A 70544-nucleotide genomic window follows, 5' to 3' on the forward strand; every position below is an offset into this window, starting at 1 on the left:
GGAGCCCCAGGCACCTCCACCAGGACCCCCAACAGGGCCAACAGCAGCCACATGTCCTTCCTGCTGATCACAAGGACCCAGGCTGGGCTTACCACCAACTGCCTTCCTGAAAGGGAGGGAGAACTTCTGATAGATCTGCACATTTCGCATTGCCATTCTCCTATTTTGTGGATGAAGAAACTGAGACAGGAAGTGGCCAGGACTTGTCCAAGCCTTGCCCTCCCCGCCATCACGCAGCAGCAAGGCAGAGACTAAAAGCTGTGGCCAGAGCCCAAAGCTTCTTCAGGGGGCAGGGCTGGGCTTCCTGCTCTCCTCCAGTCCTGCTGAGACTCTGGCACAGGTTCACAGAAAGGGCAGTTTGGGGATTCTTTCCTTGGAGGAAAGCAGAGAAAGGAGACATATCTTCTGCTCACTCTCAGCACACGTAATTTATTTTTTGCTGAATAAATGAATTTATTGCTGAAGAACTCCACCCCTCAAAAAAAGGAAAAAAAGAAATATAATACAAGGCCAAACTTTAGCATCTGGATGTTATCTGATCTGACCCACACTTCTTATAGCATTGCTGACATTTTCCTGACCAGCTTTGAATACCTTCAGTGACAGCGCACTCACTACTAACAAAGCAGCACATTCCATGGCAAGAGAAGTTCTTCCTCATTCTGAACCAGAATTGCACGCTTGGGAATGCATCTGTTTTTTGTGTCCTCACAACTCCATTTGAGGTGACTCGGGCTCTATGTCTGACAAAGCCAAGTTCAAATCCGGACTCTTACCAACTTGCAAGTTCCTGTTCCTCTCTGGATGCTATCTTTAAAGGACTGCTTCGAGGATAAAAGAGACCATATGTAGGGGCTGGGAACACAGAATGTTGGAACGTTCTTCCCTTCCCTCTCCATGACTGTCACCCCAGGTCTACCTTTGGCCAATTACCTCCAATTCTGGTGCAGTTCTTGTCAGGTATCACACACCCACCCTATTCTTCTGACACCAAAGATGTCTCCCCATCCCCCAGAAGGAACACTCAAAACAGCCTCAGCTGGGGCAGGGGAAGAGGTGACCAATGTAGTCCCAGGGGACCACTGGCTATTACCTGGAACTCATTAACAGTCAGGAGACACTGGTGTCTCTGAATCTACCTTGCCCAGGAAGCCCACTGCACCCTTTCTCTTCAGTCACTGCCCCATTTCCAGCTCTGGTTCTGAGGCAGGGAGCACTTCACCTGTCCTGACCAAAGCTGTCATCTACCCCTTCAAACTGCTCCTTCCCAGGATGCTGGGTGGCTTAGCGGTTGAGCGTCTGCCTTCAGCTCAGGGTCTGATCCCGGGATCTGGGATCGAGTCCTGCATCGGGCTCTCTGCAAGCATCCTGCTTCGCCCTCTGCCTATGTCTCTCTCTCTCTCTCTCTCTCTCTCTGTCTTTCATGAATAAATAAATAAATCTTAACAAAAAACCAAACAACCCTGCTCCTTCCCTGGGTTGCCCCTGCAGCTGGGGCATCATCTCTTCCCATCCCCCTTCCCCCTTCCCTCCACTTCCAGTCCATCTGCCTCCTCAATCCTTCTCCAGTCCATCCCACCTCCCTTGCTTGGACCCAGGGCAGGCCATAGTCATCTCTGGCTTGGGCCTTTGCAAATGTCTCCCTTGGCACTCCAGGCTCTGCTCTCTTGCAGGGCTTTAGAAATCACAAGAATCTGCCATGTCACCACCCCATATCCCCCAGCTTTTAAGCCCTTAATGGCTACCCATGTCCTGCAGGATCCAATCTCTATAGTTCATCCAGCATTCTAGGCCTCCCTCCCTACTCTTGTGGGTATCTTCGGTTGTACAGTCTGCTCCTTCAGCATCTTCAGCACTGAAGCCATTGGCTTTCAAAACTGGGCATGTCTTCTCTCTTGCGCAGACACACCTCTGTGTCCCCATTTCTCCTCTCCACCTGACTTAGATGCCACTGTTCCTGCACCCACCCCCAGTTTCCATGGCCCTCCTCCATAGAATCACCTCACCTTGCTCTGCTGCAGGGGAAGCAGCCCTCTGGGTCTACACCTCGAGCTGGGAGAGGGTCAGGGAGACCTGGGGATTTTATTCCTATACCCAGGCTGCTCGGACCTTGTAACCCTCAGTCGGATCACACGTGGCCTCTGACAGACCAACCCACCGCCTTACTCAGGGGCTGAAGGATCTACACACAATCAGACAGTCCTGGGTTCTCCTCCGGCTGGAGGGAGGAGCGCAGGGGGGCCCTGGGCAAATGACTGCACCTCTCGGATCCTCAGCTTCCTCATCTCTACTCGGGGCACGCAGACGGCCTGGCAGCCGAGGGACCAGCGCGCTCTTCTTTCTCCACCCCTACCCGGCCACCCTGGGGGGAGGTGCGAGTCGGCAGGTCCGGAGGGGGAGCTGCAGGGACAGCCGCCCCGCCCCCGCCCCCGCCCCGGTGGGCAATGAGTAACCAGCTCCACGGCCAGGGTGCTCTTTGGACGGAGCGGGACAAAAGGCCCTGTGTGCGCTGCGGGTTACTGATTTACCCTCTCCTCCACCCCCCTTCCTAGAGGACGCCCAGGTCCCCAGTGCCAGGAGGGGGCAGCTCCGCGAGCCCCGCTGCCGCTCGCCCTCTGGCGGCGGGGAGCGCAGCCCGAGCCCGCAAGGGGTCCCGCTCACCTCGAGCCTCCGTGGTCCCGCTCCAGACACAGGGTCCCAGCTCACCTGGGCCCTCCTCGGCCCCGCTCCCGGCTCCGGCTAGTCGCGACACCCGCGCCCAGCGGGGACCGCAGACTCAGCCGGGGCGCTCCTCCGCCCGGGGCCAGAGTCAGGAATGCACCCGCGACAGCGGCGTGGCCGCGGGAGGCCCAGGCCCCGCCCACCGGGCCCCGCCCCTCCTGGACCAGCTCCATCCCGACCGCGGCTGGGGGAGGACCACCCGGCGCCCGCCCATCTCCGGCCCCTCCGGACCCGCTCTATCGAGACGACGGGGACGCGGCGTCCGGCCCCCTGGAGACCAGTCCCCAAACCCAACAAAGCCTAATGGCCAACTGGGCCAGCGTGATCCCGGGGTCCTACCTCAGCCTGCTACACACCCCATCAGACTCCGCCTCCTTTGCCACACCTAGACCAGGCTTCCAGGTTCTGGTTCTTTGCGCCAACCTCTGCTCTTCACCCCTTTTAGAGGGTAACACCCAGCAGTCCTGACCCGCTAGCCCCTACAGACTCTGGCCCAACCTGGCTACTCTTGTTTTCTGTGCAATCACCAAACAGTGGCTAGGAGACCCCCGTCTGCTCCCACCCACTCCCATCCATTCTCTGCACAAACTTTAGAGTGATATTTGAAATCTGGAGGTGCCTGGCTGGCTGGTTCAGTCAGTGGAGTGGCTCAGTCAGTGGGGCATGCGACTTTTGATCTGGGGGTTGTGAGTTTGAACCCCACGTTGGGTGTAGAGATTACTTAAAAATAAAATCTTTTGGGGAATCACTGGGTGGCTCAGCGGTTTAGCGCCTGCGTTCTGCCCAGGGCGTGATCCTGGAGACCCGGGATTGAGTCCCACATCGGGCTCCCTGCATGGAGCCTGCTTCTCCCTCTGCCTGGCTCTGCCTCTCTCTGTGTCTCTCATGAACAAATAAATAAACTCTTAAAAAAATCTTTTGGGGCGCCTGGGTGGCTCAATTGGTTAAGCGTCTGCCTTCAGCTCAGGTGTGATCCGAAGGTCCTGGGATAGAGCCCAAAGATGGGCTCCCTGCTTAGCGGGGAGTCTGTTTCTCCCTCTCCCTCTGACCTTTCTCCCTGTGCTGTTTCAAATAAATAAAATCTTTAAAAAATATAAAATAAAATAAAATTAAATAAAAATAAAAATATAAAATAAAAATTTTAAACATTTTATTTATTTGAGGGGGGAAGGGCAAAAGGAGAGGAACAAGTAGACTTCTCACTGAGCAGGGAGCAATACTCGGATGGATCCCAGGCACTGAGATCATGACCTAAGCCAAGTCAGACACTTAACCAACTGAGCCACCCAGGCGCCCCTTAAAAATAAAATCTTTTTTTTTTGTTGTTAAATTTTTATTTATTTATGATAGTCACAGAGAGAGAGAGAGGCAGAGACATAGACAGAGGGAGAAGCAGACTCCATGCACCGGGAGCCTGATATGGGATTCGATCCCAGGTCTCCTGGGCCAAAGGCAGGTGCCAAACCGCTGCGCCACCCAGGGATCCCCCAAAAATAAAATCTTAAAAAAAGAAAAAAAGGAAATACAAATCTGAATGTATCTACTACTCCTTTAAAACTTTCTACTAGCTTCCCATAATGATTCTTGGCATGACCTGGCCCCTGTCCACATCTCCAGACAAGTCCTTCATTCTTCCTTGCTCCCATTCTACCCTCTTGGCCTTTACACACATGGTTCCCTCTTCCTGGAATGATCTTTCCCCTTTAGGACTGGTTGGTTCCATCTGATTCTTGATGGTCAGCTCACTTCTTCAGAGAAGCATTCTGGACCTGCTAGGTTCTTCTTAGATGCCTTTGTCCTATGAGCATGGAGAAAGAAGCAAGAAGTGAAGTGATTCAGAGCACAGATTTCAGGACTCAAATCTCAATGCCATTACATTTGGAGCAACCCTGGCAGGTTAGTCCATCTCTGCATTCATTTTTCTCATCAGTAAAGTATGTATAATGATAGTATTTTCCTCATGAAGCTTTTGCAAAAAGTAGACATGTGTAAGCCTTTAGAACACTGCCCGGTGTATAGCACTTGCTTTGTAATGTTAACTCTGGTTATTTAGGACTCATTATTTCTTCATCTTTATGGAACATTCCAGAACAAACAGTTGTGTAAATAGAAGGCAGGAACTGCCTATAGACTTCAGCATTGTATCTCAAGCGCCTGGCACACAGTAGGTATCCTCAAATAGTTCTGACCCACCTTGCTCTGGTCTGTCTTACTTGCAAGCATCTCTACCCTTGAGCAAACTAGACTGTGGCCAAACTAGGAGGGCAGCTGACCTTTGACCTCTGTTGAACCCTTGTCTGACGTCTAAGCTCTCTGCTCCTTGGAAGCCTTCTTGAGGAGAAACGAAACCCCTTAGGTGGCATCTCAGACTCAACTCCCAGTGTCCCTCTGGCTGGTGGAGACCTTGCCCTGGGGGAAGCAGCTTCCTTTTCCATTGTTATGCGGAGGAGTCTAGCTCTCTCCACCCTTACTCCCAAAGGGATAGAGGCTTTTCCTTTGCATAACCAAAAGCCCAATAAAATTATTTTTTTCCCTTCTCAAACAAAATAATGGTTTCCTCCCAAAGATTAATCAGAAAATAATTGGATATCTCTTAAAACCAGCTGGTTCTGATTCTCCTCATTCCAGATCCTTCCTTGCTTGGAGCACCTGGAAAGGTTGAGGCTCCTGGCACTGGGGGAGCCCAGCAAATGGAAGCCTCCTGCCCAGAGGGGCCTCACCAGACCTCCTGGACTCACGGAGAGATCCAGCTCCCCACCTATGGTCCTCTGCTGGCTCCCTTTAGTAAATGTGGTTGTTAGGGGGTGGTGTGAGCTGCCAGCAGGAGCAGGACCCCACACAGCTTTCTTTCTTTCTTTCTTTCTTTCTTTCTTTCTTTCTTTCTTTCTTTCTTTCTTTCTTTCTTTCTTTCTTTCTTTCTTTCTTTATATTCATGAGAAACACACACACACACACACAGAGGCAGAGACACAGGCAGAGGGAGAAGCAGGATCCATGCAGGGAGCCTGATGTGGGACTGGATCCTGGGTCTCCAGGATCAGGCTCTGGGCTGAAGGTGGCGCTAAACCGTGAGCCACCTGGGCTGCCCACAGCTTTCATTCAACTTCCAGGCACTTCTCAGGTTTATCTGAGCCAAAGAAAAAGGAAAAACTTTCATAGCCTTGGCTGCACAACCTCCCTGCCTCCTGAGATGCTCGTCTGCACATTCCTGATCTGCCTCCCATCCCACACTCACGACCTCTCACACAGATCTCTGTGGTATCTGATGCTCTTTCATGTAATTCATTCTTACACACATTCATTGGCCAGGTGTCAATTAAAGGTTAGTTATATGGTATGCACTGTTCTAAATCACAGGGATAAATTGGTAATCTGACCCAGCCCCTCCCCTTCAAGGAGTTGCTGACACTGTCGTGGGGAGAAATAGATCAGTAAACAGAGCACAAAAGGAGACATGCTGAGGGAATCTGGGAGAGGCATCGGTCTGTCTCCCGATCAGGTCTCACTCTCTTGGTAACAATTTTCCACCTGTTACATTGGCAGTCTCTCTCTCAAAACCTTTCAAACATTACCACACACACACACACACACACACACACAAACACACACACACACACACACACCCCTAGTAGGGCCTGCCATCCTAAGATCCTGCCTTTAGTCTGCCTCTGCCTTGGTTTCTCTCTCCAGAAAATAGGCACACTCCTGCTTCCTTTTCCCCAGGAATGTTGGAGGAAGTGAATGAGTTAGGAGATGGGACTCGGTTTCAACAGAACAGGAAGCAGCGAAGAAGCTCTTGCTTTGGCTGAGCTCTCACTATCTGTCAAGTGACATGCTAAGCTAGGGGTCATATATGCATTATATCCTTTGATCCTCCCCCCAAGCCAAATGGGGGTTAGAAACCTTAGCTCCACTTTGCAGGTAAGGAACTAGAAGCTGGGGTAGATGGAATGACTCGTCTAAAGTCATGTAGTGGGGCAGCTCAGTTGTTAGAACATGTAACTCTCCATCTCAGGGTCATGAGTTCAAGCCCCACATGGGGCATAGAGCTTACTTTTAAAAATAATAAAAAAATAAAGTCACATAGCAAGTGAACAACAGAACTGAGCCTTGAACCCCGATCTTCTGGGAAAAGGAGGGGAAGCTCAGGGTGACTCTGCACAGAGTTGGGATTTTCGATGCTATTGCATCAGCCTGGTTTCTGCCCCCCCATCCTTAACTTCAGTCCAGGAAGGTGCAGACTCACCTGAAGGTGGCTGGGGCTGGGCACTGCTCTGCCTGTCCGTTTGGCTAGTACTGATGGGGCATCTATGAAGTACCAGGCCCTAGGCAGAGGTTTGCAGATTCTGGGCTCCTGAAGTGTAAGGCTGGGCCAGGAGGGACTCCCTGAGGAGGCTAGGCCCTGCCCCCCACCTGCCTCGGAGCAGAGTTGGGGGGGGGGCAGACGTTGCCTGGTGCCAACCATGTTGCTCTTGGATGACAGCTGGGCCCAGGGAACACTGGGGCTCTTGTGCCGAAGGGCTGCCCTGAGCCCCTGCTCAGGCCCGATTCCAGACCAGGCCTGGCTCAAGCCCTGTCCCCTGAGCCAGTCCTGTGCTTTCTTGTCTTCTTTCCTTAATTTCTTTCCTTTAAAATGATTTTTATTTTGAGAAAGTTTTAAATTATATAATAAAAAATACACAGGGCAATATCATACACTTGCTACTCAGAATTGATGATTGTTATTATCATTTTTTTTCTAACCCCTTTTCACCCTGGCTTCTCTCACAGACTCCAGGGAGGTCTGGCTTGGCTTGTCAAAATGGAGGTGACTCTGACAGCAACTAAGTGGTGAAAGGTTGGGTGTTATGGCCAGACAGATGTAGGTTTGAATCCTGAAAACTTGGGACCTTCCACAAATTGCTTAACATTAAGCCTCAGTTTCATTTACGTGGGACCTGATCCTGAGACTCCAGGATCATGCCCTGGGCTGAAGGCAGGTGCTAAACCGCCGAGCCACCCAGGGATTCCCACTAAGAGTTTTTCTATGAGGACCTAGTATAATGATGTATTAAAGCCCAGGCCAGGGATCCCTGGGTGGCGCAGCGGTTTGGCGCCTGCCTTTGGCCCAGGGCGCGATCCTGGAGACCTGGGATCAAATCCCACATTGGGCTCCCGGTGCATGGAGCCTGCTTCTCCCTCTGCCTGTGTCTCTGTGCCCCTCTCTCTCTCTGTGACTATCATAAATAAATAAAAATTAAAAAAAAAAAAAAAAAAAAAAAGCCCAGGCCAATGCCTGGCATGTAGCCCAGGCTTAGTAAAAAGTGGCCAGTAGGGACACCTGGGGGGCTCAGCAATTGAGTGTCTGTCTTCGGCTCAGGGTGTGATCCTATGGTCTCGGGATCGAGTCCCACATCGGGCTCCCTGCATGGAGCCTGCTTCTCCTTCTGCCTGTGTCTCTGCCTCTCTGTGTGTCTCTCATGAATAAATAAATGAAATCTTTAAAAAAAAAAAAGTGGCCAATATTAATAATAGCAGCTTTGGGTCTAGGTAGGATCTACTCAAATGTATGGGTAACACACTTTTGTGACCAAGAAAGAGGGACTGTTAGAGTCAACCTTTTTCCAGACCCTATATTTCCTCATTCCCCACCAGTTAGGCACATTTAAGTCCAATTTCTACTTCAGAACAACAGTCAGGAATTGCAGGCAGCCAGGGCATTGTGGTAGAGTTAGGGAGCCTGGTGCTAATGTTGGCAGCCTAGAGAGCTCTCAGGATGGCCCCTTGGACTAAGCCAGATGGAGGGGAATGGGCTAGAAGGAATCCAAGGCTCTTGCTGGGATAGTCCTGGTGCTTCCCAGAGTCTCAGCAGCACCCTTGGCCCTCTTGTCCACTGGTCTCAGACCCTGTGGGCCCATGTCTTGGGAAGCTTTCAGGGTTTGCCACACTCAGCCCTCTTTAGACTTGGGCCTACAAACCTCACACCTACTGGGGCTTGGCACACATATATTTTTGGAAGAGAGAGGGGGCCAGGACAGCTGTGAAGCGGCAAAGCTGGGCAGGAAGGGTTATGGGGCTGGTAGTCTGAATCAGGAAAGAAACCTCAGTGGAGGCTTCTCTACCTTGCCTGATGGCCACCTGGACCATATAGGATTTTGGGCACAGAAAAACCAGAAAACCCAAATGGCAGGGGCTTTAACAAAACAGGTTAATTCATCACTTATTAGTTCCAAATCTGGAGATAGGTGAAGGTGGGTCTGAAATCAGGGTTGAGATCTTTTTAATTCTCTATACTTTATCCTAATGGTTACAAGATGGTGGCTTCAGCTCCTGCCATTACATTTGTGCTCAGGCAGGAGGAAGGAAGAAGCCACAAAAGAGGGGCAGCCCTGGTGGCGCAGCGGTTTGGCACTGCCTGCAGCCTGGGGTGTGATCCTGGAGACCCGGGATCGAGTCCCACGTCAGGCTCCCTCCATGGAGACTGCTTCTCCCTCTGCCTGTGTATCTGCCTCTCTCTCTGTGTCTATGAATAAATAAATAAAATCTTAAAAAAAAAAAAAAGAAGCCACAAAAGAGTTGAATCTGTATCCAGCAACTTCTAATTTTATCTCTTTGGCAAGACTGTAATATATTGCCACCCCTAACTGCAATGGAGGTCAGGAAGTTCTACTAGAAAGAACAGGTGACTGAGCATTAAGCAGGCCCTGTGTCATCAATCTTCTCTTCAGTGCCAAAACAACTTCTTTATTATTATTATTAAAGATTTTATTTATTTATTCATGAGAATAATAACAGAGAGAGAGGGAGACATAGACAAAGGGAGAAGCAGGCTCCATGCAGGGAGCCCAATGCAGGACTGGATCCTGAACTCTGGGAATCACACCCTGAGCTGAAGGCAGACACTCAACCGCTGAGTCACCCAGGCATCGCTATTATTAATATTATTATTATTATTATTTATTTATTTATTTATTTATTTATTTATTTATTTATTTATTATTTTTTAAACTAAACTCTACCCTCAATGTGGGGCTCAAACTCACAATTCCCAGATCAAGATCTTCATGTTCCACTGACTGAGCCACCCAGGTGTCCCACCAAAATGACTTCTTCTTTTTTTTTTTTTTAATATTTGTTTATTTATTAGAGAGAGAGGGAGAGAGAGCGCAAGTGCAGGGTGAGGGGCAGAGGCAGAGGGAGAAAAATAATTTCTATCGGACTCCCTGCTGAGTACAGAGCCTCATGAGTCTGAGATCATGACCTGAGCTGAAGTCAGGTGTTGGAGGCTTAGCCCATTGAGCCACCCAGGCGCCCCTAAAATGACTTCTTTTTTTTTTTTTTTTAAATTTTACTTATTTATTCATGAGAGACACACACAGAGAGAGGCAGAGACACAGGCAGAGGGAGAAGCAGGCTCCATGCAGGGAGCCCGACATGGGACTCGATCCCAGGTCTCCAGGATCACGCCCTGGGCTGAAGGTGGCGCTAAACCGCTGAGCCACCCGGGCTGCCCTCCATGACTTCTTTAAAACAGATTTAGGGGCACCTGGATGGCTCAGTCAGTTAGGCCTCCAACTCTTTTGGGTTTGGCTCAGTCATGATCTCGAGTTTGTTGGATGAAGCCCCACATAGGGTTCAGATTCTCTCTCCATCTTGCTCTGGCTTGTGCTCTCTCTCTCAAATATATACATAAAATCTTTTTAAAAAGTTATAAAGCACAGATTTAACTAACTCACTCTTCAGCTTTAACTGCTCTCTCCCTCCCCGCCACTGGTATCCCTAGCTCCTCAGCCTAGCACTCATGGCTCTTCCAGACTGACCTCTACTGCTCTCTCCTGTCCCAGGGTCTCCCCTCTCCCCGGAGATACCTGTTCTGTGTTCCAGCTGCACTGAGCTGCAGGCAGGCCCTCCTGAAAGCAGCTGGTTGGCTCACACACCTTGGTGTCTTTGCACTTGCTGTTCTTATTGCTGGGAGTGTCCTTCCTTTGGCCTGCCTTCCCCCATCCCTTCCCTCCTGCCATCGCAGCACCAGATGCCTGCCATTCAGCTTTCTGGACTCCTCTCAAGCGCTCCCTCTTCTCTGAGAACCTTCCTGACCACCTTGAATTGGACATCTAAACACTTTTCCTCTCTCTGAAAACAGCTCTTCCATTTTCCGTGAGATCCTGGCAGTCCCCTACTCCCAGTCTACTGGGATTTGGGTGGAGCCAACTTCTCCCTGGTTCCTATGGAGGGCATGTGCCCCTGGACTTGGCTACTGAGAATATTCCATCCCCCAGCCTAGTTCTTTAATGCTCTTGGTAGTTCTGTGAATTTAAACTGGCTGGGGTTTGTTTCTACTTTTTTTTTTTTTTTTAAGATTTTATTTATTTATTCATGAGAGAGAGAGAGAGAGAGAGAGGCACAGGCAGAGGGAGAAGCAGGCTCCATGCAGGGAGCCCGACGTGGGACTCGATTCTGGGTCAGGCCCTGGGCTGAAGGCGACGCTAAACCACTGAGCCAGAGCCACCCAGGCTGCCCTGTTTCTACTGCTTTTAGCTGAAAATCTTGATACACCCTGAGGGACCTAGCTCCTGCCAGTCTCTTTCTTTATCTGGTGACATAAACTCTTTCTTTCAAAGTGATAAGCATCATCTTGCCTCAGGGCCTTGGCACATGCTTTCCCTCTACCAGGACCATCCTCTCCCCCAGGTATCCCTGCTTATCCATGGGCTAATTCCTATTCAGCCTTCAAGTCTCAGCTTGCATGTCACTTCCTCAGAGAGACCTTTCCCGCCCTGCCCCCAGCCTAGGCTCAGTCCTATGCTCTAGCTACACTGGCATTTTCCTTTACAGCATTTTATCACAATTGGAATGAGTTCTTCTAGGACATGAAATTGTGTCTCATTCCAGGGTTATGGCGTACAGAAAGGGCTGAGGAAAAATACATTTCTGTTTCCACACTCTCTAGAGACCTGTGTCCTGTCCTAACATCCCTCTGCCACACTACTCAACCTCTATCAGATTTTCTGACTCTCAGGACACCTGGGTAGCTGAGCGGTTGAGTGTCTGCCTTTGACTCAGGGTGTGATCCTGGAGTCTGGGGATCGAGTCCCACATCGGGCTCCCTGTATGGAGCCTGCTTCTCTCTGCTGGTGTCTCTGCCTTTCTCTGTCTGTGTCTCCCATGAATAAATAAAGTCTTTAAAAAAAAATTTCCTGACTCTTCAATATTTTCATTAAGATGCAAGTAACAGATATCCCAACTCAAATGGGCTTAAGCAAAATAGTGAATTTATTAGCTTATGTAATTTTAAAGTCCAGGGGTAGATCAGGGTTCAGGAACAGTCCAACCAAGATTCATTCCCTCTTTTGCTTTCTTCCCTCCACTCTCTGGCAGGTGCTCCCCAAGAGGTGACAAAGAAGGCTACCAACAGCTCTAGGCTCAAAGCTTTCCCATTTGGCAACTCTTTCCCAATTGTTCAGCAAAAGCCAGGTGGGTGGAGGTCATCTTGACCCAGACCCCATCAGCTGAGGGTAGGGTTCCTCAAGAAAGTAGAAAGGTGGGCAGCCCTGGTGGCTCAGTGGTTTAGCGCCACCTTTAGTCCAGGGTGTGATCCCGGAGACCCAGGATTGAGTCCCACGTCAGGCTCCATGCAGGGAGCCATTTCCCTCTCTCTTTCTCTCTCTCTCTTTCTGTGTCTGTCATGAATAAATAAATAAAATCTTAAAAAAATAAAGAAAGTAGAAAGGTAAGTAGATACCAGGGGGCCCAAACAAGGTATGATTCTGGAAGCCTTTCTACATAATAAACCATTCCCACACATGGTGATTTAAAACATTTAGCATTCCTCACAATTCTGTGGATTAGGTGGGCTCAGCTTGGCAGTTCTTCTGATGGTCTCTTCAGAGGTTGCTTATGCTTGTGGCTCCCATGTGCTAGATGGTCTAAGATAGCCTCCTACACATGCGTGGAGCTGGCCGATGGCCTCTCTCCACACGGTCTTTCATCTCTACTTGGTCCAGCCCAGACTTCCTTTTACAGTGGTAGGAGTGGAAGCTGCAAGGCCTAAGTTCTAGCCTTGGAAGTTTGCAGTGTTACATCACTGATCAGAGCAAGTGTCGAGGCCAGCTCAGGTTCTCCATCTTGAAGGCCTGAGTGACAAAGCCACATCACAAAAGCATACAGATGCAGGGAGGCAAAGATTCAGGAGAGGACATTACTGAAACAATTTACTGTACTTCACAGATACTCTCTTCTAGGTCCTTGAACTTACTCTCCTCCCAGCTTGGGTCCTTTGACCCTGATAACCACTGGAGTCTCAGCTCCTTGAAAAAGTCTTTCTGTGGGATCCCTGGGTGGCGCGGCGGTTTGGTGCCTGCCTTTGGCCCAGGGCGCGATCCTGGAGACCCGGGATCGAATCCCACTTCGGGCTCCCAGTGCATGGAGCCTGCTTCTCCAGTGCATGGAGCCTGCTTCTCCCTCTGCCTATGTCTCTGCCTCTCTCTCTTTCTCTCTCTGTGACTATCATAAATAAATAAAAATTAAAAAAAAAAGTCTTTCTGTGAAATCCTAGCAATGGTCTCTACTCACTTTTAACTTAGGCATTAATTGACTCAATCACTAAGCAGTTAATAAAGCAATTACAGTCCTCTACTGAGCACCAGAGACTCACTATGATAAGACCCGCTTACTGCCCTCAAAGTGTTTCTAGTCTAAAAGTGGAGACAGGGAGTTGAACAGATCATAACATAGAATATTGTTTGCTTAAGATTTTATTTATTCACGAGAGACACTCAGAGAGGCAGAGACACAGGCAGAGGGAGAAGCAGGCTCCCTGTGGGGAGCCTGATGTGGGACTCGATCCCAGGACCCTGGGATCACCACCTGAGCCAAAGGCAGATGCTCAACCACTGAACCCCCCAAGTACCCCCCCTTTTTTAAGATTTTATTTATTCATGAGAGACAGAGAGAGAGAGAACATAGTATATTAAGGGCAGTGCTAGAGGGGGCAGGGCATCTGAGAGCACAGGACAGCCAACTTAGCCTTGAGGGGTTAATGATCCTCTTGGGGTCACTGGGTTGATAAGAGAAGCTGGAACTTGTATTAGATAGTACTCCTGGTCATGTTAGAAACCCACCTTAAATTGCCTTAAGGAAAGAGAATACTGACTCACAACTAAAAGTCCTGAAAGTATTGATTTCAGGCCTGATTAGACCCAGGTGCTCATTAAAAATCAGTCATGTCTCAACTCTCAGCTGTTTTCCTCTGTGATGATTTAATTTTCATGCAGATTGTTTTTATGTGTCGACAAAGATGGCTACTAACAGCTTCAGACTTATTCTGATTGCCCAGGCTTGGGTCCCTGGGAGTGGGGTCAGTCTCTCAGGACTACAGAACTACAGGTGTAAGAATGGAAGAGCGATGTTACCCAAGGGAAAAGAGTAAAAGAAAGTCTGATGAGTAGGGTGGCCATTAAGTGTCCTCCTAGGCAGGTGAGTAAATTACAGCCTTCAAACAGTATCTTTTGGGAATGAAGGGTGGGAGGTGGAGATAGCAGTAGAGTCTTCCAAAGTATCAAGAATGATAGCAGACATGCTAACAAAGACTTGAAAACATGGGGGTCAAATCCCTCCATGGCTACTTCTTGGCTGTGTAAGCTCTTTGAGATTTTGCCTCAGAGCTTCTACTGTGAAATCAAGCCTTTTTGAGTTGTCTTGAAGGCTAAATGAAAGATCAAATACAGGGGCTCAGGAAAAGTCATCCTACTCTCTTCAGTCTTTAATCAAATAGTAAGGTCTCAGGGCTGATGTACTTTGCAAAAAAGGAGCGTTCTCCACCCAGTAGCCACCAGGGTCATTGCACTGTAGGATTGACGCATTTACAGAACCGCCTCAGGTTTCTTCTGAGTATTGGAGCCTATGGACAGATGAAGCAGTTTTTGCGGAGGACAGTGAGCCTGGGAGTGCCAGAACAGGGACATGCTTGCCTTCTCCGTAATGTGGGCTGGGCACAGGGCAGAGTAGGTGAGGTTGTTAGGTGGACAGATGGCCAGAGGGAGAAATTGTTTTTCTTCTATTTGACACCAATGGCAGCTAAACAGAAGGAAGGTCTGGTTAGGGATGGGAACAGCTCATCTGGTAGGGACCCCTGTGAGCCAAGAGCTTTTTTTGTTATCTGCTTTGGGAAGAACTCTTAACGATACACTATTATCTCTTCAGGACTTGGGCTCAAACTGTGATTTCTTCCAACTTCCACCTGACAGAAGATAGCTTTGGGTCATATGAAGTTGGTGGCAGGGCTTAGACCAATACCCCAGGCACTGAATTCTAGACCAGTGTCCCCCATGACATGCTTCATGGCTGCTCTATAGCATACACAGCTCTGTGTCTGCACTGAGGGGTTATTACATCCCAACTTGCTTTTCATCCAGCTCTGGGTTAAGAGCTTTACACACGATTCCATTGTCTTCTCCTTAGGTGTCATTGGCTGCAGAACCTGAGGTCTCTGAGGTGCCTGGGATAAGCTGAGGTTCCCTAGCAGTGAAAGGTGATTTCTTGTTGGGAGCCCAAGGAAGAACCACCTCTGGCCAGCATGCTTCCCTCCCTGCTGCACCCCAATCAGACTGAATTAGGTTTCCAGCATTTCATAAATCGTTGTGCCAGATGCCATTTGCCTGTGGCCTCACATCCCCAGGGAGACCCAGAACTTACTTAAGGCCAATAACATAAGTAACATTTACATAGTATCTATCATATGTCAGATACTTTAATGTTCATATGTATCTATTCTTTTAATTCCTCAAATAATCCTATAAGGTAGATATTAATGTTCCACCTTTAGGTACAGGTCAGCTCACTGAGATCACACAGCCCTGCAGAGCTAAAATCTGAACCCTGGCTGCCCAATTCCAGAGCCTGAGTTTTTGCTGCTACACTAGACTGCCTCTCCAGGGCTTATGCCTCTCCTTCTGTGAGACCTTCCTTAGCTACCAGGGCTTATGCCTCTCCTTCTGTGAGACCTTCCTTAGCTACATGGGCAGGAGTTCCCTCTGATGTTTATCTGTTGGATTGGGCATTGTGGGTCCTGGGCACTGACATGAGAGACCATTCCAGGATAGAGAAATTCAAACCTGATCTCAGGGATGCTCAGAGTAAGAGGGGCCCTGATATTAAGTTGATATGAACCCTTGGGCTCAAATTCCCATGTGCCACAACAATGTTCAAAATTAGAAAGACTGACAATACCAAGTGCTGGCAAGTTGGTGAGTTGATAGAATCACAGTGGAAAACCATTCAGTAGTATCTAGACAAGCTAAACACACATTTATTCTATAACGCAGCAATGCCACTCCCGGGTCTATGTGTGCATGTGCACACCAAATGACACAAGCAAAAATTTTCAAAAGAATTTTATTTATAATAGTTCAAAACTGAAATAACCCAATTGTCCATCAACAGAATGGTTTAATTGTGGTATATTCATACAATGGAATACTACTACACAGCATGAACAAAAATGAACTTCTGACACACACAAAAACATGGATGAATCTCGCAGGCATAATACTGAGCAAAAGAGGATGTGATTCCATTTTTATAAAACTCAAGAGCAAGCAAAACTAGTCTACGGTGATAGAGGTCAAAACAGTGTTTACTTCTGGGAGATAGTAACTAGGAAGGGGAATGACAGAAACTTCTGAGGAGCTGGCAATGTTCTGTATCTTGATCTGGAGGGTGACTGCCCAGATGTATACACATATGTAAGGATTCATCAAACTGTACTTGAAAAATTGGAGCACATTATGAAATGTAGCTCAGAAAGTTAGGGAAAGAGCGGTATTTCAAATAAAGACAGTTTCTGGATACGGCTTACACAAGCAGTTACTTTTGCCCATCCCCATCCATTCTTCTCCCTTAGTCTCCTGGAAGGAGCCCCACACTTTCTTCTTTTCTCTTCCAGTCAACGTGTTTTAAGTAGAGCTCACTCTTTCCCAGGGCCCCAAACCAGGACACCATTTCCCCTAGTTGCAGTCATTAGTTTAGGAATCAGAATAGGGCCAAACTAGCTAATGAATCAATCCAGAATTTTTTTGGGGAACTAGTAGGTAAAGATGTTCTTTCTGTACTATAGTTGCCTATCTATCCTGGATACAAGCCTGGAGCTGCCAGTGGCCATCTTGCTAACTTCCAGAGAAAGAGGCCACACAGAGGAAAGCTGAGTAAGACTAAATTCTTCCTGAAGGGACACCTGGGTAGCTCAGTGGTTGAGCATCTGCTTTTGGCTCAGGGCTTGATCCTGAGTCCCGGGATCGAGTCCCGCATCGGGCTCCCTGCATGGCACCTACTTCTCCCTCTATGTCTCTGCCTCACTCTCTGTGTCTCTTGTGATTAAATAAAATCTTAAAGAAAAAAATTCTCCCTGAAGATACTGTCAGAACCTGGATCTATCCATCCCTGTATCGAAATTTTTCATTAGGTGAATCAATAAATTTCCCTTTTTACCTAATCACTTTGATTTCAGTTTCTTACAGTTATAACTGGAGTCTAATATACTGGAAATCTTGGATAAAATATTGAGAAGTATGAGGGGGAGTTTGGAAGATAAAATAACCACTGAGCCTTGTCCAGTCTATTTTATGGTTGCTTGCTCTGTGAGACCACAGCCCTGTTAGAAGTTGGGCGGGGGCAGGCCCAGGGGTCCTGTGGGAAGGTATTTTCTTTTTTTTTTTTTTTTTTTTTTTGGGAAGGTATTTTCATCCTTGTTTGGAAAGGGTTCTGGACTAGGAATCTAGAGAACTGGATTCTACTCTCCATTTTGTTGCTTCTTGGTGGCAGGTCCTTGGGCAAAATACTATATACATCTTTGAGTCTTTTCTATAAAATGGAATATCATTACCTTGCTCAAAAGGCAGTTAGGCAGATCAAATGCAGCTTTTTCATCCCCTTAGGTGAGTTAGTGCCTGCATCCTGGGCATTCTTGCTGCACCCTGTATGACCCTCTATTGCCATAATAATCTTTTTTTCTTCTTTTGATAATAATCTTTATAGTATTTCTCCCCAAGGGCAAGAAAGTATTCATTCCTGTACCCTCTTGCCAACAGAGCTGGGCACACAGCTAGTAGAGACTCCTGAATCTAGACTAAGAAGTCTTATGGGCTAGGGGCTCATTATCTGGCAGCCTACCCACCCTTTTCCCCTTCATTTCCTTGCCTGATATATGAGGCTGATTCTGACATCCTGGATAAGGTAGAAGGACTCCAGGGAAATTGCTGAGACAGTCTAAGCTTTGGATGCTGGGAGCTGAGAACCCACCATGGGGGCTATGTGGGGCCTTTCCCAGCTGGTCAAAAGCAGGTGCTCAGGAACAGTTTGCTGAGTGAAGAATGGGGGCTGAGGCTGCCTGGGTACCCTCCTCAGATCTGGCTATCTGAAACAAATGTTGGACAAAGGGCTCCTAAGGCCATCACACTTCCCTAGCTCATTTCTGGGTCATAGAAAAGCTTCCTGTAAGAATCTCTAGGCCAAAAGTTGATGGAACAAACCTAGTTCTGAGTAAGAGCTGTGTAGGAAAAGGCCATCTTTCTTACCTATACCCTCATTCATGCATTTGTGCATTCATTCAACAAATAGTTCAGGACACACCACTCCACATTAGAGAAGTGGAGATGAAAGAGGTTAAGGCTCAGTTCTGAAGGGATTAGCCTGGAGAGAGCCATATTGGACATAGCCTCCATTTTGGCTTTCTTGTTGGTCTCTTGTTCTTCTCCCCTGCATCTCTTTTCCACTTAACAGCCAGCCAGAATGATCCTCTCAAAGAAAGTAGATTCTCGGCTGAAACCCCTTAAAGACTCCCATGAGACCCTCTGTACAGGGGGAGGCAGATAAGTGGATGAGGTTGTACTAAGCCTGGGAAGGCTTCCACAAGGTTGCCAAGCAATTCAGATGTTTATCTCTGTTCCACCTCTTAAGATCACTATTTAAAGCCCCAGGAATCTGAGAGGGGTGAGGGTAAGTGGTCAAGACACACATATTAGATCCAATGGCATTATGGCACCAAATCTCAGGTCTGTCAAGCTGCAGTCTGGCTCATGGATAAATTCTTTATTTAGACCAAGAGACAGAGCATAAACACGCGTGCGTGCGCGTACACACACACACACACACACACACACACACAAATATGTAAAGGCATTTCACAGGCAAAGGGATAGGCAATGGGGGGAAGAAGCCACGAGAGCAGCTAGGGGCCTACAATGGTTATCATTTCTTGGAATTGCTGCTTAAAAGCTACAAGGAAAAACCCACTCCCAGTGAAGTCCCAGGCCATAAAAACACAGCAGAGTTGGAAAAGTCTAAGTTTGGGGCCTGGGGAACATCTTTTTCCTCATTGCAGAAATCTGTACCAGTTCTCCTTTCTTTTCCTGGGGGTCCTATTCTGTTCCTTGGTACCCAGGAATCTCCTGGTGGATGATGGGAGAGGGCTAGCACCACAGCAACCTGGGCAGGTGATTTGCTGCATAAGGAGGAGAGGGCTAGTAGAGCCAAGGAGCAGCAATGAACCTTTGAGCTGGCTGGCATGAGGCAATTTGCCTTTAAGGGCACAGAACCATCAAGGGAACTTCCATGTGGGGACTTCCCCACATGACCCTGGGTCAGAGCACCTCTCTGATAGAGGAGGGGAAAGGCTCCCCCTTGAAGCTTTCTGTGAGCCCACAGGGTACTGAAGCCTCCTCCAGCTCTAGCTTTTCCCCAGTTGCTGCAGATCCTTAGCACCATTCAGGAACTGTGGAGAAGGGGCAAGAAGGACAGCACTGCTCTGCCAGGACTGTGTCATTGCTCCAGGAGGAAACTTCACAGTGGGCAGACAGCTGTATAACTGGCCAGTATCTGGTCCCAGGTTCAGGAAAGCCTGTACTTTTGGGGGCAATATGGAGTGTCATATTAGCTCCAAACTTCCATGGGGTAGCCACTTCCATCTACCCTTTGCCACCTAGGCCAAGGTCTGGTGTGAAAGCTCCAGGTTTTATTGGAGCTGCCTAGAGCCCAGGGAGAGCTCAGTTCTTTAGCTGCAGAGACTGGTTCAAAACTGACCTGCAGATGACAGACAGGCCTGGGGCTCATGACATGTGGCCCAAGGGGACTGGGGAAGGGGAAAGGCCTCCAAACTACTATCTTGTGAGGCCCCGAGTCCTCTCAAGATCCACCCCCTTCCCTTGTCCTGACCTACAGGGTCCATCCAAAAAGGGAAGAGCAGGGGTGTATTTGCCTGGACCAATCAGAGGCTATCTGTGGCCCACTCCTGCCTTAGGTCTATGTGTTCTCCAGGTATAAGAAACGAGGAAGAGGGAGCCAAGAGCTGACCATGGTAACGGGAAGCTGGCTCATGGCTGGTTCAACCTGGGGTGCTGGACAGAAACATCTCTAGTCTTCCAAGGTGGCTGAGTCTTTCTCAATGGGCTGCCTTTGCATTGGAATCTGGCCCAGGGGTGATGCCACTGTTTTTGGTGACCTGTAATTTGAGAAGGAATAAATGCACAGGATCAGTTTATGGTGGTTGTGAAGGTGTTCCAGGTAGTTTATTCTAAGGATAGTACAGCTCTTCCAGGGCCCTAAGAGTAATAAGGAGGGCAGCTCTCGTTTACTGAGGGCCACTGCATGCTAGGCACAATGATGGGTGCTTTGCTTCCAGCATCATATTTCATCTTCAAGGCAACTCTACAAGGAGATAGCACCCCTTTTATATATGAGGAAACTAAAGTTCAGAAAGTATAAGTCATCTGCCTCCAGTAAGCTTTTTTTTTTTTCCCAAAATGTTTCCTCCTAGTAAGCTTTTTATTTATTTACTTAAAAGATTTTATTTGTTCATTCATGAGAGACACAGAGAGAGGCAGAGACATTAGGCAGAGACAGAAGCAGGCTCCCTGCAGGGGGCCTGATGCAAGACTTGATTCTAGGACCCTGGGATCATGCCCTGAATTGAAGGCAGATGCTCAACCACTGAGCCACCCAGGCATCCCCCCAGTATGCTTTTTAAAAGTGTGGTTGATTCCGGACGGCAGCCCATATCTCCACTCTACCAAGCCATTTATTCTGATTACAGGGCCCTATATGACCTGGATAGTACAGACTGACCATTTCCCGCCTCATACTAAGTCAAAAGTAGCTCTTCTGTCACTCTTATCCCACTCTCTGGGCATCTAGCAACACCTGTTATTATCTTATTTGTTTATGAATTTGCTTAGGATCTGCTTCTATCATTAGACGGGGATCCAAAAAATCAGGGAACACTACTGGTCTTGGATCTTACTGTAGTCCTAGTGCCCCAAACAGGGCCTGGCACAAAATAGGTACTCAATAAATATTTGAGTGAATGAAAGCTTATCTTTAATAGTTGCCCTTTTTGGTACTAGCAGAATACATATATTATCTCTAACTTTCATGTTATCTTGTAGGGTGAGGATAATGAGCTCCATTTGGAATGGCAGAGCAAAATGAATGTGCTTTGGAATTAAAAGATTTGAATTCTGGGTTCATCTCCATGTGACTAGCAATCTTGGGAAGTCACTTAACCCATCTGACATTAGGTTTCCTTGGGTTGGAAAAAGGGGGTTTGTATGTCTATAGTTCACAGCTACTATTGCAATTCAACAAATTGTAGCTATAATCTCACAGAAAAAAAAGTGGAGGTTCAGAGAGGTTTACTAACTCACCCAAAGTCACATAGCTGAAAGTGTAGAAAGAAAACAGTAAACACCAGCATTCTCAAGGTGGGGTAGCCCCAGGGAAGGGCTCTGGCTGGTCTACTGGCTGGTCTACTGAAATTGCCACCACTCAAGATGCAAGGAAAGTATGCTGAAATGGGAGTGAGCCCAGGCTAGATTGCACAGGCTTGTGTCAAGTCCATATCTAAAATAAGCCTAATGAGTCCTCCCAATTTAAAAAATATATATAAATAAATAAGAAGATCTGCTGCAATACGGGAGGGGAAACTTCAGGCAAAGAGGACCAAGGACATTTTGACTCTAATATTCTGTTTCCACCATCTTTAATTCATTCAGCTCTGTGAGCAATGCAGAACATATCACCAAAGTCAAAGAAATCATTTCAGACTTGCTTGCTTGAAACTGTTTCCTCATCTGTAAAATGGGGATATTCCCATCTCAGAAAGTTACATAGTAGCACACTGTCCACACTATCCAGTTCCCTTCTGAGAGGAAGGGACAGAACCATGTGAGTCCTCCCCGGTCAGACCATAGAACCTTATGTTATATGGTGCTACAACCTCCTTATAAGCATGATGCCCTGGAGGAGTGTCCTGTGAGCCAGACAAGACTTGAATTAGTTTGAATTATAGGCTCTGCCTCATACTATCACTTGAAATCACTATTCTGTCTGTTATAATAACCCCTTCTTCCTAGGGCTGTTGAAGGATTACTAGACAGAATTTGCTTGGCATGTGCCCTGTAACAGAACAGGGGTGCAAAGAATGTTAGTCATTTTCAAGGTTATCATGAACAGATGACTGATTCTTTTTATCTCTTCCCTTCAAAGCACTTATCATAATTTATAATTATTGGTTGTTTACTTGTTTATTGTTTGTCTCCTTCCATCAGAACGTATGGTCAGTCATGAGAGCAGGGACTGGATCTGTCTTGGTGTTCAATAAATTTTTGATCAATGTGCAAACCTGGTCATATTTGGTAATAACCCATAGAGGGAGCTCTTGCCATAGAATTGATGGCAGTCAAGACTAGGTTCTTTAGGCCAGTGGTGGGGGAAAAAAAAGCTTCCCTAGTGAGACTGCTCAAGGGCAAGAAATCTAAGTATTTTAGGAAACCATCAAGGAAATTGTCTATGCTTCTCTACTAAAACCTTCAGCCCAGTAGGTCCAAAGGCTGCAGGGAAGCTGATGGGAGAAAAACTTAGTGGAGACACTTCTTCATGTTAACTGAGAAAAGGCTGCCAGGATTCCATTTTCACAAAGGAATATCTGTTTTGATTTAGAAGCCCTGAGTTCTTGTTGCAGATCCTTGAATTTCAAAGGACAATTACTCACTGGTTCTTGTGTTTGAAGCCGCTGACATGAGCTTGATACTGTTCTATGGAGTTCAGCATTATCTTACACGTCTTGCAGGGGTAGCCCTTCCCAGCTGAAACACACATAAAAATCAAGATGCTTAGTTATCCAATAAGAAGGGACCTGGGGACTACTGCTTTTGGCAGTAAATGTCCTTCTGAGGATGGATGGTGGGGTAAGGTTAGGTGGTTGGCCCTGAGGAGAATCCCAGAGGCCTCAATGCTCAGGGGGCACAGGGTGCCTATGTGCTTCCTGGGGTTGGGAAGCATCCTGCTGCATGCCCAGCATTGAACCTGGTCCAGAGTAGCTGTCTGCTGAGTAAATAAATGATTGACAGAACAAAGAGGTGACATTTGGTATAACTGTCTTTTCTACCTTGACTGTGCTAAGTGGTCTCATTAAGGATTCCCCTCACTGAGAAATCTCTGGGAAATTTCCACTCTCCTCGCGCTTGCAATAACCGTAATTAATGAGAATGCCTACTATGAAAATTAATCTGACTTTCTACCTTGGGGCTCACAGACACCCTTACTACCAGGGCTGATTCAATGACAAAGTGGTCTTTGTTCATGTGGTCTAGTAGAGAGCATGGGTCAGGAACCAAGATATGGTTGGAGCTGGACTCCTGGCTCTGCTTTCATGTGATCTTGGCTAAATCCCTTCCATTTTCTGATTCTCAGCTTTTCTCAACTATAAGCCAATTACACCATAACTTATAACCATAACACTTATAATAATAAAAAGCATATTATTAACCAAGTACCTGATATAGGCCATGTATGCTATATAATTTTGTCTGGCCCCCATGACAATCTTGTGAGAATCATTACCATTATTTTATAGATGAGGAAAATAAGGCATAGTCACATGCCTAAGAACACAGAGTTAGGAAGTGACAAACTTAGGCTTGACAGGCCATAAAGGGTGTACTTATTCTAGCATGCCAAACATTAGCTATACAAAAAAGGCAGCTGTACACATAACTTTAAGAGCTGTCTAGTTCTGATACTTTTCTAATCATCTGCCATCCTAAAGTTTCACAATTCTGGAGTGAGATCACCTCGGCTCAAATCCCAGCTCTATCATTTCTTACCTGTAGGACCACAGGCCAGTTACTTAACCTCTCTGAGATTTGGTTTCCTCATTTGTAAAAGTGGGGCTTCTCTGAGACTCAGGTTCCTTACCTATAAAATGAGGTTAATATTAGTATCAACCTCATAAGGTTATTGTAATGATTTAAGTAAAAGCATTTGACACATAGGAAGTGCTCAACAAATGAGAGCTTTAATCACTAATATAATTTTACTCTTATGGGTTCAGTGCATAAAGAGGTGAGAGTATCTTTTTTTTTTTTTTTTTTTTTTGAGAGTATCTTTTAAATAGCCTTCCAACACAGCTGTTGCTACTGTGAACACCAATGATCTCTATTCTAATACGCTAGCCAATGCTCCCAGTGACATTTGTTTCCTTTGTATCTTCGGGTATTTCCCAGAAGATATATCCTTAAAAAAACTTAAGGGGAAAATTACTGCAATCAGAATTCAGGTCCTTTTTAGACATTTATGGCCAGGATTTCCAGAAGGCTTAATCTTAGACCCTCAGCTCTTCTCTCTCTAAACTCTCTAAGGGGTCTCATTCATTCCCCTGACTTCAATTACCACCTAAAACATATGAAATTACCAATATTTAACAGTTTCTGACCTACTAAATGGAAGTATGTCTAACCTAGAACTCCCCTGAGGTCTAGACCTATATATCCAACTGTCTACTTGGATATCTCATGGGCATCTTAAACTCAAGCTGACGAAACCTGGTTATCTATCTGGTTGCCTAATTTTGACTAGTCCCTTTCCTTTACTTCCCACATTTTTTTTTTTTTTTTGGTAAAGATTTTATTTATATGTAATCTCTACACCCAACATGGGGCTTGAACTCACAACTCTGAGATCAAGAATTTCACACTCTACTGACAGCCAGCCCTTACCTCCTACATTTGATGGCCAAATCCTGACAATTCTACTTCCAAATAACTCTTGAATCCATCTACTTCTGTCTATCTTCTCCACTGCTATCTTAATCCAAGCTCTTCTCCAGTATGAAATTACTACAATATCCCCATTGCTGGGGTCTTCCCACCCTTCTTCCTCCCTGTTCCAAAACATTCTCCACTTTGTAAGCAGAATAATCTAGTAATGCTTAAACTTAAACTGTCAGTGGCTTCCCAACACTCTTAGGATAAAGGATCAAAACCTTAACATGATCAACACCATGACTGGATAATCTCCCCAGGATAATTTTGCCCAACACTATAATCCTTATGCTCTGGGAAGTCTTCATTGATCCTTGCTCCCCTATCTTAGTTTATTCCATTTATTTCATTTCTTTTTTTTTTTTTCCCAAAAGATTTGTATATTTATTTTAGAGAGAGAGAGCATGCACATACATGTGTGCACAAGCAGAGTGGGGGACAGGCAGAGGGAGAATGAGGGAAAGAATCCCAAGCAGACACCCCACTGAGCATGGAGCCAGATGTGGGGCTCAATTCCAGGACCCTGAGATCATGACCTGAGCAGAAATCAAGAACTGGTTGCTTAACCAACTGAGCCACCCAGGGGCCCCCCACTTTTTATTTATTATTTTTTTTAAAAGATTTTATTTATTTATTCATGAGAGACACTGAGAGAGAGGCAGAGGCATAGGCAGTGGGAGAAGCAGGCTCCCTCTGGGGAGCCTGATGTGGGACTTGATCCCAGGACCCTGGGATCATGACCTGAGCTGAAGGCAGACACTCAACCACTGAGCCACCCAGGTGTCCTGCCACCCCTCACCCTTAAAGAAGATGTATTTATTTATTTGAGAGAGAGCAGGGGAGAGGGGCAGAGAGCATCTTAAGCAGACTCCATGCAGAGCACAGAGCCTGATGGGGGTTTCGATCTCACAACCCTGAGATCATGACTTTAGCTGAAACCAAGAGTCCAATGCTTAACTGACTGCTCCACCCAGTTGCCTCATTTTCTTTCTTTTTCTTAATATCTTATTTTTAAGTAATCTCTACACCCAAAATGGGTTCAAACTTAACAACCCTGAGATCAAGAGTTGCACATTCTATACTGACTGAGCCAACCAGGTACCGCATTTGTTTCCTTTTCTAAAGCTTGTCACATTTGTAGTTATTTGATTAATGCCTATTTTCTCTCCACTAAACTCTAAGCTCCACGAGAACATGGAATATCTGTCTTGTTTACTACCATATATAAAGTGGCATATATTAGGGAAGAACTCAACAAATATTTCTTGACTACATATGAATTTAACAAGACCTGAAAACCTGTTCTATGTAGTGGCTGAAGAAACTGGGGGGATCCATATAGGGCAGAGAAAGCAGACCTGTTCTATATAGGAGGAAAGGCCCTAAGTAGGGAGAGAAAACAGTGGGGTAAAGCAGAGGAGGATTCCAGTAACTTGAGTTGGGGAGGTCGGGGGGATGTTTAATGCTCTGGCTGTTGGAAGGATTTGGTTGCCTGTATGATATGCAGGCTTTAGCTTTGGTATTCTTGGATAAATAAGAGAAATGTGAGCCTAGAGTACAAAGCAAACTCCAAGTCCTTGCTCTGCTTGGTGGATGCTGCATCTTCTTGCGGGGGAGAGATGTGGACACTCTGGGTCATCCAACATTTGACCCATACTTGCCATAAGACACTTTGACAAGAGCCCCATGGAAACTATTCTCTGGACCCAACACAGAACTTGACCTAAGTTTCAATGCCGCCTCTGCTGCCGCCTAGTGTGGGACTCAGTACAAATCACCTCATCTTTCTAATCCAAATGACTTCATTTGTAAAATAGGGATAATCAAACTTGCACAACAGAGCTGCTGTGAGAATTAAATTACATGATTATGGGTGAGAGCATGTAGCTTAAGGCCTGAACTGCAGCAGCCACAGTTAAGTATAGATGACTGACTGAATGAACAAACAAGCTTTGACAGAGGCCAGGAGGGAAAAGTCAAGCTGCTAACAAACCTAAAATCTGGGACACCTGGGTGGCTCAGTGATTGAGCATCTGCCTTCAGCTCAGGGCGTGATCCCACGGTCCTGGGATCCAGTCCCACATTGGGCTCCCTGCTTGGAGCCTGCTTCTCCCTCTGCCTGTGTCTCTGCTTCTCTCATGAATAAATAATAAAATCTAAAAACAAAAAACAAAAAAACCCCAAAACCAAAACCAAACCTAAGACCTTTGCTAAGGTGGAACCCCTGTCATCTAGAATACATATTCTAGATTAGCATCCCACCTCTGTGGGTAAGAAGGGAGTCAGAGTGGATTCAGTGCCTCTGCTGATATTTTGTAGTTGGAAAGCCTCCTGCCACGTATACTCAGAGCCGAAGACAGAAGGAAGGGAGTCAGACCTCAGACCTGCGCTGAGGTCATCATTAACTTTTTCCAACTCCTGATGAAAAAGAAGGAACTTATTCCTTTGGTGCTGTTCATGGCCACAGCGGCAGGCGGAGCTTCGTCTTTCGATGTATATTCCCTTCAAAAATCTGATGTGATCCTAGATCGGAAAAGAAATCCAGAACCTTGGGAAACCATGGACCCTAGTGTACCTAGCAAGCTTATAACAATCAACCAAGAATGGAAGCCCATTGAAGAGTTGCGGAAGGTCCGAAGAGCCACTAAATGACCAGCCTTTGCTTCTTTCTTTCAAAGAGTACTCTATGAATCTAGTGGAAACATTGCTGCACAAACTAGATTATGGATACCAGGGTGCAGAAATGCTTCTGCTACATTTTTAGGGCTTGACTACATTTTCGGACTCGGGATAGGAATTATGAAGGTAGTACAGCAATGACCACATAGTTCAAAAATAATTTTGTGTTTATTTTCTTGTTGTAAATTTAATTTTGCATATTGAAATTTTAATGTTTATGATGCCCAAATGGTTTCCTTAAAGTGTATAGAGATTTATAAACTGAATTGTCTATAATAAAATACTGGGATCCCTGGGTGGCGCAGCGGTTTAGCGCCTGCCTTTGGCCCAGGGCGCGATCCTGGAGACCTGGGATCGAATCCCACGTCGGGCTCCCGGTGCATGGAGCCTGCTTCTCCCTCTGCCTGTGTCTCTGCCTCTCTCTCTCTCTCTCTCTCTGTGTGGCTATCATAAATAAATAAAAATTAAAAAAATAAAATAAAATAAAATAAAATAAAATACTATTTGTGCAATTAAAAAAAAAAAAGTAACTTTTGGAGCCAGACAGAGCTAGAGACACATACTGATACTGTCACTTATCAACATCGGGTCCTATCAGCTATGTGACCTTGAGCAAGTCACTTTGAGTCTCAACTTCTTTATCTGTGAAATGGGAAAATCGTAGCTATTTTTAGGAATGCTGTGGGAATTAAATTATAATGTATAGGTTATATCAAAGGGGGTGTGATACCCCCACCCCCTGCCTAGGTTTTCATGAAAAATTTTGGCTGATCTATAAAGCAGTCAGATGCCTCAGCAAGAAGAAAAGACATAGGATATAATTCTAGGATTAAGTATGGTAATTAGCCTTAGACAAATGGAGGAATAGATATAGGAAGGAAACTTTGGTTTAAGATAAAAGAAAAGAATGGATACAAGTTAAGATAAGCAGCTTAAAACACAGCAGTGCCTGAGTCCTGACAGTGGACAAGAGATGATGAGGAAATAACCAGGGCAGGGCCAAATAAAGGCAGGCCGGGAGCTGAAACACAGAAGGGTCAGCTGCAAGAGAACCGTGGGTAATGCTGGTTGGATGCTATCAGTCTTAGGACAAAATAGGAGAGTCACAGGAAGAGGGTTCTAAGGAGCTTGGTTCTGAATTTTCCAGATTTCTTCAGCATATAGGGCTGGCTTCTGTTAAAGGGGAAGGCTCTGTTTGTATGTGGGAACACTACAGTAAATATACAATTTTGGGGATGCCTGGGTGGCTCAGTGGTTGAGCCTCTGCCTTCGGCTCAGGGGGTGATCCCAGAGTACCGGGATCGAGTCCTGCATTGGGCTCCCTGCATGGAGCCTGTTTCTCCCTCTGCCTCTGTCTCTGCCTGTGTTTTTCATGAATAAATAAATAAAATCTTTAAAAAAAATACATCCAATTTTGAAGAGGTTTATAAAGCAGGGTCCTTCTGTGGCATTGGAAGAGTGCTCCTTGGCACCCTGTTGAAGCCATTGTTTCATGCCCATCTCATCTTGTCAGTACTGCTCAATGATGACCTGTGTTGTATGACTGTTCTGGGTTTGGGGGTTGTTAGAGAGGCATGATCTCTTCCCTTGCTCATATGTGGTCTGGAACATCTATAGCAACTGGGTGTTCACCTTTCCAGGATTGTGGCAAGAGCACAGAAGGCTCTGAGCAGCCGGTTCCCTGAGGCCAAGTTGTTTGTACTTGGATGCCATGAGGGCCTCCAGTGTTGACTGGTGCTGCATCTCCACAGCCTGAGTGGAAACCCTGAGAATCCACATGAATGCTCATGTAGACTCCACAAGACAGGGACTATGTCAGTCTTGGTCACTACTGTACCTCAATAGGGAACACAGTAGGTACTCAATAAACATTTAGACTGAGTGAAAGAGAAAATAATAATCTCCTCCCACCCCACTCTAATGATAAGCCGTGAGTAGTTACCATAATGGGAAGGGCTCCAAACTCTTCATGAATGCTTACTTCTGTGAAGTTAGGGAAAAACTAGTATTCTCTGAGTCAGAGTGGTGTCCTTCACTATGCTATTCCAGGGATATAGGCAGGTCTCAGCTGCTGAGATGAGGGGCCCTGAGGACACTAATCTGACAGAGACTGCTGAGGCCTTCATATAGGAATGTGGATGACAGGGAGATTAAATGAGAGATTGCAGACCAGTGGCCCTTGGCCCAAATCTGGCTTGCAGACAGGTTTGATTCACACAGGGTTTAAAATTTTTAAAACCTGAGGGGAATTTTTTTTTAAGATTTTATCTTTTTTTTTTATATATCATAATTTTTCTTAAGATTTTATTTATTCATGAGAGACACACAGAGAGAGAGGTGCAGAGACACAGGCAGAGGGAGAAGCAGGCTCCATGCAGGGAGCCTGATGCGGGACTCAATCCCAGGTTTCCAGGCTCACGCCCTAGGCCAAAGGTGGTGCTAAACCACTGAGCCACCCGGGCTGCCCTTAAGATTTTATCTTTAAGTAATCTCTACAGCCAACATGAGGCTTAAACTCAATCCCAAGACCAAGAGTTGCATGCTCTACTGACTGAGCCAGCCAGGCACCCCTAAAAATGAGGGGAATTCTTAAATCTTTTTAGGGATGCCTGGGTGGCTCAAGCGGGTGAGCGTCTGCCTTCGGCTCATGGTATATGATCCTGGGATCCGGGATTGAGTCCCGTATTGGGCTCCTGCCTGTGTCTCTGCCTCTCTCTCTTTCTCTGTGTGTCTCTCATGAATAAATAAATAAAATCTTTTTAAAAATCTGACTTTCTAGATTCTTTTGGAAAACTGATGATATGATAGTAACTAACTGGAGCTGCCTGGGAGAGGCATATACTCTTCAGCTAATCATATCCCCTCTTGGCTCTTCAACTTATTTAAATCTCCTGTTTGGTTTCTGCAGGCATTTGAGTTTGCAACGCCTTCTTTAAGAGATGTAAGGAGGAAAGGGCATAGCCTTGGTTGTTTGGGGAACTCCACGGGTCAGGATCTGATCCAGCTCTGGGTGTGAGCTGGGTCCCTTACCTGATGAGTCAGTGACAGCAGGGTCTGCCAGCCGCCCATAGTGTGCCATGAGTTTGAGCTTGGTTTCCTGTTTCCTGTGTTTCTTGCCCACATAATGTTGTTGAGCCATGACAGGGTCGTTGAAAGTCGCATGGCAGAGGCTGCAGAACTTGTCTGGGTCTATCATCTCTCTATTCTGGTGCAAGGCTAAGGTGGAGGCCACAAGGAAAGGGTTTGTAAGGCGTTTCGACAGAGCTGCGGTGAGAGAGTTCAAACAGAAACAATGAAAAGACCCAGAAGGTGCCAAGCTTTCTAATATGCAGAAAGGAAAGGCTGGGTCACTAATCACACTTGTAGATGTGGCACTGCCTGTGTGAATCACACAGGGAAAACCTTCTCTAAATGTGAAAACTGGGAAGATTAGGGGGAGCTCAATGACCAGCTACTTGGTCAGCAGCTCTCACTGCATTAGGTACATGAATGCTGATTTTCTCATAGTCGGAGGAGGCTTCTACTATCAAGTTGTCAAATTACAACAGACTAGAAATGTACATGTTTGTAGTCTTTTTACCCCTCAGAATTCCCGAGAACATCACAGCAAGTGGGGTAAGAAACTAGGGTGTCATTCCCATCCTCAAAGTGCCCTAGTTACAGAACTGGGAACCAATGCACAGATGTAGCAACTGAGGGCCTGAGGACCTGGAGGTCATTTAGAAAAGGCAACTGTACTAGGGAGGCCTTTTGGGTTACAATGCCTTCTAGGCTGCTAGAGGAGAGTAGAGAGCATATAACATTTAGTTACATGCTTTGTACATATATTTCCTCCTTTGGTCCGCAGAACTACCCCATGAGATAGATATTATTTTGCCACAATAGAGAGAAAAACCAGGGCTCTGATAAGTAAAGTGACTTGTCCAAGATCACCCTGCTGTCTGTGTGACACTATAAAGACTATGCTGTCTTTGTATGCTAGGCTGCCAGAATGTGGTAGGGTAACCTGAGGGTGACAGTTTATGCTTTCACCTTCAGAAAACATCCCTGGCTTTGGTCAATGTATTCATTGTTAACCAGAATCTGTTATAGACATATGCATAAGCCTCCTGTGGGTCAACAAATGTCATGGTACCAATGACAGGCCAGACTGTCAACCAGAATCTGTTATAGACATATGCATAAGCCTCCTGTGGGTTAACCAGAATTGTTACCAGAACAAATGTCATGGTACCAATGACAGGCCAGACTGCTGCTTTATGAAGTGGATGCCAAGACTCACTAATAAGTCCACATGGCTAGAATGGTGTCAGCCTTGTAACTACTGCTTTAAAAATGTGGCCTAGAACCCCCATCAATGGTGGAAGACAAGTGGAGCTTAGCAGCACTCAGATAGATGGCTCAGATGCTTGTTCATCTCTGGACTACTTCAATGGGGGAAATTTTGAGGATTTTTGGCAAGCCAGAGGAAACTTGCTGGCTTTTCTCACAATGGTTTTCCAGCATAGGAATCTCAATTTCCTTGACCACTGACTTTCCCTGTCCATTGTTTCAGTAAGTCATTTAAAAAGTAATGCACATGTTGTAGAATATTTAATATATGAGAAAATATTCAATGTGGTGTTATGTTAAGAAAGCAGGTTATACAGCAACCTGCTTATGTCTTCAGTTTTATCAAATAAACAAATGAAAAAACATACTTGTGATACATGGAAAAAAGGCCAAAGGCATAGAATAAAAGGGTGCTTTTCAGTATTTTCCAACTTTTCTACAATGAATGTAGATTTTTCAAATCAGAAAAGAGAGACAATAATGGTCTCTCTATTAAGGCATGAAAAGGTCATTCTTTAAAAGATACTGAAGAGAAACATCAGAGGTGAATAGTTAAAAGTCAAGTTGGAGGAACTGCTTCAGGACATCCAAAAAATAACAACTAAGGGAGTCTTCTCTTAGGAAACAGCTTGAAATATGGAAAGAGTATTCTATAGGGATGTTTGCTGTACTGTTATTTATAAATATCAAAAAAGGGGAAGGGGAAAATGTTCAACATTGGTTACATGTGGTATGATGGGCTATTATACAGCCATTAAAATGTTTATGAAAAAAGCTTTTAATAACATGAGGAAGTACAAATGTTATATTAAACAGAAAGTGTATAAAGGGAATTATACACAGAATATGATCTTATTATTGTTAAAAGATATAGGCACAATCTTTATGTATGTACTGGCATTTGAAATGACATCAATATATCAATGTTTCTCTTTTGGTGGTAGGATTTGAGGGATATTTTACTTTCTTCTTTTTGCATTGTTTACTCTAGAATCACTCAGAGAGAGAACATGTAGTATCATTTTTATAAAAACAATAAGGTTATTTAAAGTATTCTATGTTTATATGCACGTATATATATGGGTTTAATCTGGATATACATAAAACAACTATACACACAGATATACACATATACACATAACAAAAGATTATAGGGGAAACAGTATTCCAAAATGTTAACAGTGGTTATCTCTGAATGGCAAAATTACAGGTACTTTTTCTTTTCATATAGCTAATATTTTCCATATTTTTTACAACATGCTTCTAATACTTTTACATTAGAAAAATGTTTAATTTCAGAAATAGAGTTCTACACTCACATAATAACTTGGAAAGTGCTTAAACTATAAAATTCAGTAAAAAGTAAAAGCAGGATACAAATGGTAGATGCGCGATGATTACAACTGTATAAAAACATATCTATATGTGGCGAAGGCTAAAAATGAATATGGAAGATAACCTCTTTGTATGGAATCTTTGGGGCCTGGCATATTCCAGGGAATTTTCCCATTTATGGAAAAGATCAATCCATATAAAGATAAATGACCTATAAAGTTCTGTTCTAGAGGTAGTTTCCCCTGGCATAATGTTTTAATCCTTTTGGTATTATGAATGGTACTGACTTTTTTTAAGTTTATCTATTTTTTTTATTAATCCCTACATAGAAGGTGGGGCTCAAACTCCTGATCCTGAGATCAAGAGTTGCATGCTTCGCTGACTGAGCCAGCCAGGTGCTTCCCAACACCAACTTTAAACAAAAGCAAGTAGTACTAGTATAACTTAATGATGAACAAACCAATAAGTAAAGCCAATGACATACTCCAGGTGGTGGATGCCTGACCAAATACTACATTTTATAAAGGGATTCTACTCACTATCTTGATGATGGTGATATTACTCGCAGAAACTATAATTTACTGAGCATCTATTATGTCCTAGTTTCATTATATACATTATTTCATCCTCACAACCTATAAAGTAGATATTAACATTTCATAGGTGAGGAAACTCAGGTACAAAGAAGCTAAGTCATATAGATGGTAAATAGCAGCACCAGGATTTAAACCTGCATATCTGTAACCTAGAGTCCATATTCTGTAGTTTCACAGCATGAACTAGATTTGGGTGTGTTAAGAGGGTATGATTTTTTTTTAAAAGATTTTATTTATTCATGAGAGACACAGACAGAAAGGCAGAGACACAGGCATAGGGAGAAGCAGGCTCCATATAGGGGACCTGATGCGGGACTCAATCCTGGGACTCTAGAATCAGGCCATGGCCCGAAGGCAGGCGCTAAACCACTGAGCCACCCAGGGATCCCAAGAGGGTATGATTTTAAGTGACTTTTCACCTTATCTTCAAAATCTTCCAAATCTTGTCTTTTTTCATAATACAGTATTAAAAAATAAGTATTATAAATAGTAGTTAGTCTACTTCTTGGTCCAAAATAAAGAAAGCAGCAAAAATTACCAAGAAAAAAAATGAAATAAAAATCAAGGAACTTTCATTCTTGACTAACTGCAGTCAGCACAGGTTAAAAATCCCAGAAAGTCAGGAGTTAATGAGATGAAAATAAGGGTTGAGTACCAGTGGTGACAAGATAAAGGGGACTATTTTAGAAGTCACTGCACTGGGAAGGAATTCATGGCAGTTGCAAACAAGGCTTGCTGGGCATTAGTGGCAGCACTAGAGTATTCAGCTTTGAAAAGCAAGTCCCTGTCTTGAGAAGAGGCAGATTTGAGGATTAGAGTGAGCAGGGCATAACCTGAGCACACGAAAAAGACAAGGATTTAGCTTTCAATTTGGAACACATGGTAATAAGGGCAGGTGGATACTGGGAGGGGAAAAAATCTAAATGGGAGAGGTAGGAGATAGAATGCGCTCGTGGTATGGATGGCCTGGAGGACACTGGCATTCCTAATTACAATTATCTGTCAGGACAAAAGCTCAGGGCTAAGATGCTTCTATAGAAACTGATGTAACCAAAAAAAGAGAGAGAAAAAAAGAAACTGATGTAACCAAAGAAAGGGAGGTTAGGTGAACAGAACTCTGAGGCTGCATTTCACTGCAGCTGGGTTACTCTGATATTTGTAAGGCCTCTCAAAAGCAGTTCAACCTCTCCAAGTCTGTGGCCCCAGTGAGCATTTCTGGGAGCACCAGGCATTGGTGCCCTGAGGATGGGAGGGGTACCAATATAGCACTACTCAGGAAAACCAGTACCTTCCACCTTAGTGGATTGCTGCTTCAGCTTTAAGTTCTTTGCGTGGGTCTTCCCCAGGTAGTGCGACTGGGCCACGACAGGGGAGGAAAAGGTCATGTTACAGATGGGGCAGCACTGGTTCTTGTCTTTGCTTCTGCTGCTCTTCTGGTTGGGAGAAAGAACACAGGTCTGATCAAGCCACTGCCCAGCCAGAAAGTCTTCAATGGTTCCCCACTGCCCATAGAAGAATGGGCATTCAAGGCCCCCTTCATACACTAACCCCAACCTACCTTTCTGGATCTTTCTCCAGCTACTTCATTTTATGCTCTAAATCACCATTTCCCACTTTATTCTCTTTTGTTTTCTTGCTTTGCTTGGGCCATTCCTGATACCTAGAATGATCTTCCTTTTTACCTGCCTGGCATGTATCTCCATAGGCTTCAAGGCCCATATATCTATCTATCACTTCTTCTGGGAGACTGTTACTCAAGAAAATCATTCAGTACACAATTACCGAGCTGCTTTGTGTGAATATTCAGAAACAATCCTGTTCCTTCTCTGCATGCCCAGAGTACATTAAACAGACTTTTATCATACCACTTGTCACCCAAACTGACAGTGTCACATCTTAGGAGACATTGGGCATGGACCATTGGACTCATCTTTGTTTCCTATCCTTAGCACCATGTTGGAGTCTAGCACACAACAGTTATTTGGGGTTTGCAGAACAAGCAGATAACTGAGTTTTATTTGTTGATTGTGATTAGGCCAGAAAACAATTGCATTTCAAGCCTATGTTAAGAGCTCCCGGCCTCTCTCTTGGGTCTGATCTCTGAATAAAGTATTCATTACAAGAGTATTTTTCAATATTGGCACTATCGACATTTTGGACTAGTTACTCCTTTGTTGTAGAGGAAGGGAATGTCAGTCACCTCATTTGAACTACTGGATCATCCTGAGAGATGAAGTAATCAAGATACAACGAGGTGAAATAACTTGTCTAGAGTCTCAGAGTTTGTCTTGTCTTTCTGAACTCTAAATCATAAAGCAATAGGGCAACTAGGGATGGGAGTTTGAAGAAGGGATAAGTAAAGGCCCTTCTAAACTTGTGACCTCTATAATTGGAGGCAATCAGTAAATTTTCATTCACTGAGCATCCACTAGGAATTGGAATTTTACTTCACAATTCCTTTAAAAGGTAGGAATTACCTCCATTTTATGAGTAAAGTACAGAGAGGTGAAGTGATTTGCTCAAAGTCACCAAACCAGTAATTTGCAGAGCTAGTATTGGGCCCTAGTCAGCGGACTTCTCATCCCATTACATTTGAACAACCTCCCATGGAACAAAAAAAAATGGTACCCTTGAGGGACTAGGATTGTTCCAGCATAATTCTCACAGTATTTCTCAGCCAAAAAGCAAATGCATTTACAACCTCACTGGAGCAGGCATTTGGAAAGGTGTTTCTTCCACTTGTTTATTCAAAACATTCAGTGCTGAACTCAGCTCTTTCCCTCCCATTTCAAGAAAGCAAGTAGCTTGGCTTCCTTCCCCTTTTTCTCCTTGAGTAGTGAATGGGTAGCTTCTAGTCCTACTCCAATAAACCACTGAGTAGTAATGCATAACAATGGTTTCATTTACCGAGCCCCTATTATGTGCCAGGTTCTGTTTTGGGGGCTTTTGATAAACCTTCCCTCATTTTAGTTTGGAAAAATTCTAAAAGATAACTGATGTCAGCATTCTTATTTTTAGGGAAAAAGAAATCAAGGCTCAAAGTAACAAGACTTGAAAGTCACACAACATGGCCAGGATTTGAAGCCAATTCAGTTTGACTCAAAGCCTACCTTCTTTCCACCACACCAACCTGACTGCTGGCTTCATCAGGAAGCGAGTAGTCTCAACATGGCAGCTGGATTACCTGTTCTGAGTCTAGCTTCTTCGTTTCCCCTTTTAATGTCTCCATTCCATGGATTGCTAGGTATCTCTTTACTTTATTGGCATGTTTTTTGCTCTGCAAGAACACAGGAAAAAGATCAAAGATCGCCAAATGCCATTTCATATCCAAGGCACTCAAAAATACTAGATTTTCATCTGATTTATCCTCACAAAAACTTTTGAGGAGGAAAAGGTAGGGGGAAAAAACCTAGTTTATTGAGTTCCTACTCTGTTCAAAGCACTTTACATGCTATCAAATCTAACCTTCATAGTAATCTATGAGAAAATTACCATTAAAAATTTTTTTTATTTATGATAGTCACAGAGAGAGAAAGGGAGAGAGGCAGAGACATAGGCAGAGGGAGAGGCAGGCTCCATGCACCGGGAGCCTGATGTGGGATTCGATCCCGGGTCTCCAGGATCGCGCCCTGGGCCAAAGGCAGGCGCTAAACCGCTGCGCCACCCAGGGATCCCGAAAATTACCATTATCTCTATCTTACAGATAAGGAAACTAAGGCTGAATATGGTGAGGTTTCTTGCCCAAAATGAGCAGCACAGTTGTGATTATAACTCAGGTGTATTTAAAGGCAAACCGCATACTTTCTAACTATACTACACTGAGATCTAAGTATGATGATCCTGATTTAGATGGGAGAAACGAGATACAGAAAAATTAAATCAACCTTCAAGTTACAGTCAACATTATTGGATATAATGTCTGGGGGGCTAAGAAGGAATTACATACACTTCATTGTGTAAGCCATGGAGAAGTGAGGACTTGGCACTGAGTGTGGCAAGTAAAGTCTTTTTTCTTTTCTTTTCTTTTCTTTCTTTTCTTTCAGATTTTATTTATTTTATCAAGAGAGATACAGAGACAGAGAGGAGCAGAGACACAGGCAGAGGGAGAAGCAAGCACCACGCAGGGAGCCTGATGTGGGACTCGATCCCAGGTCTCCAGGATCATGCCCTGGGCTGAAGGCAGGCACTAAACCGCTGAGCCACCCAGGGATCTCCTCTTTTTTTCATTTTTAATATATTTTTTTTTAAATATTTTTTTTAATTTTTATTTATTTATGATAGTCACAGAGAGAGAGAGAGAGAGGCGCAGAGACACAGGCAGAGGGAGAAGCAGGCTCCATGCACCGGGAGCCCGACGTGGGATTCGATCCCGGGTCTCCAGGATCGTGCCCTGGGCCAAAGGCAGGCGCCAAACCGCTGCGCCACCCAGGGATCCCTTTTTTTCATTTTTAGAAAGTAAAGTATTTCTAAAGGTATAATGGCATACCTGGTAGTGTGCCAACTTCTGGGATTCAGAAATGAGCAGGGCGCAGCAAACCTTACACTGGGTATTGGTAAAGAGACACTGGTTCTTCTGGATCATGTGTTCCACTATAGAGAGGAAAATAAAAAATATTTGAGTTAAAAACCTGCCTCAACAGCACTGTCTTTGAATCCTGTCTCAAACGTAGGGACTGAGTAATGGAATGCCATGCTATTACATCTCAGGACACGTTAGTTACTCCTTCCCTATGCTTTCATGATTCATGCTATGTTCTCATATCACCTATACAATTACATACTTTACAATTTTGTGCAAGCCAATTTTTACTAAGTACATTTTTTGAGTTATAATTGACATGTGACATTATATTAGTTTCAGGTGTACAGTATAATGATTTGGTAGTTGTATATATTGCAAAATGGTTACCATGATGACTTTAGTTAACATTTTTCATCATATATAGTTACATATTTTTTTTCTGGTGATGAAAACTTGCCAGATTTACTCTCTCAGCAACTTTCAAATATACAATACAGCATTATTAACTATAAACACCATGATATTCTTTTAAAAATAAATCTTTAGATCATTAACTTAAATAGATACCAATAAAAATGAAATAATACTAGACAGACACTGGTGTCAGAAGCTTGGAGCTCTTCCTATGAAAAATAAGAGAGCGGCAACTGTGAAGAAAGGTATTAAAACATGACAGCATCTAAATTATTCTTCCTAGATAGCATCAGAAAGATTGAAAGACTTCAAAAAAGAATCATTTTATCACTCATTAAAAGAAATTGTAATAAATTCTGTAGCTTTTTAATTATTTGTGAACATTTTCTGTCAAATTAAAAATAAAGCAACTCCCACATTTATTCCATGAAAAAATCAATAGCATTTTATTATTTATTTTTATTTTATTATTTTATTAATTTTATTTTCATGTAATCTCTATACCCAATGTGGGGCTCAAATTCACAATCCTGAGATAAAAAGTTGCATGTTCTACTGATTGGGCCAGCCAGGAGCTGTGCACGTTCTGATTTTAAGAATTTACATTGGTATAATAACTATATACACTATTTTGGTTAGAAAATCGTATTGGGGTTTAGTTATGAATAAATAAAGAAAATCTTTAAAAAAAAGCTCATATTCTTTCATACAAAATAAATGTTCTCATCTTTCAATGAGAGACACAGAGAGAGAGGCAGAGACATAGGCACAGGGAGAGGCAAGGCTCCCTGCTGGGAGCCTGATGTGGGCCTTGATCCCAGGATCCTGAGATCATGACCTGAGCCAAAGGCAGACACTCAACCACTGAGCCACCCAGGTGCCCCTGTGAGTTTATTAAGGAATATTAAAAGTTGGTTTCTTCAGAATAAATCAGAATATTTGAAAAGCAATTTCGGAGGATAAGTATCAATTAGAAGATGCTGCTGGATGATCTTTTACCTTCATGAGAAAAGGTAAATTAATTCTGTTATCATACAGTAAACACAAACTATTATCTAATACCAGTCAAGTATGTATGGTACAAATCATGCATGATTGGGCTCCCCAGGCACGCTGACTTGGGTCCATATCCTACTGCTGTTTCTATGTGTGATTTTTTTTTTTAAGATTGATTGATTGATTGATTGATTGATTGATTTATGATAGAGAGAGAGAGAGAGAGGCAGAGACACAGGAGGAGGGAGAAGCAGGCTCCATGCTGAGAGCTCGACGTGGGACTCGATCCTGGGACTCCAGGATCGCGCCCTGGGCCAAAGGCAGGTGCTAAACTGCTGAGCCACCCAGGGATCCCCTCTATGTGTGATTTTATAAGATTACTTAATCTCTATCCTGTAGTTTTCCTCTGTTTCCAATGGGGGTCCTCCCTTATCTGGCAGTCTCACTTTCTGTGATTTCAGTTACCCATGATCAACTAGTCTGAAAGCAGATAATATTCCTTTTCACATATCTTCAGAAGGTCAACAGTAGCCTAATGTTATGTCAGAATGCCTACATCATTCACTTCACTTTATCTCATCACGTAGGTATTTTACCATTTCACATTACCACAAGGTGGGTACAGTGCAGTCAGATATTTTGAGAGATAAAAAGAGATACCACTTTCACATAACTTTTACTACATATTGTTAAAATTGTTCTATTTTATTAATAGTTGTTATTGTCAGTCTCTTACAGTGCTTAGTTTCTAAATAAAACTTTATCACAGGAATGTATATATAAGAAAAAACATAGTATATATATAGGGTTCAATACAATCTGTGGTTTAAGGCATTCAGTAGGGATCTTGGAATATATTCCCCATGAATAAGGGGAACTACTGATAACATGTATCTCATAGAATGTATTATCCTTGTGATTTTCCACACAAAGCATCTGGTACAGTGTCTAGCTTAGTACATGCTCATTGTCAATGTTATATGTCAAATTCTTTTTTTTAAAGATTATTTATTTATTTATTCATGAGACAGAGAGAGAGAGAGAGACAGAGAGAGAGAGAGACAGAGACAGAGGGAGAAGCAGGCTTCATGCAGGGAGCCAGATGTGGGACTCGATTCCGGGACTCCGGGATCACGCCCTGAGCTGAAGGCAAAACGTTCAACCGCTGGGCCACCCAGGCATCCCAATGTCAATTCTTTTTTTTTTTTTTTTAAAGATTTTATTTATTTATTCATAGACACACAGAGAGAGGCAGAGACACAGACAGAGGGAGAAGCAGGCTCCATGCAGGGAGCCCGATGTGGGACTCGATCCCGGGTCTCCAGGATCACACCCCAGGCTGCAAGCTGCGTCAAACTGCTGCGCCACCAGGGCTGCACCTAATGCCAATTCTTTTTTGGGTACTATGTTTCTCTCTCTCTCTCTCTCTTTAAGATTTTATTTATTTATTCATGAGAGACAGAGAGAGAGTGTCAGAGACATAGGCAGAGGGAGAAGTAGGCTCCTCATGGGTAGCCTGATGTTGGGACTCGATCCCAGGACCCCAGGATCATGACCTGACCCAAAGGCAAACACTCAACCACTGAGCCACCCAGGTGCCCCTTGGGTACTATGCTTCTGAGCAAATTAATTATTTTCTATATTGTACCCGTGAATATATATATTTTAAAATATGGATTTTAAGTAATCTCTACGCCCAACATGGGGCTTGAGCTCACAACTCCAAGATCAAGAGTCTCATGCTTCATGGACTCAGCCAGCCAAGTGCCCCAAGATATTTTAGATTTTATTTATTTATGAGAGAGAGAGAGAAAGAGAGAGAGAGAGAGAGAGAGGCAGAAACAGGCAGAGGGAGAAGCAGGCTCCATGCAGGGAGCCGGACGTGGGACTCCATCCCGGGTCTCCAGGATCAGGCCCTGGGCTGAAGGTGGCGCTAAACCGCCAAGCCACCGGGGCTGCCCGGTATTTCTTATTCTAGAACTTGATAAATGTTTCTTGTTCTAGAACTTGATAAGCGTTAAGTTTTTTCTCACTGTTCTTAATCTGACGTTGAAACATCTAAATTCACCTAACATATTACACAAGTTCTACACTGTAGGAAAGTATGAGCTTAACCTGTTCTTAATTGTTGGGCCTGGGGAACTAAGCCTTACCTTTGGGGAGGAAGCAACATTTCACATAAGGCATAAGTTCTATCATGACACCAATAATCTGAGGCAGGGGCAGAGTCCAGAAAACTGTGAGGGGATAGCAAGCTCACATTTTTTATCTTCTACTCTGGACCAAAACATGGTCAAGATGCCCAGGAGGGAGGTTCTTGGTAGGAAACTTTTTTTTTTTTTTTTTTAAGATTTATTTATTTGAATGGGGAGACGAGCAGAGGGAGAGAATCTTCAAGTAGATTCCCTGCTAAGCAGAGAGTTTGATATGGGGCTTGATTCCATAACCTATGAGATCATTACCTGAGCTGAAACCAAGGGTCGGATGCCTAACTGACTGAACCACTCAGGTGCCCTTCTTGGTAGGAAACTTTTAAGGTGACTTTCCCTACTCTACTACAAAATCTAAAGTTTATTTATGCCAGCCCTTTTGGGGAGAAAGGCTTGCTATCTAGCTATATTTCTGCTCCTTGTGTCCCTGTTTATTTCCCCATTTTTCTCCTACAGTGGTCAATAAGTTTTTGTGAAAGACCTTGCTAGCCTCAGCTGAGTTCAGAGAAACCAAGGGAAGGGGGTCTGTGAACACACCTGGGCCAGAGCTTTTATTTTATTTTATTTTTTATTTTTTATTTTTATTTTTATTTTTTTCAGAGCTTTTATTTTAAAGGAAGGATGAGAGATTCCTCAGAATGCAAAGCCTATAAGGGGGGAGGTGGTACCCAGGAGTCAGAGTCCAGTCATCCTCTTCTGACCTGGAGATGCTGGATTTTTAAAAAAAATTCTTTAAAGAAGATGAGGTAAATTAAAGAAGATGAGGTTCTTTTTTAAAGATATTCAGAATCTGACCTTCAAACACTGAACAGGACAGGGACCATGTCATTTATGACTTTGTATTCCAGTATCTCGTATGATATCTGACCCATAGCAGGGCCTTGGTGAGTACCCACTGAATGAATGAAATGCACCTCTCTGGCCCAGAGAGTATATCCACATAGTCCATAAACATGTATTTGGAATGTCTTCTCTGTGCCAGCACTGGAGCCATATCAACAAGTAAGACAGAACACAAAGTTAAGTAAAAAGCAAAATAATGACAGAGAGGAAGAAATGCTATGAAAACAAAGTGAGTGGTAGAGAATGATGGGGGCAGTATAGTCAGTGAAGATCATCTTAGGAGGCATCAGCCACAAGGTCTGGGGGAAATAGTGTTCTAGCCTGAGACAGTGCCAGGTCTCTGAGGCAGGGATTAGTTCGGCATATTCGGAATAGAAAGGAAGTCAGTGTGGCTAGAGTATGGTGAAGGAGACAAAAGTGGTGGGAAATAAAGTTGGAGAGGTAGTGTGAGGCCTACCGGATCACATTGAATGAATATAACACCTCAAAAGCTATGGTTTCAACTATGGATTTTGTTTTTATGCCATGAGAGGCAACAAGGTCTGGCTTATGTTTCAAAATGATTACTCTGGTCATTATGTCAGCAGACTGTATGGGGATGGCAATGGAAGTTGGCAATGGAGACAGAGAAAGTGTGTGGATTTGGAATTATATTCTAGAAGTAGATCTGATACGCAATTTCTTCGATTGGATATAGGGGAGTGAGGGGAAGGAGTCAAGGATACTCCTAGGTTTTGAGCTTGAGCAACTGAACAGATGAGATGAAAACTGGAGGACGATAAGCTTGGAGAAGAACTTAAGATTTTTCTTTGGCTATTAAACATGAGTGGTCTATCAGATATATGGGTAGAGATATCAATAGTCAAATGGAGATTCAAGTCTGAAGCTCAAGGGAGAGGTCAGAGCTGGAGATTATAAATTGAGAATCATCAGTATATCAATCATACTTTAGGCTACGGACTAAAAGAAAATGCCTAGTGTAGACGGAAAAGGAAAGAGGTCCTGGGACTGAGTCTTGGAGCCCTCTGCCCTGAGACAGAACTGTCCAGCAAAGCCCTTCCTAAATTCCTGACCCATACAAACCATGAGAAGTTTACAAGGTTGGAGGAAGCTAAGATCCACATTGGGAAAAAGAACTTACATAAATTATCAGAATTCGGGGATACCTGGGTGGCTCAGCAGTTAAAGTGCCTGCCTTCGGCCCAGGGCATGATTCTGGAGTCCTGGGATTGAATCCCACATCAGGCTCCCTGTATGGAGCCTGCTTCTCCCTCTGCCTGTGTCTCTCATGAATAAGTAAATAAAATCTTAAAAAAAAAAAAGAGAGAATTCTGAGAAGGTGGCCTAAATGTACATCTCTGTTGCCCTGATATCCATATACAACTTTAATCCAATTACTAACCATCTCCCCAGAATGGGATAGGTTTGATATAAGAAATTAGATGCTTAGAAAACCATTGGAGAGGCTGGAGGTACTTGGTTGGGCCTCCACAAATGTCTCTAGGAACTATATATGACAGAAGAGCTATAGTTTGAGGCTTTCATTGTAACCTTGCTGAAAGTAAGAAGCTTCCATTGTCAATGAACCTACATCTCAGCCTGTGAAGCTGGATAATGGATGCTGGAACACTGATGTAGGACGATCTCATAGTTCCATGACTTTTCTTGATAGTAACAATAGTCAAAAGCCATAGGGATATGGTCTTCGCTGCATTTGTCTTCCAAATCTTATGACATGATTGGCAGATTGGATTTGTATCCATATTGTAGCCAACCAGAAAATGTGTAGGGCAGAAACTAGCACAGGGCTGATTTTCACAGGGTCAGTGAAGTATGGACACAGGTAGCGTAGGGAAGCAAGATAATTCATAAACTTAAGGAATGTAGAAGTAGTATTTGGGAGACAAAATGATCATGACACCTCAATTCAAGTTACAACTGTCTTTGGGTGACTTAATGTGCCTTAAGTTGCCTTAGGATACTTAGGGTCAGAACAGCTGGTCACTGCAGGACTTAACTACCTCCTATATTCCAATTAATGGTGAACACTGCTAATCTATAATGACTTGCTATTCCTTGGGCCCATATGTGGCCTTAGAGTCTTCAACTCAGCTCCACAGAAATTCATCGGTTGTTTGAAGTTGGTCCTCAGAGAGAGATATAACCTATTTAGTAGCGTGCTTATTATGACTTGTTGGGAGATAGTGGATTTCTAGCTACAGCTATAGTTAGTAACCACGAAAAACAAAAGATCCTAGTAAAAGCAGGTTGGATATAATCCACCAGTGGGTCAGATTTGTTAATCAGTATAGTCTAACTGGCAGGGTGGTCTACAAGAATGAATTGGCCAGTTAGCTCCATTAAGATTACTTAGCCTCGGTGCTTCTATCTATTTTGTGAATCCATATTGTTGATGGTCTGAAAAAGCTCAGATTTTAACATACAAAAAAGGCATAAAGAAAGCAAATATAATGGTATTGATGAAGTGGTGTTAAAAACTTTTTCACTTAGACTACGTATAATATAGAGTTGAGGGGCGCCTAGGTGGCTCAGTTAGTTAAGCATCTGACTCTTGATTTCGGCTCAGGTTGTGATCTCAGGGTAATGGGATTGAGTCTTGAGTTGGGTTCCATTCTGGGCATGCAATCTGATTGAGATTCTCTCTCTCCTCCTCCCCCTTTGCCCACTGCTTTCTCTCTCTCTCTTAAAAACAAAAACCAAAATACAAACAAAACAAAAAAGCAGAGTTGAGCTGAAAGTACAATAAATTAAATGAAAAATTCATGAGAAAATCAACATCAGTTTCAAAGTGGTAGAACGAATCAATGAACTTGCAGATAGATCAACAGAAATATCCAATCTGAAGGAAAGAGAAAAAAATGGAAGAATAATGAATAGAGCCTCAGAGACCTGTGGATACATCAAGCATACTAAACAAATATACATGGGGAATCTCAGGAGAGAAAGGAGTAGAAAAAAAAATACTTGAAGAAACAATGTCTGAAAACTCTCTATATTTGATTAAAGAAAAAAACATTAATCCATATAGCCAAAAGTCTCAAATACCAAGAGACCTACACCCAGATACATCATAGTCAAATTGTTGAAAGATAAAAAGATAGGAGCACCTCGGTGGCTCAGTTGGTTAAGTGTTCAACCCTTGGTTTCAGCTCAGGTTGTCATCTCATGGGTTAGACTGAGCCCCATGTCGGGATCCACATTCAGTGGGGAGTCTGCTTGAGGATTCTTTCTCTCTGCCCTTCCACCTGCTTGTGCTGTCTCTCTAAAATAAATAAATAAATAACTTTTTTTAAAAAAGGAAAGATAAAGACAGGAACCCTTTAAAGTAACAAGAGAGTGGGACGCCTGGGTGGCTCAGCGGTTGAGCATCTGCCTTTGGCTCAGGGCATGATCCTGGAGTCCTGGGATCAAGTCCCATATCCAGCTCCCGGCATGGAGCCTGCTTCTCCCTTTGCCTGTGTCTCTGCCTCTCTCTCTGTGTCTCTCATGAATAAATAAAAAAATTTTAAAAATAACATATTTATTGATACATAATTCCTATACCATAAAATTCACCCTTGTGGAATATACAATTGTAGTTTTTAGTATATTCACAGAATTGTGCAATCACCACCACTGTCTAATTGTAGAACATTTTCATCACCCCAGAAAGAAACCATATACCCACTACTAGTTACCTCTTGCAACTACTTATCCCCTTTCTGTTTCTATAGATGTGCCTATTCTGGATGTTTTGTATAAATTGAATTGTATAATATGTGGCCTTTTGTGACTAGCTTCTGTCATTTAGCATAATATTTGAAGGATAGTTTTGCTGGACATGGAGCGGTTGGTTGACAGTTTTGATCTTCTCACTATTTTGGATATGTTATTCCATTGCCCTCTGGTCTTCATTGTTACAGATGAGAAGTTAAGTCATTAATCAAATTATTTCTCTATACATGATGAGTCATTTTTCTCTTGCTACTTTATTTTTTTTTAAGATTTTATTTATTTATTCATGAGAGACACAGGGAGAGAGAGGCAGAGACACAGGCAAAGGGAGAAGCAGGCTCCATGCAGGGAGCTGGATATGGGACTTGATCCCAGGACTCCAGGATCATGCCCTGAGCCAAAGGCAGATGCTCAACTGCTGAGCCACCCAGGCATCCCACTCTCTTGTTACTTTAAAGAGTTCCTGTCTTTATCTTTCTTAAAAAAAAAAAAAAAAAAAAAAAAGCAATTGATTGATTGATTGATTGATTGATTGATTTTAGAGAGACAGCACAAGCAGGTGGAGGGGCAGAGAGAGAGAATCCTCAAGCAGACTCCCTACTGAATGTGGATCCCGACACGGGGCTCAATCTCACAACCCATGAGATGACAAAAAGATATTATTTTAAAAAATTATTAAGACTAAAAGCAAAATAAAGACATTCCCAGATAAAGACTGAGAGAATTCACTGCTAGCAGGTTTGGTTTGCAAGAAATAGTAAAGGAAGCCCTTTTGTGTTTTGTTTTTTTTTTTTAAGTTTTATTTATTTATGATAGTCACAGAGAGAGAGAGGCAGAGACACAGGCAGAGGGAGAAGCAGGCTCCATGCACCAGGAGCCCGATGTGGGATTCGATCCCGGGTCTCCAGGATCGCGCCCTGAGCCAAAGGCAGGTGCCAAACCGCTGCACCACCCAGGGATCCCAAGGAAGCCCTTTTGGCCAAAAGGAAGTGGTAGTAAGTATAACTTGAATCCAGAGGAAGAAAAAAAGAACATCAGAAATGGTAAATATGTGGGTTAATATAAAAGATATTATAAATATTGTTTTCCTAATTACTTCTGTTAACTTCTTTAAAAGACATATTGTATAGGGGTGCCTGGGTAGCACAGTCAGTTGGGCACCTGATCTCGGTTTTGGCTTAGGTTGTGAGCTCAGGGTTGTGACAGTGAGACTTGCATATAACTCCATACTCAGCAGTGGAGTCTGCTTGAGATTCTCTCCTCATCTCCCTCTGCCCCTCCCCATTGCCTGCCCCTCCAAATAAATAAATAAATAAATAAATCTTTTTAAAAAGGACATACTGGGTGGCCCAGGTGGCTCAGCAGTTTAGCGCCGCCTTCAGCCCAGGGTGTGATCCTGGAGACCTGGGATCGAGTCCCATGTCAGGCTTCCTGCATGGAGCCTGCTTCTGCTTCTCCCTCTGCCTGTGTCTCTGCCTCTCTCTCTCTGTTTCTCTCTCTCTTTTTTTTTTAATTATTTTTTTTGTTCATTTTATGATAGTCACACAGAGAGAGAAAGAGAGGCAGAGACACAGGCAGAGGGAGAAGCAGGCTCCATGCACCGGGAGCCCGATGTGGGATTCGATCCCGGGTCTCCAGGATCGCGCCCTGGGCCAAAGGCAGGTGCCAAACCACTGCGCCACCCAGGGATCCCTCTCTCTGTTTCTCTTACGAATAAATAAGTAAAATCTTAAAAAAAAAGAAAAAAGGACATATTGTATAAATCAATAATTATGACACTGAATAATTAGGCTTATAACATATCAATGTAATATATATGACAATAATAGTACAAAGGAGGGGGAGGAATGGACCACTATTAGAAGAATGTTTTTATATTTTATCAGAATTAAGTTAGTATTAATTTGAAGTAGACTGTGATGAGTTAAGATGCATCCTGTAGTCCCTTGGGTACTAAGAAAATAAAATTAAAAAGTAAAATTAAAAAAAAGTATAAAAAATATTAACAGAAATTAAAATGGTCCACTAAAAAATACTTAAAAGAAGTCAGTAAAGGAGAAAGGGAAGAACAAAATGTAAAGGAGAGAAAAAAAAAATGTAAAGGAGATAAACAGCAAAGTAGAAAATGTAAATCTAGCCATATCAATAATGAAATTAAATGTGAATAGTCTAAAGAGCCCACTCAAAAGGCAGAGACTGTCAAAGGATAAAAAAGCAAGATCTAGGGCAGCCCAGGTGGCTCAGCGGTTTAGCGCCGCCTTCAGTCCAGGGCCTGATCCTGGGGTCCCAGGATCGAGTCCCACGTCAGGCTCCCTGCATGGAGCCTGCTTCTCCCTCTGCCTATGTCTCTGCCTTTCTCTCTCTGTGTCTTTCATGAATAAATAAATAAAATCTTAAAAAAAAAATTTAAAAACGTAAGATCGGGATCCCTGGGTGGCGCAGCGGTTTGGCGCCTGCCTTTGGCCCAGGGCGTGATCCTGGAGACCCAGGATCGAATCCTACGTCGGGCTCCCGGTGCATGGAGCCTGCTTCTCTCTCTGCCTGTATCTCTGCCTCTCTCTCTCTCTCTCTGTGTGACTATCATAAATAAATAAAAATTAAAAAAAAAATAAAAATAAGAAAAAAAAAAAAGCAAGATCTATACAATGGGGATTCTATTTAGCAACAAAAAGTAATTAAGTACTAATACACAGTACGACTTGGCTGAACCTCAAAAACATGTTGAGAAGCCAAATGCAAAAGGCTACATATTGTATGATTTTGTTTATATGAAATGTTCAGAATAGGTAAATTTATAGAGTACAGTGGTTGCCTAGGGCAGAAGGTAAGAGTGGAGGTTTAATGTAAAGAAGCACAAAGGGGGATCCCTGGGTGGCGCAGCGGTTTGGCGCCTGCCTTTGGCCCAGGGCGCGATCCTGGAGACCTGGGATCGAATCCCATGTCAGGCTCCCGGTGCATGGAGCCTGCTTCTCCCTCTGCCTGTGTCTCTGCCTCTCTCTCTCTCTTTCTCTCTCTCTCTGTGTGACTATCATAAATAAATAAAAATTAAAAAAAAAAAAGAAGCACAAAGGAATTAACAGGAGTGATGGAAATATTCTAAAACGCAATTCTGTACTTTTACTTAAAAAATCATTGCATTGTGCAGTTACAATGGGTGAATTTTATGGTATATAAATTATCAATAAAAGTTGCTAAGAGAGGGGATCCCTGGGTGGCTCAGTGGTTTGGCGCCTGCCTTTGGCCCAGGGCGCGATCCTGGAGTCCTGGGATCGAGTCCCACATCGAGCTCCCGACATGGAGCCTGCTTCTCCCTCTCTGTCTCTCTCTCTCATAAATAAATAAATGTTAAAAAAAAAAAAAAGTTGCTAAGAGAAAAACAAAACAAAGAGGAGTAGAACTTGGGGTTACAGGTATCTACTTAGGCCTCATATAATTATTGGAAAGTGAGGAGAGTAGGAAAAATGAGCTGGGTCCTAAGTGACACTGTACATTCATAGACACATAAGCAATTCACTTTTTAGAGCACAGCTGTTGTGTTCTCTGCTTCAAGATCAAGCGATCCCTTCTTATCCCTCAAGGACAAAGGTCACTCCCTCTTTGTGCACAACCAATTCTTATACATTCTTCTTCACTGCACCCATTACATTAAGCTGAAACTGTTTTGGTGTCTGCTTCCTGGACTAGAACTATAAAATCCCTTCAGGACAAGGACAGTATCTTCCTCATCTCTGTAGCTCTGATGCCCAGCCATCCTGGGTACTGAGCAGGTATCAATGAATGTTTGTCAAATTAGTGAAAGGAAAATTGGGGTGTGTTTGGGGGAGGATTTGTATCAAACAAGTTTGAAATTATGAGGCAGAAAGAGGGCCCATATTAATTTAGGAGTCAGACTAGACTAGTTTTTAAATTGGAGAAGCATACAAAAGGGCATAGGTCTGTGTACCACCCCAAATGTAAACATACCTTCCTTGGATGTGGCCAAAATTCCATTTTATTCCAGGGTAATCAGTTCACAAGCAATACATTAAACTTTCCAAGATTAGTCTGCTCACCAAGTAAACAAATTATCTGATTTCCCTATAGATTACTTGACAGGATTAGCACAGGCCAAACAGTTCTTGTACTTCTGGCTAAGAGTTAAGCAGCTAACTGCTAAGGACTATGAAAGAGGTCACACAACCAAGTCAGGCCAGCTTTTACCATCCTCCTCTATCTCCACTTTACCCAGTGCCAGGTCAAATGCAGAGCAAGCTGGGAAGCTTTCAGCCCAGAAGTGGCCTCTCCTGTATCCTGTTCTCCACAACTTTGGCACAAGCATGGGATACAAAGAAGCTGGAGCCAAAGTATACTCTGGCCAGTTTCTCAGTCTCCCGGCCCTCACCTCATAAAAAGGACCCAGGCAGTAGAGACCAGACACCTAGAAACAGGGGTAAATCAGGTTCAAGACACCAAGGCCAGGAGGAACATAGGGTTAAGAAGACCTTCTGGACGGGCAGCCCGGGTGGCTCAGCGGTTTAGTGCCGCCTGCAGCCCAAGGTGTGATCCTGGAGACCTGGGATCGAGTCCCACGTCGGGGTCCCTGCGTGGAGCCTGCTTCTCTCTCTACCCCTCTCTCTCTGTGTCTCTCATGAATAAATAAATCTTAAAAAAAAAAAAATCTTAAATGTTTAAAAAAAAAAAAAAAGAAGACCTTCTGGAGTCCTTGGCAGTGTGGGGTATGAGAGAAAGGATGCAAAGGAGGCAAGGGACATAGGGGTGGGGGAACCTGTGGACTGGGACGATGGAGTCTGTGAGAAATGGTGGGGGGCTAGTAGTCTGGCGGGGAAGGCTCCGTGGGTCTCCGAGAAGGGATGGATAGGAATGAAAGTCGTTTAAGAAGAGTTGAAGAAGAGCTGCGCTCTGGTGGGTGAGAATGGAGGGACCGGAGTACGAGAGGGGCCTTGACCATTTAAGCCCGGAGACCTCATTCCTGTGGTGCTGCGGCCTCAATTTTCGGGGTGCCTGGCCCATGGTACCCAGGCCCTGCTGGGGTGCACGAGTCCAGGAGTCCCGGGGCGCGTCACGCAAGGGGGCGGGCCGGGCGCCAGGGGGTGTGACCGGAGACCCGGGGGCTGTCCGTGCTCCCGCCCCGCGCTCCCGCCCCTCCCCGTGAAATGAGCGGGCGGTTGGACTCGCTGCCTCTGAGGTCCCCGGACTCACCTTCCTCCCTCCCCACTGGTTGGGCCCCGGACACTGCTTCCCAGAGGCGGCGCGCCCTCTCGCGGTCGAAGCGCAGCCCGTCCGGTTCCCGTCCTTCTCGTTCCTCGGAGCTGTTGTATGGCCGGGCCCCTCCACTGTCCGCGGCCTCTACGGTGCCCAACCCGCGATACTCCATCTTTCCAGCAAGCCCTAACCGGCCGATAGTCACTCATAAACCTTGGTCTCGCGAGATGTGGGACGTTGCCCGGCCAACAAATCTCGCGAGGTTTGGGCTCTGCGGACCGCCTTGCGGTAGGGGGCCCACACGCTTCTCTTTGGTCGCTGCTGGGGGTTCTCGGAGTGTGTGCTGTGGAATTGAAAGTCAGTCTCTGGTTTAACAGCAGCCCCCTCCCTCTGGTACAGGTTCGTGCAGTCTTAAGCCAAAGGTTTTCACCTTGCTCACTGTCAGCCTTCAACACTTCTCATTTCATTCTCTTGAAGGCCCTTGTTATGTGGGAACACTTTCTCCGTTTTACTTAGGGAAACTGAGGCCCAGAACCTAGAAATAGTCGACTCAACAGTTTGCTACCAGGATGTGGTAGAGTCAGGACTCCATCTGCATGATAGGTTTACTGCTGATAATAAATAATACCATTTGAGTTTCAAGTTCTAACTCCCAGAGCAGACCTCCCCCTTAAACTCTCCCAATGTGACTGTCGGATCCAAAATTTCATCTTCCATCCCCACAACTCCTCCTCCCCGAGTCTTGGGGAGCCATCATCTCTTGCCAAGGTTATTGTAGCGTCTTCACTGGTCCTTTCCCTTGCCCTTCAGGTATTCGAAGCACAGCAGCCCCAGCAATCCTCTTAAAACAAGCCGCATCATGATACCCTGATGCTCCTATTCTTCAACAGTTTACCATCTCGCTCTTGGTAAAAGCCAAAGTCTTAGTCTAGCCAAAGGGCTCTATACAGTCCAACTCCCCTAACCTCCCTGTCTCATCCTTTATTGTGTTACTCTCCAACACCTTCATTATTGTGCCAGTTACCATGACCTGGAATGCATTTCCCCCGTATATCCTCAGGGCTCAGCCTCTCATTTCATTCTCTGATTACCCTATCTAAAATTTAACACCTCCACACATATTTCATGTCCTTCTTTCCTGCTTTATTATTTTTTTCCTTCTTAACACTTAACATTATCAGATATAGTATGTTTTTACTTTTTAACCTTGTTTTTTCTTTGTTTCCCCACTAGTAGTCATACCCCAAGAAAGAGATTTTTGTCTATTTTGTTCTCAGTTGAATCCCCAGCATCTTGAAATAGAACCTGGGCTCTCATAGGTACATACAAAATATTTGTTGAATGAATGAAAATGAAACTTTTAATATAATTATCATATTTCAACTTCATTTATTCAAATGCTTATTGAGAGTTTACTATGAGTTAGATGTTATCTTGGGCATTGGAATACAGTTGTGGACAGGGAAGCTCTAGTATAGTGTTTTTTTTTTTTTTTTTTCTAGTGGAGGAGAGTGTAATAAGTCAACAGATAGTAATAAGTGCTAAGGAGAAAATAAAACAGGAATATATATTGGGTGAATGACGTGGAAGGAATATTACTCACTGAATAATAAAGCCTCTGAATAAATGACATTTTATCTAAGACTGGATTGATGAGAACTGGAAAGTCATGCAAAGAGCTGGGGAAGAATGTTTCAGGAAGAGGGAACAGCAGGTCCAAAGGACCTGCGGCAGGGGTGAGCTTGCTCTGCTGGAAGAACAGGAAAAAGGACTATATGTCTGGAGCCCAATGAACTAGGGGGAGGTGGTTATCAGAGAAGGCAAAAGAGAGAAACTGAGATGTTTCTTGCCTGAGATCACCCAGCTCACCAGTGGGGTTTACTTATTTATACTATAAATATTGTGCATCAGCTCTGTGTCAGACCTCATGCCTGACTCATCTATTACAATGCAATAGATGGTTGATAATTGTGTAGTGTTATAGTTTACAAAGCACCTTTAACATTTAATCCCCAGGGTAGTTCTCCTATGAAGGATTCTTTCTTATTCGACAATAAAGAAACAGACTGGGAGAGGTAAGGGTTTTATCAGGGTCACACAGCTAGTTAATATTAGAGCTTATGCTTGAACACCAGTCCTCAGGCTGCAAATCTGTGTCCTTTTGCCAATACCAGATGACTAGCCTAAAAAACAATGACTATACATTACTTATTTATCTCATAGAAAGTTTCTAGTTGCCCACATTTCCATAGCAGAGTTATTCAGCTAGAAATCCAAAGGTATGAAGGACATTTTTGTAAAATTCCCAGAATTCAAGCATGTATATTTGACAAAATGGAGCAAAAAATAGTCCCTTTCCCCTCATTCTCAATCTGATTAGATGCTCAAAACAATTTAGATTTATTCTCTAGTGAACACTACCATGAGGCTTTCTACTTCTCAGCTCTGTGAACACATCTCTAGTTGTTAGAAGTGACCATAAATTAAGTTTTACTAACAGGATGTGTACAAACATTATTTGACTCAGAATCTGAAATTGGTCTGAACAGCAGGGTTTGTTCTTGAGGAAAACAGTGACAAAGCTATGCTGACGTTGGCTGGGGGAAGGAGGGTGATGATGACATCCACCCCCCCATCTTTGCTGCAATCCTAGTCCATGGCTCAGGATGGGTCATTTTATAGTATCTTCAAGGCTGCAGGGAAGCATTGTCTTCAGGACTTGCCAAATTTTAAATCAGTGACTTTCCAAGAACAGATTGAAGATGTAGGGATGTTTGTTGATTACTGGTTTGGGATTTCCAGATGGTTTTTAGAAGGGAAAGGAGGAGAATTAGATTCAAGTAGAGCTTTCCAACTTTTTCCATGTCACAGCCCACTTAGAAAATGAGCATATCTGTATGGCAAGTTAGACTAAACAGATAAGGCAGCTTTTCTCATTACCCCACTGGTGGTCCTGGGACTCCCAACTATTCCAGGCCCTGCTGAGCTCCCCCTTGGGACAGGAGGAGTGGATGTTCAGAGCCATGTGAGGTACAATGGATGGCCATGATGTCTTGTACTCTGACAATGTCTGAGCCAGCAGGATTGGGATTAATTCCAATAATCTCTGAGATATAAACAGGCCATCAGTTAAAGCCATGAGATACTCAGCTTGATATCAACAGCTCCATTCTGCAGTCTTGACCTATGCAATATTAGGTAAATCATTTAATATTTGTAAATTAGCTTTTTCATCTGTAAAATGAGGAAATGACATCTGCTTTAAAGGTGGTTGTAAAGATAAACCAAAATAATTTCCATAAACTACTTACCACATTGCCTAGCACAAAATAAATGGTAGCTGTTATCAGTCTATTCTGAAAACTATATTTTTCTGATAATTTTACAAACTAATATTAGGTTCTAGTCTCCATCTCCATGAACCTAAACCCTACTTTTCTAGATCTAGAGTTTTAGATCCCATAATTTTTAGAACCTATTTCAATTAATTGTGCATTTGACTATGGATCAGAGTGAATTAGTTTATTTTTTAATTTTAATTTTTAAAAAAGATTTTATTTAGTTGACAGAGAGAGAGAGAGAGAGTACAAGCAGGGGGAGTGGCAGGGAGAGGGATCAGCAGGCTCCCCGCTGAGCTGAGATCCTGAGGTGGGGCTGGATCTCAGACCCTGGGATCATGACCTGAGCCAAAGGCTTAACTGACTGAGCCAGCCAGGCGCCCCTAGGGTGGCTTTAAATGATACAGTGAAGCTCTGTCATCTCTACTGACAGATTGCTAAGAAATTGATATAGATCTTCAACTGGCATAGTAATATCAAATCAACAGACTTTATTTTGGGCCTACTATATACTATGTCAGTATTTGTGTCCATTTGAACTACTGTAACAAAATACCATAGCCCAAATGGCTTAAATATCAGTTTATTTCTCGCAGTTCTGGAGGCTTGAAGGTCCAAGATCAATGTCCTGGCAGATCTGGTGTCTGGTGGGAGCTGTCTTCCTGATTTATAGATAGCCATCTTCTCCCTCTATCCTAACGTGGCAGAAGGGGTGAGAGAGTTCCCTAGGGTCTCTTTCATAAAGGCACCCAATCAGTTCCCAAAGCCCTACCTCCTAATAGCATCACATTGGGGGTTAGGACTTCAACATCTTAATTTTTGGAGAACATAAGGTGCCTATTACATCCAGGCACTGTACTATACTCCCTTACCAACAATACTTAATGTTTTCCTATTGCTCATAGGAGAAAGTTAAAATGTCCTACTGTGGAATAAGAGGCCCATTGTAAAGTCTGACTCCTTCCTTCTCCACTCCCTCCTCCTCCTCCTTTTTCTTCTTCTTCTTCATTTTATTTATTTATTTGAGAGAGAGAAAAAGCACAAGCAGGGGGAGGGGAGGGTCAGAGGAGGAGTGGAAGGAACAGAAGGAGAGGGGCAGGGGAGAGGGAAAAGCAGACTCCCTACTGATCAGGGAGCTGGACATAGGGCTTGATCCCAGGACCCTGAGATCATGACCGGAGTTAAGGGGAGATACTTAACTGACAGAGCCACCTAGTGCCCTATCCATTCCCTTCTTCTGATACTCTCGCAAGCACCTTGTGTTCCAGCCATACTGAGAGCTTTTCAGCCTTGTGGGTTGTTTCCTGGCTGGGGCATCCTTTCATAGCTCTGCTCTTTGCCTGTGCATGTACTGTTCATACTGCATTTTTTAAAAAAAGATTTATTTATTTATTCATGATAGACATAGAGAGAGAGAGAGAGAGAGAGGCAGAGACACAGGCAGAGGGAGAAGCAGGCTCCATGCGGGGAGCCCGTCGCAGGACTCCAGGATCACGCCCCGGGCCAAAGGCAGGCGCCAAACCGCTGAGCCACCCAGGGATCCCTCTTCATACTGCATTTAATGCCCTTACACTATCTTGTCTTGTACACTTGATATACTTTGTTGATTTTGCTTTGTATTTTTTGGCTGTAATGTATCATAACCATAAGTGCAGCTGTATACTGAATCCTATGAGTCCTTGAGTCAGTCATCAAACCTGGGTGATCATGGGGATCCCTGACACACCTACTAAATGAAATTCTCCTTAACTTTTCCTCTTCTTCTAGGAAGAAGTAACCAACTCCTTTCTCTGTGCTTCTATAACACTTTCTACTGCTTTTTCCTTATTTAAAAAAATTTAAATCATCATATTTAATGCATATACATTAGATATAACTTATAAAGAGTAATAGTATAATGAAACTCATGAATTCATCATCCAGTCTGACTAGAACATTATCACTGCTCCTATTCTTTTTTTTTTTTTTTTAGGATTTATTTATTTATTTATTTATTTATTTGAGAGAGAGGGTAAGAGCACATGCATGTGAGCAGGGGTGGATTGGGAGTGGGAAGGGGCAGAGAGAGAGTCTTAAGCAAATGCCAGCTGAGCATGTGACTTGATCTCATGACCCTTAGATGATGACTTGAGCCAAAACCAAGAATTGGACCTTTAATAGACGGTGCCACTCAGGCACCCCATATCACCCCATGCATTCTTTTTTTTTTTTTTTTTAAGGTTTATTTGTTTTAGAGAGAAGGAGAGAGTGGGGGGTGAGGCAGAGGGAGAGAATCTTCAAGCAGACTCTGTTGAGTGTGGATCTGGACGTGGAGCCTGATCTCATGACCCATGAGATCATGACCCAAGCTGAAACTGAGTCAGACACCTAACTGAGAGTCACCCAGGCACCTTGCCTAACCCTGACTCTGATTTTTGTTTTTTTTTTAAGATTTGTTTATCTTAGAGACAGAGCATGTATGAGTTAGGGGAAGGGTAGAGGCAGAGGGAGAGAACCCTCAAGCATACTCAAGATCCTGAGATCATGACCTGAGCTGAAATCAAGAGTCAGATGCTCAACCAAGTGAGCCACCCAGGTTCCCCTCACCCTACCTATTTTTTTTTAAGATTAGATTTATTTATTTATTTGAGAGAGAGAGAGAGCATGAGAGAGTGCATGAGAAGGGGGAGAGGTAGAGAGAGAAGCAGATCCCGTGAGATCATGACCTGAGCCTAAGGCAGATGCTTAATTGACCAAGCCACCCAGTTGCCCCATCACCCCACCTATTCTTAACCACTATTCTGAATTTTCTGTTTTTAATTGCTCTGCTTTAAAAAGTTATGTATATGCTTAAACAACATATTAATTTTGCTTACATTTGATCTTCACAACATGGTATCATACTACTTGTATTTTTTCTGTGACTTCCCTTTTTCCCTCGACATTGTTTCTTTAAAATTTTTTAATTAATTAATTAATTAATTAATTAATTAATTAATTTGACAGAGAGAAAGAGCATGATAGAGTGGGGGGAGAGGCAGAGGGAAGGGAGAAGCAGGCTCCCCGCTGAGCAGGGAACCCAATGCAGGGCTTGATCCCAGGATCCCGGCATCATGACCTGAGGTGAAGGTAGACACTTAACTGACTAACCCTAGGTGCCCCTCAACATTAAGTTTCTAATATCCATGTTGTTGCAAGTAAGTATAGTTTATTAATTTTTAAAAAGGATTGTATTTATTTATTCATGAGAGACACGGAGAGAGAGAGGCAGAGACACAGGCAGAGGGAGAAGCAGGCCCCATGCAGGGAGCCCGATGCAGGACCTGATCCCGGGACCCCAGGATCACACCCTGAGCTGAAAGCAGATGTTCAACCACTGAGCCACTCAGGCGTCCTATAATTTTTTTTTTTTTAAGTAGGCTCTACACTCAACCTAGGGCTTGAACTCACAACCCTGAGATTAAGAATCACTTGCTCCACTGACTGAGCTGGCCTGGCACCCCTAGTTCATTCATTTTTCATTGTGGGATAATATTCTGTTATGTGAGTATACCATAATTGATTTATCTGTTCTGTTGATGGACATTTGAAATGTTTCAATTTTTGCTATTATGAACAAGGTTACTATTAACATTTTTTTTTAAATTTTTATTTATTTATGATAGTCACAGAGAGAGAGAGAGAGGCAGAGACACAGGCAGAGGGAGAAGCAGGTTCCATGCACCGGGAGCCTGACGTGGGATTCGATCCCGGGTCTCCAGGATCGCGCCCTGGGCCAAAGGCAGGCGCCAAACCGCTGCGCCACCCAGGGATCCCTACTATTAACATTTTTAAAAAGATTTTTAATTTTTCTAAGTAACCTCTACACCCAGTGTAGGGCTCAAACTCACAACCCCAAGAGTTGCATGCTCTACCAACCAAGATACCAGGTACCCCAACATTTTTATATTTAACTCCTGGTGCATTTGGACAGCAGTTTCTTAGAATATATACCTAAGAATTGAATTGCTAGTTGATAGGGTTTATGAATGTTGTACTTTACAAGCTAATGCCAAATTGTTTTCTCAAGTGGTTGTATCAATTTATATTCTCATCAGCAAAGTATAAGAGTTCCTATTGATTTTCTTTTTTTTTTTTTAATTTTTTTAAATTTATTTATGATAGTCACAGAGAGAGAAAGAGGGAGAGGCAGAGACATAGGCAGAGGGAGAAGCAGGCTCCATGCACCGAGAGCCCGATGTGGGATTCGATCCCGGGTCTCCAGGATCGCGCCCTGGGCCAAAGGCAGGCGCCAAACCGCTGCGCCACCCAGGGATCCCATCCTATTGATTTTCATTCTCTCCACTTCGTACTGTCAGACTTCTTTATCTTTTGCCAATCTAGTGGGTGTAAATGCTATTAGCTGTGTGGTAGGTCTTTTTATTCTATTTTTTTAATCTCTTTCCTTTTTTTAACTCATCAAACATTTTTTTTTAATTTTTATTTTTTCAAACATTTTTTAAAAGATCTTATTTATTCATGAGAGACAGAGAGGGAGAGAGGCAGAGACAAAGGCAGAGGGAGAAGCAGGCTCCATGTAGGGAACCTGATGTGGGACTAGATCTCGGAACCCCAAGATCACGCCCTTAGCAGAAGGCAGATGCCCAACTGCTGAGCCAGCCAGGTGTCTCTGATTTACTTTTTTTTACTGAGGTATAACTTACATGGAATAAAGGATACAAGTACAAATATTGAATAAATTTTTATATATAAATACACCTGTGTAATCACTACCCATATTAAGATGTAGACCATTTCAAGTCCCAGAATGCTCACTATACTTCTTTTCAGCCAAAGGGAATCATCCTGAATACTATTGTTACAGATTCATTTTGTCCAATCTTGAACCTTGTATAAATGAGTTGCTCATTTCCAAATATTTGGGGTTTTCTAGATTTCTTATTGTTAATTTCTGATTTAATCCATTGTGATCACAGAACATATTCTGTAAGACTTCAGGCTTTTGAAAACATTTTTTATTTTTTTATTTTTATTTATTTTATTTTATTTTTTTTAAATTTATTTTTTATTGGTGTTCAATTTACTAACATACAGAATAACCCCCAGTGCCCGTCACCCATTCACTCCCACCCCCCGCCCTCCTCCCCTTCCACCACCCCTAGTTCGTTTCCCAGAGTTAGCAGTCTTTACGTTCTGTCTCCCTTTCTGATATTTCCCACACATTTCTTCCCCCTTCCCTTATATTCCCTTTCACTATTATTTATATTCCCCAAATGAATGAGAACATATAATGTTTGTCCTTCTCCGACTGGCTTACTTCACTCAGCTGAAAACATTTTTTAAAAGAACTTATTTGGGATCCCTGGGTGGTGCAGTGGTTTAGCGCCTGCCTTTGGCCCAGGGCGTGATTCTGGAAATTCGGGATCGAATCCCACGTTGGGCTCCCGGTGCATGGAGCCTGCTTCTCCCTCTGCCTGTGTCTCTGCCTCTCTTTCTGTGTGTGTGACTATCATAAATAAATAAATAAAAAATAAAATATTTTATTTATTTATTCATGGCAGAGAGAGAGAGAAGTAGGCTCCATGCAGGGAACCGAACATGGGATTCAATCCCAGGTCTCCAGGATCACACCCCAAGCTGAAGGTGGCGCTAAACCGCTGAGCCACCGGGGCTGCGCAGTCTTTCAAGATCTTAAGATTTGTTTTATAGCTCAGTGTATGGTCTTTTTGGTGACTATTCCATTTGTATTTGAAAAGAATGTGTAGGGACACCTGGATGGCCCAGCGGTTGAGTGTATCTGCCTTTGGCTTGGGGCGTGATCCCTGGGTGCCAGGATCTAGTCCCACATCGGGCTCCCTGCAGGAAGCCTGTTTCTCCCTCTGCCTATGTCTCTGTCTCTCTCTCTCTGTCTTTCATAAATAAATACATAAAATCTTTAAAAAAGAAAAGAATGTGTATTTTGCAGTTGTGTGTAGCATTATATAAATATTCAATTATGTCGGGCAGCCCTGGTGGCTCAGCGGTTTGGTGCCCTCTTCAGCCCAGGGCCTGATCCTGAAGACCTGGGATTGAGTCCCGCGTCGGGCTCCCTGCATGGAGCCTGCTTCTCCCTCTGCCTGTGTCTCTACCTCTCTCTCTCTGTGTCTCTCATGAATAAATAAATAAATAAATAAATCTTAAAAAAAAAAAGATATAGACTATCTGAATACAGCATCAACCACGTTGACATAATTTAATTTTTTTTAAAGATTTTATTTATTTATTCATGAGAGACAGAGAGAGAGAGAGAGAGAGACTTAGGCAGGGGGAGAAGCAGGCTCCCTGCAAGGAGCCTGAGCAAGGAGCCTGATGTGGGACTAGATCCCAGGATCACGCCCTCAGGCGAAAGCAGAGGCTCAACCGCTGAGCCACTCATCCCTGAGGATCCCCAGATAGTCTATATCTTTACTGAAATTTTTTTAGTTCTATCGATTATTGAGGTGGGGTGCATGTGTTCAAATCTCCAACTGTGACTGAATTCCTCTACTTCACTTTTTGGTCTGTTGGGGTTTTTTTGCTTCATTTATTTTATTTCTGCTTTTTTTACTTTTTTTTTTACTTTTTTTTTTTTAAAGATTTTTATTTATTTATTCATGATAGTCACAGAGAGAGAGAGAGAGGCAGAGACACAGGCAGAGGGAGAAGCAGGCTCCATGCACCGGGGGCCCGATGTGGGATTCGATCCCGAGTCTCCAGGATCGCGCCCTGGGCCAAAGGCAGGCGCCAAACCGCTGCGCCACCCAGGGATCCCATTTATTTTATTTCTGAATATATAATAGGAACGTCATAAAAAAGTAAAAAACATAAAAAAGAGTCTAACTATAAAAGTTAGACTCTTATCAGTGTGGAATGCTCTTCCTTATCTCTAGTAATACTTAAAGTCTACTTTTTTTTTTTTTTAATTACAGGCTTATTTATTCAGGGGGGGGGGGGCAGAGACACAGGCAGAAGGAGAAGCAGGCGCCATGCAGGGAGCCTGACGTGGGACTCGATCCCAGGTCCCCAGGATCACACCCCGGGCTGCAGGCGGCGCTAAACCGCTGCACCACCGGGGCTGCCCTCTAAAGTCTACTTTATCTGATATTAATTTAGCTTAGCTAGCTCTTTTCTGTTTGTATTTACATAGTACATATTTTTCTATCCTGTTGCTATGTGTTCTTTTAACCTTGATGACATTATATTTAAAATGCATCTCTGTGAATAGCATATAGTTGAATTTTTAAAGCCCAGTATGACAAAATAAAATAAAATAAAATAAAATAAACAACAAAAAATCCAGTATGACAGTCCTTTTCTTTTATTTATGAGTGTCTAGTCTATTTCTGTTTACTGATATAGTGAGTTTATTTTTTACCATTTTGCTGTTTTCTGTTCACTCCATCTATTCTTTGTTCCTTTATTCTCTTCTTTTTTTGCCTTCTCTTGGATTGGATAATACATTTTATCATTCTATTTTTTTTTTAATTTTTATTTATTTATGATAGTCACAGAGAGAGAGAGAGAGAGAGAGGCACAGAGACATAGGCAGAGGGAGAAGCAGGCTCCATGCACCGGGAGCCTGATGTGGGATTCGATCCCGGGTCTCCAGGATCGCGCCCTGGGCCAAAGGCAGGCGCCAAACCGCTGCGCCACCCAGGGATCCCTCATTCTATTTTTTTATCCTTTATTTTTTATTATTTAACTATTCAGATATTTGATCATTATTTGATTATTCTTTCAGTGGTTGTTCTAGAGGTTATAATATAACTCATCATGACTTAACTCATCATCCTTAACTCATCATGGTCTACCCTAAAATTAGTTTTTTTCCACACTTTCTGAAAAATGCTAGCACTTTAAAATTGTTTAACACTTTCTGCATACTGTGTTTTGTTGTCCTATATTTTATTTCAATGTATTGTTTTAAATCCCACAAGACATTATTTTTGTTTTAAATTGTCAGTGTGTTTACCAATTTAGTCACCCTTTTAGATATTCTTCATTCTGTTTTGTAGTCCCATGTCTCCATCTGGCTCATTTTCCTTCACCTAAGATTCCATTAGTATTTCTTGTAGTATTGGTCTGCTCATGATGAATTCTCTCAGTTTTTGATTGTCAAAACATGCCCTGTTTTGCCTTCATTTAAATTTTTTTTAATAGTAATCTTACATTTTTAACACTTTACAATTGAGAACATTTTAGAAAAGATTTTATTTATTTATTCATGAGAGCCAGAGAAAGAGAGAGAGGCAGAGACATAGGCAGAGGGAGAAGTTGATTCCCTGCAGGGAGCCCGATGCAGGACTTGATCCCCAGACCCGGGATCACACCCTGAGCCAAAGGCAGACACTCAACCACTGAGCCACCCAGGCATCCCTTATTAAAAATTTTTAATAATTCTGGTGGGGCACTGGGGGTAGCTTAATTGGTTAAGCATCTGTCTTCAGCTCAGGTCATGATCCCAGCCAGGGTCCTGGGATCCAGCCCCAAGTCAGGCTCCCTGCTCAGTGGGGAGTCTGCTTCTCCCTCTCCCTCTGCCCCTACCCCTGCTTGTGTGCTCTCTCTCTTTCTCTTAAATAAATAAATAAATAAATAAATAAATAAATAAATAAATAAAATATTAAAACAAAATAAAATGCTGGCAAGATATACATAGCATAGGGAACCCTGGGTGGCGCAGTGGTTTGGCGCCTGCCTTTAGCCTAGGGCGGGATCCTGGAGACCCGGGATCGAATCCCACGTCAGGCTCCCGGTGCATGGAGCCTGCTTATGTCTCTGCCTCTCTCTCTCTCTCTCTCTCTCTGTGTGTGTGTGTGACTATCATAAAAAAAAAAAAAAAAGATACACATAGCATAAAATTTATCAATTTAACCATTATTAAGTGTTCAGTGGCATTCAGTAATTTATATTATTGTACAAAATTACCATCACTATCACCATCATCCACTGTCTCTAGAACTTTTTCATCATCTTAAACTGAAACTCTACCCATTAAAAAAAATTTTTTTTTTAAAGATTTTATTTATTTATTCATGAGAGACACAGAGAGAGAGAGAGAGAGACAGAGACACAGGCAGAGGGAGAAGCAGGCTCCATTCAGGGAGCCTGACATGGGACTCGATCCCGGGAACCCAGGATCACGCCCTGGGCCGAAGGCAGGCGCCAAACCGCCGAATCACCCAGGGATCCCCTCTGTACCCATTTAATGGTAACTCTCCATTACCCACTCCCTTAGCCCTTGATAACTACTATTCTATTTTCTGTCTATATGACTTTAATTATTCTAGGTATTTCATGTAAGTCGAATCATATATTTGTCCTTCTGTGTTTGGCTTATTGAACTTAACATAATGTTTTTAAGGTTCATCCATGGTACATCAGAATTTCCTTCTTAATGCTGAATAAAATTCCATTCGTGTGTGTATATATATATGTGTATATGTGTATATATAATGTATATGTGTACCACATTTTGTTTACCATTCATTCATCATTCAATGGATACTTTTGGCTTTTGTGAATAATGCTATTATGAACATTGGTGTTCATATCTGTTTGAATCTCTGCTTTCACTCCTTTTGGATATGTACCTAGAAGTAGAATTGCTGAACCATATGTAAATTTGATGTTTAACTCTTTGAGGAACTGTCATACTTTTTTATATTTTATAGCAGCTCTACCATTTTACATTCCCACCAGCGATGCATGAGGGTTACAGTTTTCCCACATTTTTGCCAACGCCTGTTTATTTTCCATTTTCTTTTTTTCAGGTTCTTCCCATTCTTTTTTTTTAAGATTTATTTATTTATTTATTTATTTATTTATTTATTAAAGATTTTATTTATTTATTCATGAGAGATACACAGAGAGAGGCAGAGACACAGGCAGAGGGAGAAGCAGGCTCCCCATGGGGAGCCTGATCCCAGGACCCTGGGATTATACCCTGAGCCAAAGGCAGATGCTCAACCACTGAGGCACCCAGGTGCCCCAAGATTTATTTATTTATTTGAGAGAGAGAGAGCGCATGTGCATGTGTGCCTGGATGTGAGTTGGGCGAGAGACAAAGGGCAAAGGAGAGATGGGGAGACAGGGAGAGCGAGAGCGAGAGAGTTAGGCAGACTCCCCACTGAGCATGGAGCCTGATGTGGGCTCCATTCATAACTTTAAGATCATGATCTGAGCTGAAATCAAGAGTTAGACACTTGACCAACTGAACCATTCAGGTGCTCCTCTCACCATCCTTTATATACTTCTTTGCTTTCTGGAAGAACAAGATACTCCAGGCTCATTTCACACTTTACCTGCCTCAGCCATATGATGTAATGGAATCAGTCATTTTTCCAAAGTCATTTTTCCTGGAGCATTTTAGTGCTATTTAGTGCTATTCCAACGGTATTTAGAAACCATAGATTAGGCACTAGGTATGCTTATCATCACTGGGGTGGTGCTGCTCTTTGCCCTTCTCAGTAGACATACTATGGCATCCCATTGTGGATCACCTTTTCTTACCCTGTTCAGGCTCTTGACATGCCCAAATAGGTTATACCTCCATGGATGAAGCTTTCTTACCTCATTTAGTCTCTGACTCCCTAAACTGTGCTGACCTCCTTACACCGCACAGGCTATAATACTCCATGTTAGGTGGCTGCTCTGCAGGATGTTCTTTTTATCCCACTTGGATTCTACTCCCCACCCTGGCAACTCTCCTCCATAAATGTTCTCCTTACCCTTGGGGCTCCATTATTATGCTCTGAGCCACTGGCTCTTCCCATCCCAGGTACAAACGCCTATATTTTTTGTACCACCTTATTGCTTTAGAACTTAATTTTCTTTTTTTTTTTTTTTAGAACTTAATTTTCAAGAAAGGAGGGGAAAAGAATTGGAGGGAATAGAAGAAGGCAAAGGGAAAAGGAATTACTATTCTTTTTGAACCTAGGATTTTTATGACTCTGGCTATTTTTTTTTTAATTTATTACTTATAGTCACACAGAGAGAGAGAGAGAGAGAGAGGCAGAGACACAGGCAGAGGGAGAAACAGGTTCCATGTACCGGAAGCCCAACGTGGAATTCGATCCCGGGTCTCCAGGATCGCGCCCTGGGCCAAAGGCAGGCACCAAACCGCTGCACCACCCAGGGATCCCTGACTCTGGCTATTGATTGATCTTTCATTCCAATAGTTTTTCTTTAAAGTTTGGCCCTTTTGATATTCTATAAATCTTTATTGATATTCTATGAATCTTTGATATTTGATATTCTATAAATCTTTGATATTTGATATTCTATAAATCTTTATTGATATATAAATCTTTGATATTTGATATTCTGTAAATCTTTGATATTTGATATTCTATAAATCTTTTTGATATTCTATAAATCTTTGCTTTCTGGCACAAATAAGATAGCCTAGGCTCACCTTACACTTTCCATATACCAGACTTTGATTCAGCCATTCCTCTAAAGAACCTTGTGTTGTTTGTTCATTTTTAGTGGGGAATGATAATTAGACATTACAATCTGGATGATAGAAAACCCTTATTAATGGAGAGACATTGCTTCTAGTCCATTTTGGTGGATAGCATTTAAAGATACATATTAAAATAATTAGTTAAAAAAAATAAAATAAAATAATTAGTTCATGTTTGTATTTTTCCATTCAGGTTTAACATTAGGGTGTTTTCATTTCATTTCCTTGATTTCAAAATTATACATATAAATGTCTTTCACTGAAAATCTTGATTCCTGGGTGGCTCAGTGGTTGAGTGTCTGCCTTTGGCTTGGGTTGTGATCCTAGGGTCCTGGGACTGAGTCCCACATCGGGCTCCCCATGGGGAGCCTGCTTCACCCTCTGCCTTTGTCTCTGCTTTTCTCTGTGTCTCTTATGAATGAATGAATGAATGAATGAATAAATAAATATTAAAAAAAGAAAAAGAAAATCTTGATTCCTAATTTCATTAACATAATTATTTCTTTGCTTTAAGCTAAAATATAAAAAAAGTCAAAATGTTAAATCTGAAATTACTACAAATAATAAAAGAGCAGAGGGAAGTTTAAAATTTCTTTATAGATCTTTTTGTTCTTTCATTGTGTCCCACTTAGGATGTGCAGTCAAAAATACTGTTTTCTAAAGTCCTCGAAGTATATCTGGGACTTCTTTATGTGGCAACCAATTTGATACTCAGTTTAGTTAACTTATTTCTATTTATTTTCAACTTAGGGAATTTTTAAAAAAAAAGATTTTATTTATCTTTTTATTTTATTTTATTTTATTTTATTTTATTTTATTTTGTTTTTTTATTTATCATTTAAAAAAAAAAGATTTCATTTATCCCGACAGGGAGCCTGATGAGGTACTTGATTCCAGGATCCTGGGATCATGACCTGAGCCAAAGGTAGGTGTTCAACCACTGAGCCACCCAGGTGCCCCTCAACTTAAGGGATTTTAAAAAATTTTTGTTTTTGGTTTTTTTTTTAGCTAGGTGAAGCTTATACACAATCCAGAGGTTATTTTAAAATAGGATTATTTGCTCTTTTTTAAGAGAGGGAGAGAGGGGGAAGGGTCAGCAAGAGAAGGGTGAGAGAGAATCTTAAGCAGGCTCCATGCCCAATGTGGAGCCTGATGTGGGGCTCCATCTCACAACCCTGATGTTGTGACCTGAGCTGAAATCAAGAGTAGGATGCTTAACTACTGAGCCACCCAGGCACCCCCTTTTTTATTGAATTCTTTATATATTTTGGATATTATGAGACCCTGGTTTCAATTCTTTTGGACCTATACCAAGGAATGGACTTGCTGGATTATCTGCTAATTTTGTTTCTTTCAGAGGGACTACCAACCTGTTTTTCACAGTGCTACACCATTTTACATTCCCACTAGCAATGTAATAGAGTTCCAATTTCTCTACATCCTGGACAATACTTGTTATTTTCCATTTTTTAAATAACAATCATCCTAATGTATGTGAAGTGGTATCTCATTGTGATTTTGGTGTGACTAATAATGTTGGACATCTTTTAATATCCATATTAGACCTTTGTATATCATCTTTGGAGAAATGTCTATTCAAGACCATTGCTTTTGTTTTTTTTTTTAATTTTTTTTATTTATTTATGATAATCACACAGGGGAGGGGGGGGGGCAGAGACACAGGCAGAGGGAGAAGCAGGCTCCATGCACCAGGAGCCTGACGTGGGATTCGATCCTGGGTCTCCAGGATCGTGCCCTGGGCCAAAGGAGGCGCCAAACCGCTGCGCCACCCAGGGATCCCCAAGACCTTTGCTTTTTTTTTTTTTTTTTTTTTTTTTAATTTATTTATGATAGTCATACAGAGAGAGAGAGAGAGAGAGAGGGGCAGAGACACAACAGGCAGAGGGAGAAGCAGGCTCCATGCACCGGGAGCCTGATGTGGGATTCGATCCCGGGTCTCCAGGATCGCGCCCTGGGCCAAAGGCAGGCGCCAAACCGCTGCGCCACCCAGGGATCCCCGACCTTTGCTTTTGAATTGGGTTGTGTTTTGTTGTTGTTGAGATTCAAAGTTTTAAAAAAATATTTTAGACATTAATCCCTTATTGGATATATGGCTTGCAAGAATTGTCTCCCATTCTGTGGGGTGTCTTTTCATTCTCTTGATAGTGTCCTTTGATGCACAAAAGTTTTAAATTTTGGAGTCAGTTTATTTTTTGTTTCCTATGCTTTTGGTGTCATATTCAAGATATCATTGACAAATCTAAGGTCATGAAGATTTACTTTCATGTTTTCTTCTAAGAATTTTTATAGTTTTAGCTCTTCAATTGTTTTTGAGGTAAGTTTTGTATGCTGTGTGAAGTAAGGTCCAACTTCATTCTCTTTCTTGTGGTTATCCAGTTGTCCTACCACCATTTATTGAAAATACTATTCTTCCCTATTGGATGGTCTTGGGATGATCCAATTTTGGTTGCAAGATTGTTGGATTGAAATCATTAGATCAAAAAAAAAAAAAAGAAATCATTAGATCATAGTAGTTGATTTTATTTCTAGACTCTCAATTCTATTCCATTGATCTGTATGTCTATCCTTTGCCCAGTACCACACTGTGTTGGTTATCATTGCTTTATAATAAGTTTTAAAATAGGGAAGTGTATTGTTTTGGCTGTTCTGCTTCTCTTGCAATTATATACGAATTTTAGCAGTAGTTTGTCAATTTCTATGAAGAAGTCCACTGGGGTTCTGATAGAGATAGTGTTGAATTGGTAGATCAGTTTGGGGGTATTTTCATATTAACAGTGTTAAGTCTTCTGATTGTGCCCATTGGGCACAATCCCACAATAATTGGGATGTTTTCCCAATTATTTAGATCCTCTTCAATTTCTTTCAACAATGTTTTGTAGTTTTCAGAATACGTTCCATATGTCTTTTTATTAAAGTCACACTAAGTATTTTATTCCTTTATGATGCCATTGTAAGTGGAACTGTTTTCTTTTTCTTTTTTTTTCAAGTTTTATTTATTTAAGTAATCTCCACACCCAACATGGGGCTCAAACTCATGGTTCCCAGATCTGGAGTCACACATTCTACTGACCGAGCCATCCATCCATCCTGGAATTGTTGTCTTAATTTTCAGATTGCTCATTACAAGTTTATAGAAATATAATTTAGTTTTGTTTATTGATCTTGTGTTCTGTAGCCTTACTGAACTCAATTACTAGTTCTAATAGTCTTTTTTTTTAAAGATTTTATTTATTTATTCATGAGAGACATAGAGAGAGGCAGAGACAAAGGCAGAGGGAGAAGCAGGCTCCATGCAGGGAGCCTGATTCAGGACTCGATCCTGAGATTCCAGGATCACGCCTTGGACTGAAGGCGGCGCTAAACCGCTGAGCCATCCGGGCTGCCCTCTGCTATCCTTTGCATGAGAACTACACCATTGGCTCTCTTGATGCTTTTGGTCTTGAAATGGAACTAGGGCCATTAGCTTTCCTAGGTTTCTAGGTTGCTGACTTACCCCTTAAGAACTTGGGAGTTGTCTGCCTTTTTAATTTTGTGGACCAATTCCTTAAAATGACTTGACTAATACAGCAACTCTGAGTACTGGTCCCTTCAACCCTCCAGGACTTATTGTTATTCGCTTGTTTATTTGTTTAGTGATTGGCTGGATTACTTTAAAGTCTATTTCCCAGCCCCCCATATCAGTGTTAAGCCTCTGATGTTGTACCTCAGGGAGACATAGCTTTTGATTTTTTATTTTTAGGATGACAGTGACTTTGGTAGGACTCTATTATTCATCTCTTTTCTTGATCCTACCCAGTTAAAGTTTCCTAATTGCCAGCGGATTGCTGTGTTTTCAACAATGCACTGGGGCATAAATTACTCTGTGAATTTATCCAATCAAATCTGGGTCCTTTGAAATAATAGTTCCTGAGGTCAGCATTTATTTATTCTGACTCCAGTCAGAATGCTCCTCCCAGCTGTATTATTCCTTGGCTCTTTCCTGTGGACTAGCTGGCCTGTAATTTATCTTGCATCTTGATTCTTCTCCCAAATAACTTTTACTACAGCCACTGTGTTTCTTATGGGCACTGTT

The 70544-nt window shown here is 43.1% G+C and overlaps 2 protein-coding genes, 1 long non-coding RNA gene and 1 pseudogene across 11 annotated transcripts in view; 1 reads left to right on the top strand and 3 right to left on the bottom strand.

Annotated features, from left to right (window-relative positions):
- Nucleotides 1–2849, bottom strand: part of FGFR4 (fibroblast growth factor receptor 4) — a 10953-nt gene extending 8104 nt beyond the window's left edge. For 2 of the 5 annotated variants that reach the window (XM_072824027.1, XM_072824023.1), the window contains exons 1-2: nucleotides 2662–2849; nucleotides 1–106 (exon numbers count right to left, since the gene is read on the bottom strand). The exon at nucleotides 1–106 is cut by the window's left edge and continues 38 nt beyond it. In XM_072824027.1, the coding sequence (XP_072680128.1) occupies nucleotides 1–53 (53 nt within the window). In that variant the 5' untranslated portion in view covers nucleotides 54–106; nucleotides 2662–2849. Of the gene's footprint in view, nucleotides 107–2006; nucleotides 2162–2261; nucleotides 2398–2661 lie in introns of those variants that run through there. The other 3 variants (XM_072824026.1, XM_072824025.1, XM_072824024.1) reach the window with 3 other exon arrangements.
- A 1183-nt stretch (nucleotides 2850–4032) lies between these two features.
- Nucleotides 4033–12818, bottom strand: LOC140631549 (uncharacterized). The gene is made up of 2 exons (XR_012029091.1): nucleotides 12535–12818; nucleotides 4033–4519 (listed from the first exon to the last, which is right to left on the bottom strand). It is a non-coding gene; the product is annotated as an uncharacterized lncRNA (long non-coding RNA).
- Nucleotides 12819–16076: 3258 nt separating this feature from the next.
- On the bottom strand, nucleotides 16077–51877 carry ZNF346 (zinc finger protein 346). Of its 5 annotated transcripts, XR_012029714.1 has the most exons (8): nucleotides 51650–51877; nucleotides 38217–38320; nucleotides 36915–37007; nucleotides 35019–35163; nucleotides 30498–30731; nucleotides 23853–23943; nucleotides 22739–22832; nucleotides 16077–20191 (listed from the first exon to the last, which is right to left on the bottom strand). XR_012029714.1 is itself a non-coding variant. In XM_072824031.1 (7 exons), the coding sequence occupies exons 1-7, from the start codon at nucleotides 51822–51824 to the stop codon at nucleotides 20104–20106; spliced, it is 885 nt and encodes a 294-aa protein (XP_072680132.1). In that variant the 5' UTR covers nucleotides 51825–51875; the 3' UTR covers nucleotides 16077–20103. The 5 variants fall into 5 exon arrangements, 4 of the variants coding, with proteins under 4 accessions (XP_072680132.1, XP_072680130.1, XP_072680133.1 ...); XM_072824031.1 differs by lacking the exon at nucleotides 23853–23943 and having other exon boundaries at nucleotides 30498–30683; nucleotides 51650–51875; XM_072824029.1 differs by lacking the exon at nucleotides 23853–23943 and having other exon boundaries at nucleotides 51650–51874.
- Nucleotides 24070–29787, top strand: LOC140631663 (normal mucosa of esophagus-specific gene 1 protein pseudogene; annotated as a pseudogene).
- Nucleotides 51878–70544: the final 18667 nt, after the last annotated feature.

Source organism: Canis lupus, chromosome 4, assembly GCF_048164855.1.
Source record: "Canis lupus baileyi chromosome 4, mCanLup2.hap1, whole genome shotgun sequence".
Classification (NCBI taxonomy): Eukaryota; Metazoa; Chordata; class Mammalia; order Carnivora; family Canidae; genus Canis; species Canis lupus.

Coding starts and splice junctions, on each gene's coding strand:
- ZNF346 (XM_072824029.1), bottom strand. CDS start 51,824: ATGGAGTATCGCGGGTTGGGCACCGTAGAGGCCGCGGACAGTGGAGGG. Junction 38,321..51,649: donor ACCAGTGGGGAGGGAGGAAG/GTGAGTCCGGGG, acceptor TCCTCTCTATAG/TGGAACACATGATCCAGAAG. Junction 22,833..30,497: donor TGCTGTCACTGACTCATCAG/GTAAGGGACCCA, acceptor TGTGTGTTTCAG/CTGGGAAGGGCTACCCCTGC.